Source organism: Mastigoproctus giganteus, chromosome 8, assembly GCF_048544385.1.
Source record: "Mastigoproctus giganteus isolate SK-2022 chromosome 8, ASM4854438v1, whole genome shotgun sequence".
NCBI classification, from domain to species: domain Eukaryota; kingdom Metazoa; phylum Arthropoda; class Arachnida; order Uropygi; family Thelyphonidae; genus Mastigoproctus; species Mastigoproctus giganteus.
The window spans coordinates 130,366,253-130,438,341 of record NC_143582.1 but is presented as its reverse complement, the minus strand read 5'-3'; the positions used below and the strand labels follow the sequence as shown (position 1 = coordinate 130,438,341).

The following is a 72,089-nucleotide window of genomic DNA, read 5'->3' as shown; positions in this document are numbered from 1 at the left end:
TCAAGACATGATAGGTCGGGTGACCGAGCAGGCCAACGCACGGGACCACCACGTCCGATCCACTGTTGACCAAATGTGACATCCAGGTAGTTACGAACATCTCCGCTATAATGGGCAGGGGCTCCATCGTGTTGGAACCACATTGTCTGTTGCGTCGATGCAGAAATCTGTTCATCTCTCAAAAGTTGTGGCAATACTTGCTGCAGAAAGATCAAGTAGATAGGTCCGGTTAGACGACACGGTAACAGGTAAGGTCCGATGAGGTGATCTCCCATAATACCGGCCCATACATTGACCGAAAATCGAATCTGTGCTGCACGACGTCGTATTGCATGCGGGTTCTCGACCGCCCAGATTGGTCGTTATGGTCGTTATGCGTGTTGAAAATTCCTTCCCTTGTGAAGGAATTTTCACGGTCATATGAAATCGCTAGTTTATGACACCCCTGTTGACAATGCTGAGAAGCTGGTTGCAAGAATCGCAGTAGCTGCCGAAGAAATTCGAAATTCGCCTGGAGTATTCCAGAATGTTCGGATGTCCATGCGTCGGAGATGTGAGGCGTGCATTGTAGCCCGTGGAAGAAACTTCGAACACTTACTTTAATCCATGTACCTTTTGCTTCTTTTCATGTATTATTAAAACGATTTCTCACTTACGGTCTCTTTTCTTTATGGTGCTTCTGTGTACAACACCGCTTCAGGAAAGCATTTCCGACCCCACATTGCTATATGATTTCGAGTTGTCAGGATGTACCCTACCCCTCTTAGAAGTTCTGAAACGTTTAACTGAAACACCCTGTATATATATAATGCGCACAATTGTCTTCACCAGGTCCGTTCAGCTGTCAGTCCGACCATATGTAACACCTCGACTCGAGTGAACGAATTTTCATAAAATTTTTGAGCCTTTAAAAAAAATTGTTCAGCCATTACAAATTTCATTAAAATCGGTCCAGTAGAAATTAGATAATTATTATTTCTTTTTTTTTTTTTTTTTCTTTTATCCTGTGATTATAACTGACTCTCAATGGATGGATTTTCATGACATTTTATATTTGAATCTTTTAGAAAGATTCGTTATGCCATCCAAATTTCATTAAAATCGAACCAATAGAAATCCAGCAAATATTTATTTTTTCCCTTTTTAATTACATACGTTATCTGTATAACGTATATTAATTAAATAACAACTATTCACATCACAGCAGATTGCCAGGGGTTTACTCACATTAAATGGATATTACATAAAAAAAAATGTTACATGAATAAAAATGCAGGAGGACGCGCATATTGTTTACAGATTCAGCCAACGCAGGGTTGGGGTTTGAAAGCGCTTCTGTTTTCAACCAGTTTCGGTAACCTACTTAGCCCCAGTTCTTGTGCCATTCCTCTTATCTGTTATAGAAGGGGTAAATTAAATTTGAGAGAACCCCATTTTAGCGTTCCTCTGCACATTTTCGATCCTAATTTCAGCTCCTTACAGGATTCCAGCATAAAGGAAGGCTGTTATGTATTGGCGAGCTAGCACAAGTTCACGGACGTGGAGGAGTTGGCCCTTCGCTGGCCAGTGCATCCGACGCAATTTAGTAAGTGTTTTTTTTTTTTTTTTTTTTTCTTTTTCGATATGATAGTGGAATCGTAACTTGTGGTCGAAGAAAATACTTAAGTCTATGTACATTTAGTATCTTGGGATATTCCTATTTGTAGTTGAAGTACTGAACATTGTTTGTTGCCATGCGTTTGATGGAGGATTGAATGTGACAGATGCATGGATATGAAATGTTCTTTGTTATGCCCATAAGAAGTCGTGCTTTGCTTGTATTTTTTTTTTTTTTTTGAATGAATTATTGAATGATAAATGAAATATCATGAATTATTACTATTTGCTAACGCCTCACTTTTATTTCAATAAGTACAGTTAATTTACGCATTTTAAAAAATTCGTTAAAGGCCTGATGGTGTGTCGACAGCTGATCGACACACCACCAGGTGTGTTGACAGGTTCATTTATAAGAAAAAGCGTGTCGCTATCATTGAAACTTTGTATTTATTTTTACTGTACATAAATATGAACAGATAATACCATTAAGTTTTATATACGTGTACGAATATATAAAAGTTATACGAACAGTGCAACTGCCGGTTAAAATATTCTTTCTTTTTTTCACACTAGAACACCTGCATATATATTAAGTTTTTCTTACTACTTAAAAGTTTAGTCACCTTCACTTGTAAGTTGTAACTGCTTGCTGTAGGTGGGTTAATGCCCACGCTAACTTGCACCACGTAAACAGAGGGTGATGAACTTTGTTACTGAAGCCCAAATAAAAATCAGCGAAAATAACATTAAACCATGATAATGCAATAAAAACGAGACGTACAGGGTAAAATCAAAGGTAACTTCACAAATTTAATTGTTTGTAAATGTGTTCACTACAGTCAACGTTAGTAAAAAGAGTGAAAACGGAATTTTCATTCGCATTTGTTACTGATTGCTAAAAAAACCACCTGCGGCAGTGTTGAAGACAGATGTTGCAAAAGACATGGCAACATACACTGTTGCAGAAATAATGCATTTTTGCATTATTTCTCTAGTTGTTCCAGTGAAAACTGGAACAACTAGAGAAACAGGCCACTCAGCCACCATATGATAGCCACAATTGGGAAAATATCACCATAATTTGGATAATAAATACCTCTCAGCCACCAGGCGATAGCCACAATTGGGAATATATAACTTTTCGTGCTAGGGCGATGTCCGCCCTAGCACGAAAAGCCAGGCCTGGGTTTATTATCATAGACGGCACGATATGTACCTAACTCCCGCACCCACTAGTGAAGCGCAAGACCAGTGGTGCCAGCATCTCGCCCCTAGATGCCCACTCCTAAGAGCGCGCAAAAAAAAAAAAATAATAAAATAAATTAATTAATTTAAAAAAAAAATATATATATATATATACACACCCCACGAGATCTTCTACAAGCTGCCTGTAGTTGCCGGCTTCAACATTTCCAAGAAAACCAGTAGAAACATTTCAAAAGGCTTTGCACGCTGATTTCTCGCTATCACTAAGGGCACTTTCGAACTGTTCGTCTTTGAAAATTTGCCTTATTTGTGGACCAATGAAAACACCTGAATTAATCTTCTCTGTACTGTCTTAGGAAGAATTTATCTTGCAAGTATGTTAATGCAAGACCGTTCATTTCCAAAGCCTTCACGAAATTTTTCATGAGTCCCAATTTGATGTGGAGTGGTGGAAGCAAAACTTTATTTGGCTCTAGCAGAGGTTCAATGCCACGTTCTTCATCCAGGTGTTAATGATTTTCATCGAGGCCAACTCCTCTTCTCCTAGTGACATCCTTGGCATGGCTATGTCACTCGCAGAGAAAGCAACAGTATTACTTAGTGTAACCCTTTTGTAGTCCTAATAAAATGGCGATTACGTTTAAATCACCACATATCTGCCACTCATATTTCTGATAGCTCTAAGAGGATGTTCTTCATGTTTGCATATGTTTCTTTTTTGTGGACAGCATATGCAAGAGGTATTGAAGGCAGCATATTTCCATTGTGTAATAACACAGCCTTAAGGCTAACCTTAGAACTGTCTATAAATAGTCGCCACTGGAACGTGCCTCATGTTTATCGCAGTCATTAGACCTCTATATCCTTACAAAGAGTGAATTCACCTTCTGTTTCACAGAATTTATCATAGTCTTTATTTCGAGCATGAAATTTCGTCACTTTCGCAGAATGATCTAGAATATTCCACTGTTGTAGCCTCGAGGCCAAAGTCTCTAACTTATTCTTCAGCAGTTCTAGATCCCTGATGAGGTCATTAAGCTCACTTTCTGTGATCTTATGTGATTCAGAAGGATAAAGGTTTGGATAAAATGGTGGATCCCTTGACGTAGACGACTGCTGTACTTCGTGTATATCAAGTTGATGTTCATCAGTATCTTCATCTTCATCAGAGTATACAGAAAAACGGGTGGTTCAGGAATAGGTAGTACTTCACCATGAGGCACAGGACGAGTTGCAGATGGTATATTTGGGTACGTCTCTACTTTTTCTTTATTGTCATCCCTTTTCTGATAGGAGGCACTATATAGAAGTAATAGACTGAAGTGATTTGTTGGCACCCTCCATATAATGGGCACTGCGAAAGGCATAAAACGTCCCTTTCGATTCACCCATGCTTTGATGAACAGGTAGTGCAGTATGTGTGGAGCCCAGTTCTTCTCCTGGTAGCCTACTTTACACCCAAGGTACAAGAAGTAGGCCTTTTTAATGGCTCGAGTTTTAAGGGACGCTTTCTTGACGCTAAATGCGGAAACACTTATCACCTCACAGCAGCTCATATGTAAACATGTCAAACGTCATATGTGTGGGAGCTATATTTCCCATTTAGTTTATTGGTCGGAGACACACCGTCATTGGCCGTATTCATAAGATAACACGCCGGCCTTCAAGGCCGACTCACGTTGTCAAGAACTCCCATTTTTCTTTACAAATTTTGTGAGGCGTGATAGCGTGAACAGAGGAAAATGGAGGAAATGCTAATAGAAAATTAAATTACAAGTAATGCTGTTTTCAGTGCACAAATAAGAATATCCGAAAACCAACAACAACAACATTAAGAGCGTTGTCTCTGTGGCTATTCCGAAGCACCTTCCACTTCGACCAGCTACTCAGCATACTCACGGCAAATGTCCAGTCACATATAGCTCAAAAATGGCCAAAGGAGGAAAATAGAGCAACAGTATTACAATTAACAAATTTAGAGGACGAAAAAGGCGATCATTTCAATTTGCACAACTCATAACAATTTCTTACAAGTTCAATTTTTAGCGTTGAGAAGTAGTTTTTGTTTTTATTAAATTTAATTAAATTTGTTTGTATTTTGACAGAATAAATCTTTATTCAAAATTAAACTTACGGTATTTAAACTTTCCTTAAACATACAACCAATTTTTCCTTAGCGCTGATTGAATTTCGAAATTGCGTATGTCATCCTTAATTAAATTATATAGGAAATTAAATTGTTCTTTATTCATCAGTAAGTACATCTTAACGATTTTCATATTCTTCTAAGTCTTGCAGTAAATGATGGAATTCGCCTTTTTTGTTCTCTTCCAGTTTGTCGTGTATCCATTGCTTACTCTCTTTTGTTTTCTCGGCTATAAGAAAAGCACATGCATTTTGTAACCTTTTTTTTTTTAAATCTGAAGAGGACTAACTGTGGCAATTCATTTCGCTTCAGCTTTCCCCAAAGAGAATAACGCATATAACGTGACGTGGTAGTGTTGTCTCCTACGACCGACTTCACTCACGTCATGTCACTAAACAGTGACATGACATGAGTCCCCTGAGGTGTTAACAGTGTGTTTCCGCCCCACATACGTAACCGAAGTCATCCGGACTATTCACACAATTATGGGGGATATTAACCTTACACGACATAAATACTACTCAAAAAGTAGGAATCTACTTTTTGAGTAGATTCCTACTCAAATCGCCTCGTACTTAGCTGTATTCGAATATTACTGCAATAGAGTTGAAGACGCATTTCAGGCGACGACTTATCACGTGATGCAGAGTTATGCAACAGTTACCGATCACGTGATAAGAGGTTTGGTACTGAAACTGCGGTGTTGCTATGCCGAGAGCCGTAATTGATAATGTAGAGTAACTCACTAATATGATGCCCACTAATATGATATTAGTATTAGTTCACCAATACTAAATCATATTAGTGGTCAACTAATACTAATATCATATTAGTGGTATACTAATACCATATAAGGTCAACTACTACTTATTAGTACTAATACTACGCTAGGTCGCAGATGACTCTCGTCAACCAGTAGGAATCAACCAATACCACTGCTTTGCTTATTGGAGGCTTGATGCGGCGAAACCCACGTTTAGTCTTCAGAACAAAGTTTTTCTGGCATTTTCACCTCCCCAATCTCCTTCAACTCATGCGTGGTACTAAGTACTATAGGTTTCTATACCTTTCCTTGGCGTTTCCACAAAAAAAAAATAATAATAATATTCCACTTCTTCAATGATTGCAAAATTAGAACGTGCTTTACCTCTTAATTATATTTACCGTAAAAAAAAAAAAAAAAAAAAAAAAGCGAAAAGCAACGATTTTCAAAGCATTTCGTTTCTGCGAAATCCAATATATATATTCTTCCAAATACAATGGCAGGCGAGAAGAGTCTAAGCCAATCTAACAACTTTGAAGCTTTATATGTAACACTGGTGAACCGATAAGTGAGGATACAACTCTGTTTGGTCTACCTCCCTCCTGACCACACTGAAGATATGCGGATTGAATTTCAGACCTGACTAGTTGCTAGCCTAACCCCTGCTTAACAAACAGTTGTGGGAGGAGACTTCAATATGCCTGTCCCAAGACATGTTAAAACTCTGCAAGGCTTAACATTAACCTTGAACTCTTTGGACCTCAGAAGACATATCACGCCGCCGACGAGAGCAGGTCAAGCTTTAGACCTTGTTTTCCACAACTTTCCCAACTCTTTCGCATTCTCTTCAGATCACTCACCTATTACTTGTGCCTTCTCAATATCAACGGTATCAGGAACTCAAGTTAGAAATTATAATTCAGATACCCACTCTCAACTGATATTTTCTACGAAATGCTTGAAACCTGAAATAGTCATCAACCATCTCTTTACCATTAATTGGGATAATTTATTTTCATTATCTACTGAAGAGGCAATCCAATCCTTAGCTGAGAAGTTGAGACATATAGCCATGGTTGGTGCATCTAAACAAGCCATAATTAGGGGGAGAACCCAGTGGTGGTTTCATCCGGACTCAGACGTAAACAGGGGGGGGGGGCATATAGAAAATGGATAACGTCAAGAAACAGTACAGACCACGAAACCTTTAAGAGAGAGCTCACTTCCTGCGCCTCAAGAGGAGCACATCAACAGTACATCTTGTCCCGGAGAATTTCCTATAAATGCAACAATCACTTTAACATGGAAGGAAAGCTATTTGAGGAGTGGACGCGCATATCTTTTGATCATCCAGATCCGACCACAGAAACCGCAATCTTGCCTAGTTGGGCAGGCTACATCTGGACCTGACGGCTTTCCACTATTTATAGTCAAGGTGTGCTCTGTGTACATTGTGGATCTCCTCCTTAACATCTTCCGGAAGATTCTAAAGACAGACGCCATACATGAACTCTGGAAATCTTATGTCAAACCAGTTCCTAACAATGGAAACCTCAAGACTACTAAAGACTTCCGTCCAATTGCCAAAGGATGTACTTGATTAAATTTTTTTGAAAAACTAATATATCCAGTAATTATTCAACACTGTTTTTCTCACCGACCACCTTACCTCCACACAGTCCTACACCACAGGTCCACTACCTCAAATTTCCTCGATACTCTCTGCAGAGCACAAAAAGCCCTGAATGACAGAGATCAACTGGACATTATCTTTTTCGATATTAAATCTGCTTATGATACTCTGTCAATTCCTACTCTTTTATACATCCTAAAAGAATATTTCAAGGTATCAAACCAAATAGTAAGCATTCTGGAGTCTTTACTACAGCGGAGAGAGTTAATTATAGAAAATGATCTCACCAAAAAAAACTATATGTAATGAGGGGGATGCTTCAGGGTGGGGTGATGTCCACCACCCTCTTACACAGCAGAGTTTTCTGCACAAGCCTGATTGGCGATCTTGCCTGGCTCACCTTTCTTTCCCTCTCCCCGGTGGGGGGAGGAGACGGTCTACCCTGTCTCTTCGCCACCCAAGTTTCCTCCTGGTGGGGCATAGGCATGCCTCATACTTCTATCTCTCTCACCCCCAGTCTTCAGTCTGCCCCCCTCTATCTGCATACTAGCGAATGCCCCACACATCTAAATTTCCAAATTATGATTTCGCCCACTCTTTCGGCCTTTCAAATTCAAGAGACGCTCCTTCCCATGCAATCGATCAACAGTGTGTGTGTGTGTTTTGGTCCTAATCACCGAAATCCCAGGAAACTAAGTGGTGGCAGGACCTGCCAGAATAAAATTCAAACTACTGGGTACCTGGTCTGCCTCCATAGGGCGAAGTGTGGACAACGTCGGGCCTCAGCAGGGGTCTGGCGGCTAAACGGCCAGAAGAACAGAGGTACATGACATTACACATCTCAAGATACATACAGTCTCCAAACGGATATTTGACCTCCGCTTGCTTGTGTCAATTAAAATGATAGCGGGGGAAGTCAATACGCCAAATTTTTGGCAGATGTGCAATTGGAGGATCCCCCCAAAACCCTTAAGAGCCCTCCCCTCTCTGCAGTCTGTGGCGTGGAGGCTGAGAATAGGGGATAGATTCCTGCCCATGGAGATGCTCCACAACGTCCAGGAGATAGATGTGGACTACAAAAAGTTCATAAAGGACAAATCGTATAGAAGACGCATCATCAGGGACCAGCTTTCGTCTTCAACCGAGTGACTGCCATCGTCTTTTCATATGTTTTCATTTCCCATGTTAATATCAATTTTAAATGTAAAATACGTAATTATACGTTTATTGTCTTATGTAATTTTACCTGTATTAGTTATTTAATGTGAAACCCCTAGCATTGTCGCTGTTGTGGGTAACATTGCATCAGGCAAGCATGTATCCAATCACTGCCTGCAATAAAAAATAAAAGATATTTATTAGAACTATATCAATCACAATGAAAACTATGCGGAGATGGAGGAAACCCCTGGTGCCGTTTGACCCTAAACACTTTACACCTTACATCCTCTTCAATTCTACTTGAATCATTCCTTGCAGCATATCCAAATTTCTGCTCTTTCGCCGATAATTTAAATTTTTTTATTTTTTCAAAAGACCCGAAACAGATTCAAGAAATTAATAATCAAACCTCCAATCAATTCAACAATTAATAGATTATTTACAGCTAGCTGGACTCCAACTAAACAGTGCGAAGTCAGCCCACATGACAGTTACGAAGAGGAAGTTCAGGAATAAAATCCGAGTTATAGTTAATGGCGAGACAGTTCCAAAAGTTTCATCGCATACTGACCTAGGGCTAACGGGGGATGAAGACTTAAATTTCAAAGATAACTTCCTCAAGACAAAGAAGAAGACCTATGCTGCTTTCTGGGCTATCCGCCAGGAGCTCGTAGGCTGCCACATCAATTTGATTTGTCAATACATTGATAGGTGTCTCACTCCTATACCTTTATATGCATCTGAAATCTGGCCCTCAGCATCTGCATCTCTGCGTAACAGGTTCCTGACGATGGAATACTGGTTCTGCGGTGGCTGAACCTTCTGGGAGGGAATCCGTTCACCATCTCGAAATCTATTCTTCTAGTTAATCAAGGCATGACCCCCTGGAAGCTCACTGTTCTCAAAAAAAATCTGTCAACATTCTCTAAGCTGGTAACCCATCAGATTGATGCCCCATCGATATAGGATATATCTCACTTCCAAAAGCAAGCAATAGAATCACCAGAAAGGTAAACGTCCACTTAGGATGAAGCTCACTACCCTGGACTCCTTAAAAGGAATGTTCTCATGTAACATGATTCAACACCTTCTCCATAAATCCAAAGAAGTTTGGAGAAAATAGAACACACAGAAGCCAAATTATGAACGAAACCTGGGCCAAATCATCAGAACTACTATAAAATCTGAGCTTTATGTCAGAAATGTAAATAATTTAATGTAAAAATATATTGTAAAAGAAAAGCAAATTGTAATGACAAATATATATTTGTTGTTCACGGGTGAATCTAAGGTGAATAAACAGACGATGATGATAATAATAATATGCTATATAAAAAGCCTATGTGATACTTATGAAATAAGTATCTATCTCATTATGCACGAAAGAATAATTTACGAATTTCAAACGAGCCAGATATAAAATTTCATGAAAATCCACCTGCAGAGAATCGGGCTATTACATACAGACGGAAGGGGACAAGGTATTCTTGTATTGATTGCGGCCTCCAGGGTTACCCCTATATACCGCTGTAGCATCTGTAGGTTATTTATAGCCGGTAAGTGTGTGTATGTAAGTATATATGTGTGTTGTGATGGTTGTTGTTTGCCGGCCCTGGAGTCTTAGCAGCCGGGAGGTAGGGAGCAAGCTACCTGCGTCCCGACTCCCGTCCCTAGCCACGTGGAGGCGCTCCAGGAACTATCTAAATTACACTAAGTGGGATTCAAACAAGTGGAATCCCGGTTATAATAAATAAGGAATAGGGAGGAGAAAGTAGAAGAAAAGGGAGCAAAACACTCGCTCAGGAAAAAGAAGAAATAGGAAAGAGGAAAACACTAGTTGGAAAATCTAACAAGCGAGTGAGCTTGAAGAGGTAAAATTTTGAAGCCCGAAGGCTTGTAATTTTGAAAGAAAGATTCTCATAGCCGGGAAGGAAGCCCAACCTGCACCGACAAATGGAAAAAGAAAAGTCTCAAGGAAAGAACATAGGTAATGTACAAGTGGCTATTAGACAGCCACTTAAAAGAATAAATTAAGATAAATAATAAATACTTATGTCACCGATATGAAACATAGCAATAAACATATTGACAAATTTCACTGCATAAGCAGAGAGTAAAGAATACAATATTTACAAAATAAGTAATTAAAATCTTAGCTGAAAAACCAGTCAACCAAGAAATTAACAGAAATAGTCAACCAGAAGAAATGCAGAAACATATATGCAAAACACAAAGAGACAAACAGAACTCACCCAAGGCAAAGATATGCTAAAGGCAAAACCAATAAATTCTGTACAAATAAATTAGTTAACCAAATCAAAAGCAATTCTAAATTTAAATCTAAGTATAACAAATCAAAATAATAAGTTAAATATTAAACAATAATTAATGAATATGCAAAGAAAATGTCTCTGCACAAGTAGTCTAATCTATATACGTATGTACATAACCAGCAAGTGCAAAGCTGCTACCACAAGCTGCGAAAAACAAAACTTGTTTCAAATAACAAGACACGTAACAATAATGCATAGGTAAGCATTTAAAAAAAAAAAAAAACCTCAACCTGCAGGGCTGAACAAAAGCTAAAACTATGCATTTCCACTGCAACTGGCAGTAGAAAAGAAAATAATAGCAAGACTGGAGGAGGAGAACAACGCCTCCAACCAATCAGCCAACAAAGCAATTGGATCTGAGAGGGCGGGGAGAGGTCCATCCCACCCCTCAGAACCAAAACCCATTTACAACTAAAAATGCTAGACCCAGAACTATATGGTACTAGCAAAAACTCAACTGATTGCAACTGCAATCAGGTAGGAAAGAAAAATACAACAAATAATCAGCCCAGCAGGAAAACAAAATTAAATCAAAACACAAGCAGCAAGAGAAGCAGCCAGCAGTAAAACAGTCTAGAGAGGAAAATCATCTCACTCAACCAGAACAGCCAACTGAAAGTTGGATCTGAGGGAGCAGGGAGAGGTCCATCCCACTCCTCAGAGCCAAACACACAACGCAAGAAGAGAAAACTGTCTCTTCAACATAATAATGAGCTAACTACACAAGTAATGTACAATATAAACATTTAAGATTAACAACTGCTGATTCAAAAACACAATAAAATCAGTTACTCTCAATTCTTAGAGCAAACAGCAAATCAAACAAAAGCACCATGATATTAACGAGATAATTACAGTATTTACAAAATACATACAATTCACAGAAAATCATTTCAGGCAGCCCGGACAGGGTTCGAAGTGGGAGAGGGGAGGTCCATCTCTCCCACTCGGCCAGGCGAAACCTGAAACAAGTCTCCAGGAAAAGACGCAAAAACTCTGCGTCCAAAACACAAGGCAATTTATGCAAGGAAGAAACTCCCCTCAAAAAAAAAAAAAAAAAAAAAATGAATACAGTAATACATATAAATATTAAGAACGTATAGATATGTTGAGGGTCTGACGGCTCCGGGGATTTCTCCCATCTCCGCGTATGTTCTATGTATCGAGTGACAGTACCCTGTCTATGCCAGAGGTTTAAAAATAATGTATGGGTCATATGGTATGTAGTTTGTTGTGCCCATTGTTCATCCGGCCTGTTGGCCGCCGGGACCCCATGGGACCCGGCGTTACCATACCTATCAACGGGGACGCCAGTCGGGTGTACCAAGAGACTAATTATACTCTGGCAGGTCCTGCCACTTACTTTCCTGGGATTTCGGTGACTAGGACCTAAAATAAAGGTTGGAGTTACCGCTGTTGATTTAAGTAAAATTGCATTTAGAAAGCGCTGCGTGGGGTTTTACGCTGAAAGAACTATTTCTGGAGAGCCTAAAAGGTCGGGCAAAATTTGATGTGATTTAAATTTGGACATGTGGGGCAGTCGCTGTACAAGAGAAAGTAATGGGAGGGAGGGTGTAACTGGGGGATGAAATAGGAAGAAGCGGGAGTAGGATAGGAAGGTGGTCCCCCATTTTCAGTGGGGCATGCCCGGCCCCACGACATGGGGAGAAAAAAAATAATAAATTTAAAAAAAATAATAATAAAAAAAATAATAATAATAAAAAAAATAAAAATAATAAATAAATAAAATAAAAATAATAAATAAATAAAATAAAAATAATAAATAAATAAAAAAATAAATAAAAATAAATTAAAAAAATAAAAAATATATATGGGGAGGAGAGGAGAAGAGCAAATACCCCCTCCCGCCCCAGAAAAAAAAAAAAAAAACGCACAAAGGAGTGCAGTTTTGGGTCGACAGTAGGGCAGCTAAAGTCTTGTCTTTCTGTGGTATGCTGTTTTTTTTTTTTTTTTTTTTTTTTTACTTGTTTGACCGCCTGCATTCTTTCTAGTCGGGTTGCCTTTGGTATATTTCTATCATTGTTTTCCTTCTAGAAAATAGATCCTGGGCATATCGACTGAGTGCCTTGTAATCCTCTTGAGTGTCTAACAGTCCGGGTTCTTGGTTGTCTGGGATATATTGGAATGCCGTTATTAGGCGTAGTCGTAGGTCATCATACAAACCGCACTCAAACATAAAGTGTCTCCAGGACTCCAGGTTGCCACAGGGACAGTCCGCGTTATTTATGATGCCAAGCTGGTGAAGTTTAGTTTTAAATGGGCCGTGCCCTGTAAGGAGGAAGGTGGTATTTCGACCAGGGTGAAACCACGCTGGAGCCTTAGGGTACAGCTTGGTGACAGTGGGGAGGAATCTTCTGGTCACTGCACCTTTTTCTGTGTTGCTCCATCTCCTCTGCCAAATCTGGACGAGGTGGTCGGTGATTCTTCTCTTCTCATAGTTGCGGTCATTAGTGATGTCAGTGGTGAGGTCATACATTGTAGCCAATGTGTTTCTGGCAAGATGGTAGAGCAGACCACAGCGGGTAGCTTCGAGATCCAGGGGCAGAACTCCTACCAGGACTCGGAGGGCAGCCGTGCTAGTCGTTCTAGTTGCTCTCGACATAGTAAGGAGGATGGTCCTCTGAATGGTTTCGAGGATCCGTTTATTCACTTCTAGTGCCGCCCTCGCGTACCAGACAGGGGAGCCATATGTGATGGCAGGGATGAAGAGAGCTTTGTAATTAAGAACAAATAACGAAATCAAGGGTTATTCCTTGATAAAGCCGCTCTTCTCCGGAAGACACCATTAGCAAAAGAAGAGAAGGCAGAAATAAGAGTCCACCGACCCAACCAGGCGCCAAAAATCATCTAAATTATATACATTTGTACAGATAGACAATAATTGTTGTCTTAAATCCACATATAAATTACGGTGTAGGACAATATGTTCAACCGTCTCCTCAGAGCCACAAGAGCAGAGAGGAGAGGGTACAAGTCCAAATCTATACAAACGAGAATTAATTCCATGACCCGTGATTAAGAAAGTGGGAAATAACCCAAGTTGAAGCCAGTTAAAATTTTTATCTTTAATAAAAACACGAGGAAAGAAAGAGTATGTGACTCTGCCGAGAGAGGAATCATCCCAAGAGTGTTGCCACTCTTCCAAAGCAAGATTGGAAAGCCTGGCCAGATCAGCATTTGTAGAGTTCTCATAATTATTAGTAAAATCTCCCACCGAGGCAGGAAAGAGAGATTTCCTATGGTAAGACAAGAAATGCAATATAATTTCCAGGTAGATAAGTGTAAAGTGTGTTTAGGGTCAAACGGCACCAGGGGTTTCCCCCATCTCCGCGTTGCTTTCATTGTGGGTGAACCAGTTCGCTGGGAAATGCCAGAGATTTAAAAGTGTATGGATATTGTGTATGTGTAGTGTCATGTACCGTTGTTCATCTGGTCGTTTAGCCGCTGGACCCCTACTGAGGCCCAATGTTGCCCCACTTTTGCCCCGTGGAGGCAGACCAGGAAACACCAGTAGACTAAGATTTACTCTGGCAGGTCCTGCCGCCTTAATTTCCTGAGATTTCAGTGGCTAGGACCTAAAAAAAAGAAATATATATATATATATTTGGTAAATTCGATGAGGAATAACGCTAAATTTCTGAAAGGCCGAGTGCATGGGCGAAAAACATAATTTGGAGATGATTAAATCAATTCCGACGTGTAGGGCATTCGCTTGCGTATGTGCAGGTAGAGCGGGTGGGGAGACTGAAGTCTGGGGGGAAAAGACAGAAGTATGGAGTCGAGAGAGGAGGCAACCCCAAGTCACAGTGGGGCATGCCCATGCCCCACCAGAAGGGAAAGTGGGAATGGCGAGGATAGATAGATAGGGAGATTCCAGGTAGATAGGGAGACGACCATTAATAACAAGCAGGGCATCAGTAGAAACAGTTCTACATGCCCTGCAAGCATACAGAAGGAAGGACCGCTGCACCTGCAGAAGGTATTTTTGGACCAGTGAATTTAGAATTCTGAAGCCCCAAGCGCCGGCACCATAGCAGACGATGGGGATGAAGAGACACTTGTAGTAAAGACCAAGAAAAGATGACTTAAGATTCCAGAGGGAACGGGAAAGACGCAACAGCCAGCCGGTAAGAGAACGGATTTTCTGCCGAAGGTACTTACAATGGGGAATGAAAGATAAACGATCATCAATCACCACCCCAAGGTATTTATATTCACTTTCCAATTTAACAGCCTGGTCAAGAATTTTAACCACAGGGGGACAATTACGATTCAGTAGGCCTTTCAGAAGAACCTGTTTAGTTTTAGGGACTGAAATGGAGAGTTTATGGAGGGAACACCACATGTGAAGATCATCCAAGATGCGGTTTGCTTTAATTTCCAATTCAAGACGAGAATTCCCAGGGACAAACAAGGCAAGATCGTCGGCGTAGGCAATGTTAGCAATATCATCATGAGGGGCATTTAGCCATCCATCAAGGACCACGTTCCAGCAAACCGGGCCAAGAACGGATCCCTGAGGACAACCCCTAGAAACCGGCCCCGTAACCGAGCAAAAACCCGAGGAAACCACAAGGCTTCTATTATCGAAATAACTAGAAATTAAATTTGTAGATAGGACATGAGACCTCGGCCTCCAGAAACCTCGCCAGGACACTCTACCACCATAAGGTGTCAAAGGCCCCTTTGAAGTCTACAAAGAGACCGAGAACGTATTTAGAAGGAGATGATCGAACAGTGCCCAAGAGAAGATTAATTGCATCTGTAGTTGATTTACCTTGCGTGAAACCAAACTGGGAAGAAGAACAAAGATTTTTTGAGTTATAGTAACCCTTGAAACGTGAAACCAGAAGTTTTCCAAAACTTACCGAGAAAAGGAAGAAGGGAAATTGGACGATAAGAAGAAGGAGAGTCAACTGGATTCCCAGGACTCTTGAGAAGGATTTTTAAGTTGGCAATTTTTCAGCGATCAGGGAAATCACCAAACCTAAGGCAAGAATTCATAAGGATAGAAATAAGGATAGGTTTTATTTTCCAGATTCTTTTAATCACAGAAACCTCCATGAGGTCCAGACCTGGACTTTTGCCAATAGTAAGGGTATTAATGGCAGAATCAATTTCTATATTAGTGAAGGGATCCTCAGAAGAAGAGCCTTCAAACACAAGATGCTGTAATCTAAAAAGAGTTTGTTCATTGCTCTGAGGAACCGAGATGTCCCGGAGAAGCAATTCATCCAAGATGGCATCAACAGATGCCGACCAAGTTAAAGTTTCAGTGGAATTTGGAACTTGGATCGAGGTCTGAGGAATATGTGGGTGGACTTTAGAGGCAATGCCTTTATAGAGTAAACCCCAAGGATCAGATTTAATAGTTCTTTCCACGAGACGAGCCCAAGCCTGGGCCTTCTCCTCTCTAATACTGTTAAAATATCTGTTGCGAGCTGCCTTATACAAGTCAGCAAGCCTGTTTACTTCAATTGGTGGCCTGTTATTCCTTTTAGCTCTATTAAGGTTTCGCCTGGTGGTCTTAAGATCTCTTCTAAGAGAGGAAAGACCATCAGACCACCAAGGAACAGAATAGATTCGACGAGATTTTTTAAGAAAACTAAGGTCAGAGACCTCAGTAATAATTCCAGTTATCTTTTCTTCCAGGGAATTTGGATCCAATTCAGAAAGATTAGAGATGAAATCCTCATTAACCAAACTCAAAAGATTAGTGTCGAAAATGCTCCAGTCAGAACCCTTAGTTTTATAGCGAGGGAAATCATGAGTAACTCGAGAGGAAGAAGGCCTAACAGTGGTGACCAGGTCAAAAGTGATAGGGTGATGGTCACTGCTCGACCAAGAAGTACGAACCGACCAATTATTTATTTTTTTATACCGAAAGAAAAAGCACGATTTGAAAGTGTGATGTCAATGTAAGATTGACCCTCTGAACTGAAAAAAGTTGGGGGATGACCCCGGACATTATGGACAATTAAGTTTTTAGCAACGATAAAATCCTCAAGGAGATCATCGTTGGGGCTAGAAGTAGGGCTTCCCCAAAGAGGAGAAGAAGCATTAGAATCCGTCATAATGATTAACGGAAGACCAGAAAGTCTGGTTAACAAGAGTTCCAGGTAATTTAAGAACGGCTCAATAGGCTGTGCATACTGCGAACATCGCATGTACAAAGAGACGGCATAGATCCTATCGAAGGAACCCTCACGACAGGCGCAAGCAGCAAACTTGGAGCAGAGACTATTGATCTTAGTAACCGTGATCAGAGGGTCCACGATGACCAGAGCAGCCCAAACCCTAGTCACCGCGTTGCCTCCAACCCCAGAAGTATCAGGGATAGATTGAACTAACTGAGATTGAGCGGGCAAGCCCTTAATCACACCTTTATAGGAATATGGCGAGGGAAATCATAAATTTTCTGTTTTGGCTCCTGGAGAGCCAAAACAGAAAATTTATGTAAAGAAATTAAACTAGATACATCATTAATAACAGATAAACTTCGCCGACAATTTAATTAAAGGAAATTTACACTCATATTTACAACTGTAGTATGGGTACTATTCATAAGATGTCCTGATCCTCACCTGGTCTTGGGTCCTGAGATATTCGGGACAGGAAATGTTCTTGTAAGAATGGTCAGCTTTGCGTTTCCTAATTTTACAGTTGGGACAAACTATGGGGAAAGATTTACTGGAGCAATCAGAAATTTGATGGCCCTGACAACCGCAGTGCCCACAGGTGTGTTCATGGGACCTACAATTTTTAGATGAATGCCCATAGCCCAGGTATTTGAAACATCTAGAAAATATTATGAAATCCTTAATACCATGGACTGACCACCCAATATAAATTCTATTATTATTTTGTAACAAAATATGCCTGATAGGACCAGGGACCTCAATCACCCAGTGCCGGCAGTCCTTCTGCTTGGAATTCATCTTAAATCGAAATTTAACTAGTTTCTTAAGATCCTCAAGGGAATAATCCGTGCCAATGATTCTTATCATGAAGATCCTGGATGAAATCATCTTCAGAAGTGTCTTTACCAATGTAGATAACTACCGTAGGATTTAATTTCTTTGGAGTGTCAAGATAAAATTTTAAGTCTTTGAACTTCTGATACGATTGCAGGGAAACAAGGTCGGCTTTAGAAGCTGTTTCGATCACAATACCACGGTCCCGGACCTTGCGGACTGGCTTAATTTTAATCTTTCTAAATTCGTCCCTGAATTGAGTAGTAATTTCTTTCTTTACTTCCTCACTAGTTTTTAATTCCGAAGATTCAGAAGCTCGAACGATGATTACGTGTTGCGGCTGAATTGGACGCTGAGAAGATTGGGCCTGGGCCCTAGATGCCATGCTGGCATAGGTATTGGAAGGCAATGGAAGAGAAGCCAAAGGTGCACTGACAGAAGGAGCTGACCTCAAGGCACAAACACTTGTGCTTGTGCCAGGTACTTGTGTTCTAAAACGTTAAAGATCTTAGTAACTTCAATCACAGTGGTTGCAGAAATATTAGGATCTGACTCCAAGACGCGAGTCAGCCGGTCCCTCAAACCAAAAACCGTGTTCACAGAAGCCTTCACAGTAGGGTGAGAGGGGGTAGAAGAAGTAGAAACCCCTCTCATTAGAAAACATATCAGGAAATCTTTACCAATGTCACTAACCATAACTATGGGATTCATATCAGCTCTCAACTCCAGGGGCCAATAGACAGGTTAGGAGGAGAGGACAAAGTAAAGGTAGAGTCAAATTCTTGTGCACTTGAAGAGTCCATTTTAATAATAACTCAATGACGAACGACACTATAATAACCAAAGCTGGTACACTGAAAGATATGGTAGAGAACAGTCCTCACACCAAAATCAGTCAGATTCGCCCAATAGAACAGGAGTTATGGACAACTCAAAACGTTACCACTAGGAGGCGCTGTAAAAATTCCAGAAATTAAGTAATTGCACTTTAAGTATTCTCCCAAAGACTGAGCTTAATCCACCTAATACGCACGGAGATATGGGCGTTTAAAGCCAGAAAATTTTCAGCCCAAACCAGCCCACAAAGGAAATGGAAGGGCAGTTTGAGATCCACAAAATGAAATGGCTTTAACTCAGTCGCTAAAGCACCAAACTTCTTGGAGGAGAGCCTTAGGGCAAGAGGACACTATATACCAATAGGCAAATAATAGGAACACCATTTGTCCTGCGGGTTTAAGTTCTTCTTTGGCAGGAAGCCCCCAGTTCGAGTAATATGTGAAACAATTGTGAGCGGTCCTTTCTGGATTTGAGTGACACAAATGCGCACTTACTTCCGTTACCTGAACTTTTTGCACTCTGATGTATACACTGAGACCAATGGCGACAACCACTTCCATAGAAACAATTTTTATAACCTATATTTAATAAACATATAATAACCGTTTAGGCACACTGTAGGTTGCAATTAAAATATAAGATGGCAGCGCCCAAATTTACTTAGTCCGCCAAAATTTGCCGCCGAGATACCTGATTGGTTGGTATATTGGAGAAGACAGTATGGCGTGTCCAGCAAAAAGCAAAGTTAATATTTGAGGGCAAAGCCAAACCTTAACATATTTTTTCCAATGGCTGGGTATTGACACTCAAAAGTATATATACAAGAACCCCAGTGTCACAAACAGCCACCCTAGAGTACCAAAATAGCAAGTGAAGCCTTGGACACCCCAGCACAGGAGGTCAAAGGTAAAAACTCAAAAATACAACTGTCCCAGAAGGAAATCAATAATAAATAACGGCCATTTTTTAACGTTAATGGCATCGAAAATAATCGCTAGTCATAAAAATTAGATTTTCATTTAGCATTGCGCTATTCCTTGTGAGACAGTCCCAAAAAGGTGCCAACGCACTCACCACCATCTCTTCTAACTAAGGGACGTATTTTCACTAAAGGGGGGTGGTCTAGAAATCACAAATTTAAAGATAAAACCCAGAGAACTAAAAATCACGTCAACACAGCATATGCACAACCAGACGGAAGGAGAAAGAATAAATAGTTGGCAGATGCTATTGGTTCAATTTTAATGAAATTTGTTATTACTCTACCGGTCTCTCTATAAAATTTCATCCGCTGGGAGTCGAGTTATTATATGCGAAGGAATGGATATGGAAATAATAATTTCCGGATTTTTGTTGACGCGATTTTAATGAACTTTCGGGTCACGAGACATATTTTTCTACAAGAGTTGAATGTTGAATTTTATGAAAATACATCCATTGAGCGTCGAGTACATGCGGATGGACATGGCGAAGACAAGGAGGTATTACGCATATACGCTTACGCTCTTAAAAATTCAATGATCCCATTAATCTGGAAATTATTAATTGGGAACTACCTGTTCGTACGACTAATTTTTGAGAAGCTGACTACTAACTTTTTTATTGAAGGGTATCTATCCTATTAATTTAAATATTTATACTCATTTATCATGGGCTGATGTAATGAGTTCACAATAGATGTACAAAACTTCAACGCTGCAACCATGGTCGTCACCATATTTCATAGATGCAAATCTCAGAGTTAATTTCAAACACAAGTTAATAGTGCTTCTTTAATATGGATTTCTTAGCTTACCACACACCCCTCTGAAACTTCTAGTGAAACGTCCTTACAAAAATAGCGCAGCGCGTGGTTTCTTATGAGGAACGCGAAGGACAACGAGACTGGTTCGTGCAATGCATTTATACCCTTATCAGGTGTGAATCACTTAACAGGTGGGAAAATGAGTATCCTTGATAAATAGCTACACAGTGAAACCGACAATTCAGTTACTACCATAAGAGTACCATTGTTTTAATTAGCAAATGCTATGCAGAAGGCAGAGTGGATAGTCCGAAAGAACAATTTCAGCTGTGCTTTGGGGGGGGGGGGCTTATTCCGGATGCACATTATGTTAAGTGCGAACTTGGAAAAAGAAATGTACTCAATCTACCATTAATGCAGAAGTTAAAAGCTTAACATAAAATGTATATACAGCGGGATTTTGTTGTGTAATTTTACGATGATACTGCAATTTTTTTTTGGAGACGTTACTTAATTTTCACCCTAAGTGTACATGTTCTTGGCCCTATTTTAATTATGTAAAATAGTTCGAGCAGTGCTACGATCGCGGTAACGACTTTCCTGCGAGATATAAGGGGCTTTTCAAGTGCAATTGAACCCTCTTATTTCGATTAATTACTTCTCTCAGACTTCTAGACTCCATCAAAAAGAGAGTAGGCAGATAATTAATGCCCCGCCTGTTACAAAGTCTCTCCTCTCTGTCTCATAGACGTTCTGTTTCTGCTTTATGCCTTTCACGGGTACTGTTTTTCGGAATTAGCATCTATATTTTCCACTCTCTCGTTTTCTCTTCCAAACCAATCCACGTTCTTGCTTCAATCAGTCAGCATACATTTACTGTTCAAACTCACAGAACCAACCTTTCTTCTTCCTCGTTAATCACTACAACTTTTGTTTTCAGAACAACCTTCTTGCACATGAATTTCCTGTAATTCCCAAAAATTAGGATTTGCAGAAATTCAAGTCTAATGTCAATAAGTATCTTCTCTCTCTCTCTTCTCAGTTCAGTATTCAACGGTACTAAGTACCATTCCCTCCAATACTTTTAGTTTTTGAGGTTTTCCTTACAAAAGAAGAAAAAAAAAGAGTGAATTTACTTGTGAAGTAGTAGTGGCATGTGATGCAAGACAGCAAGCGTATGAGCTTATGCAGCATCAGCCAAAAAAAAAAAAAAAAAATTTCAAAACAATCCCCTCTAAATATTTGTCCTGTTCATCTTTAAATTTATTTAACCTATCAACTTCCACAACGAAAGATGAAAGTTTGTTCCAGCAATTAACCACCCGCTGGCTAAAGGCAAATTTCCGCACATCTATTCTACATCTGTCCTTCCTGAATTTCAATTTATGCTTCCTTAGGTTCGTAATCTGAACAAGGGGAAGAATAACATCCCATCAGAATTCAGCATGCTCAACTCATTCAAGTCCTTATACACCTCAATCAGATCACCTCTCAGGTGCCTAGTTTACAGCTGCTGCAATTGCCAGTACTTAAGCCTCTCCTGGTAAGAGGATCCCTTAATTCCCCTCACCAATCTTGCTGCCCTTCTCTGTACAAGTAAATCTACATCCTTTCTGAAATGAGGCCTCCAGATCTGTACGCAGTACTCAAGGCGTGGCTTGACCATTGCCTTATACAGAGGGACAATCACCTCCTTTTCCCTGCTAACAAAATTCCTGTATATCATTGACAACACCCCTATGACCTACCCTTGCAGCCTGTCTCCATTGCTCAGAAAACTTCATATCTGACTGCACAATTACTCCCAGGTCTTTTTCATTTTCTACCTCCTTAAGTGTAGTATCACACAGTTGGTACGTTTCTCTGGGGTTACTTCTTCCCATATGCAGTAATTTGCATTTTTCAATGTTAAACTTCAGTTGCCACTTCTCAGCTCATCTGCCCTGATTTTCTAGGTCCTGTTGCAGTAACATACTGCCATTACTATCATGAACAACCCTGCCAACCTTTGTATCATCTGCAAACTTCGACACTAAGCCTGATATACCATCATCAATATCATTGATAAATATACAAAACAACAGTGGACCCAACACCGAACCCTGTGGGACTCCACTAATAACATTAGTCCACAAAGAGCAGCACCCATTGATTACCACCCTCTGTCCTCTCCCACTCAACCATCCTTTTATCCAGTGTAGCAACTTACCCTTAATACCATTCTACTCCAATTTGTACAGCAGTCTTCCATGTGCAACAGTATCAAAAGCTTTCCTGAAATCCAAGTATATGATATCAAAATTATTTTTTTGCTTCCAGTTCCTTTGTAACCACATCATAATAACCAATCAAATTTGTCAGACAAGACTTTTCGTTAACAAACCCATGCTGTGTCTGAATTATTGCTGCAGTCTTGTCTAGATGATCCTGCAGTGCATCTTTAACCAGTGACTCCATTATTTTACCCGGGACACAAGTTAAACTAACTGGTCTGTAATTACGCGTGTCACCTTCGATCCCCCTTTATGAATTGGGGACACATTTGCACATCTCCAGTCCGTGGAGACCTCCCCTGAGTCCAATGATGCTCTCATAATTATGGCTAAGGGTTTGTTTACTTTCTTTGCCGCCTCCTTGAATATAACTGGATAGATCCCATCCATCCCAGGTGCCTTTCTTATGTTTAACTTCAACGATTTCTCCCCCACTTTGTTCTCAGTTATTACAAAATCATTAACACCCTGTTACAATTTGATAACCTTCTGGCATTTTCAAACCTTAATAACTCCTCATGTGTGAATGTAGATGCAAAATACTCATTCAGTTTGTTTGCTATCTGAGCAGGATCATCAACAGTCGAACCATCGATATCAAGTGGACCAATCAGATTCACCCCCTTCCTTTTAGAGTTTATATAAGTAAAGAAATCCTTGCTGTTTTTTCTTAGCATCCTTCACCAAAGATTTCTCGTAATCTGCCTTCACCTGCCTAACCTCCTTTGTGACTTGATTACAGACTAGCTTATATATATCATAGGCTTCTGTGTCGCCTGATAATTTATATGCATCCCATGCATTTTTCTTCTCTGCCACGAGTCTCATTAGTTCATTTGACAACCATTTAGGCCTAAATCTTGAACAATATTTCTTAATAGGTATGAAACGCTTAGTAGCTTCCACTATTAATTCCTTGAATGCTTCACACTTAGAATTTGCTGTTGGTAACATCATCAGTTGGCCCCACTGTACAGAATTTAAAAAACTGTCTGAAACCACTATAGTCACCTTTACGGAAGCAAAAACCCCTTCCTTTACCCCCGATAGCAATTATATCTTTAAGTAAACCCCACATCTGTACACTATGATCACTGCAACCTAATGGTTCCTTTATCTGCAAATTCTTAATACACGAATGATCACTGCTGATAACCACATCAAGAGTATTACCCTCTCTGGTTGCCTCTCGAACATGATGCTGCAGAAAACAATCATCCAATAAATCCACAAAAGTGTTACTAGGGTGCGAGTGATCAATCCATAAGTTCCAGTCTATATCTGAGAAGTTAAAATCCTCCATTATAAGACATTCTGATTTAGTAGCCCACTCTATTTCTCTGTACAATTGTTCATTGTACTCATTCGAGTCATAGGCCTATAACACACTCCTACTCTTATTTTTGCTTTCGCAGTGCTTATGTCACACCAAACTGACTCAACCGTTTACTGTTCATCTATATCAACCGAATGCACTTCTTTTGATTTTATGTTTTTCTTAATTAACAGCATAACACCTCCTCCCTTCCTATCCTGTCTATCCTTTCTGCACACATTGTACTCCCCAAATTCCAGTTCAGCATTCCTTATATCTGTGTGACACCACGTCTCTGCTATCCCAACAATATCTGCCTTTGATGTCTTGACCAACACTTCAAATTTATCAAATTTATTTACCATACTTCTATCATTGGTATACATGCAAGCATACATGTACCTATTCTTATTATTTGTTACCCTAACACATCCCATATACCCACCTGTTTCACGATGACTGCCATCAGTCCCTGAAACCCCCAACACCCTTCGCTCCACGCCGCCGCTGCTTATTCTAATAGAAGTAGTGCAAGAATCACCTTCACCTCTGCCTGCAGCTACTTTTAACCTTTTAGTCTGTGAATCCCCCCCCCCAGGCTAGCAGTTTTCCGACCCACCTAACACTGCTTCGATAGCATCAGCAAATATTCTTGCACTCTTTCTATTTAAGTGTATTCCATCCCTGTAGAAGCAGTCTCTCCTGTTAACAAGCACAGACCAGGCTGAAAAAAATTTTGCCCCTTGAGCCTTGCACATTTCCTCCAGGGCCGAATTGATTGACAAGGTTCTCATCATGTACACCCTCCTATCGTGTCTGGGCAAAATTGCAGACACTTTCAAATTTAACATTAATTCACGAGTAAACCAACTCAACTGCATAACGGCTTGTCCCACATGACACATTCGTGCTGACTATTGTCAGAGAAACAGGGAATATAGTATTGCGCAATAACAATACGTAGAATAGCGACAGAGACTACTGCCAGCACCCAATTCTAGCGACGTTCTATAAGTTATCATCTGTTAGAGATATAAAAGTGACCTTGTTACATGCCTTGTTGCTACTAATGATAATAAGCACAAGCAATCTAAAACTTTAACAAGTGTGAAGTGATGTCAAGAAACAGCAGGGAGTTATAGCTCATCTAGAAAGTGGCTTAAATTTTTCTCAGGCATGGTAGCTAATGGAGAGTGCCTTATCAATTAGTTCCGACTGCCGAGATTATGCATTATTTCAGTGGAAATGTTAACCGACACAGTTGTGCTTAGTGAGCCACTGATAACCCTAGTATATCCCAAATTGAATAGGAATTAAACACTCCAGGTGTTGTTTGGGCCGAAATTTTCTCTGAGGAAATTGCTGAACCATATATATTTTTTTCCAATGGAAATGTTATTTCTGAGAACTGTTTATCAGTGTCATATGTTTTTATTCTATTTTTTTAACGAATATACAATGATAATAAAGCGATTCGAAGAGAGTAAATAGGTTAGTAATCGTAAGCAGTGCGTTAATTTTTATGCTCGTTAGCAAATAATAAACAATTCGTGATTTATACAAAAAAAAAAAAAAAAAAAAGAAACGACCATTATGCACGAACCTAAGAAAACTTGGTTTCTGCACATCAGCCACATACTCAATTCATTCTTCGAACCAGCTCGTTGGAACAAGAAACTTAATATCCAATCCGTCATCTCCAATGTATGCAATATCAACCATCCCTTGGCTAAAGGCATCTATTCTGCAACAATCTTCCTTAATTTTGAATTTATGCCTTCTTGTGTGCATAGCCTGAGCAAGAAGAAGAATCCCATCAGCATTGAGCCTACTCAATCCATTGAAGGTCTTAAACATTTAAAATCAGCGCTTTTCATAAGGCTCATAGTAACAGTCAGTTTGTGAGTCGCTGGTACAAGTATCAACTGGAATCGACGCATTAGCTAGTTCCAAGGAACAGCTCATTGGAATTACCATAACGATAGATGGTTATGTTGAATTTTAAAATTGTTACTTTTGCAAAATGTCAACGTTTGAACCACCCTCTTTCTCTGTATAATTGCATTGTTTCCGTTTATTGATTTTAACACTCAGGAATAAAATCGATTTGTCTGGATCTCGATGTCAAAAAGCACAGTTACAAAGGGGATATAGCAGCACTCGATAACCCGTGGGAATAGCACTCTGAATAGTTAAAAAATAGACACGCGTGTTTTCTATATAAACGCGCGTTTTTTTTTGTTTTTTTTTTTCATCGAAAATGTCGATTTTATTCAGATTATTGAAGCAAAAATGCGTTATTGTTCCACAGGGGTTTTTCTAGCCATCATTCTTCCAATGGAGATTAAGACGTTCAACTCTTATTATTACTTAAGATGAAATGTGTATAACAAGATTTCCGGGCAAGTTTAATCATTAAATTAGTATTGATGAATAAATTATTATAAATTATAAATTAGTATTAAATTTATAATTTATTATGAATTATAATTTATTATGAATTTATAATTAATGAGGTCTAACTTATAGGAAGATTTCAGAATGAAATCTTCCTATAAGTTAGACCTCAGAATGCCGCAAAAAATATGGTTCCTTCACTATAAATCTTGTACTAAAGCTAACGTGTGACAAGAGAAAAGGGCCAGAGGCATAAGTGCACAAACAGAACAAATGTTTATTGGTAAATCAACAATATTACATACAAGATACACCTGAGTTAAAAGGAGCAGTTTGCTACATACATTCATTCGTGTATAATATAAAGGGTACATGTATCTAACAGGTTTGTGTTCTTCACGACTCAAGCTCAATGATCCAATTAGCACGTTTTAAGAGTACAAGTGTGTAAGTGTTACATGTGAGGTAATACTTCTGTGGATAACAGTTGTCTTATTATGTCAGACTAATTGGTCAGTGGTGAGGAAAGTAACATTACATCAGATAACGTTTTACTGAGGAGGGATGTACTAAATTTAGAGTACAAACAAGTAGAACTTACCAGTAAAGAATTGTCTGATCCAACTATACTGGTTCTGCATCTGTACTTCTCGGGTTCTACTCAGTTCTATAGGGATCCTCAGTTGCTAGATATCTGGGGAGGATGCTTCTGATGATAGTTATTGCGACGAGAACGATTTCCTGGGTATATGGAATAGATTTGTGTCATATACAAGGTGAAAGGTGGGCAGTTGACCAGGATCGGCGATTGTCATAGAGAGAAAAGCCTCTCCTCTGTTTTCTGGGCTAGACTCTTGTTAACGAACACTGTCAGAAGGAAAAGAGCCTGAACAAGAACGAAGAAGAGCTGGAACAAAGAACTAGCACAAGAACACTGTCCTTTGTCATCCACCTGAATATATATGTCCCCCCCCTCATGACAATAGCATGTTCTCATTGGCTAGGGAGCTCATGAGTTGGGGACAAATTTCCAGGGATTGTTATCTGGGAACAAAGACCATCCAAAACGAAAGTCATCGATGAGAAAAACGAATCTCATACCAGGGTGAGGTAAAAGTACCAAGTATCTCAGCAGGTGTCCGCTGGGCTTGGAAGTCTGATTTCCTGCATAGGATCTGTTCAATGCAGTCAACTAGCAGCTATGAGATTTATATTTCACCTTGAAGTCTATTTTGGAAATATATTCTTATTCCTTTCTGGAGAAAACTTGGTCAACAGTTGCTAGAATAACATTAGCTCACTGTGTTGTGGCCCACTTGACAAGAATCGGATAGTGTTACATTTCCTGTCCTTTACCTAGTAAGCTGAAGAAGACTGATAGTAGAATTTCTCACTACAAGTAGAGTAATGGCCAAAATTATGAGGTGACTTATTAATAGCCTTTTAAGGTAAGCACTAGATGAGAATACAGATATTCTTCATTATTATGTAGAGTTTATTCTGTATATATTGGAAATGTCAATTTTATTCAGTTAATATTACGAAAAATGTATTATGTTTTTTTTCGTATATACTAATTTGGATCTATCAGAAAATTGTATTTTGAATATAAATAAGTACTTGAATATAAAACGAGTGATTATGTTCACTTCAAACAGGAAATTCCCGGAGCGGTTGGAAACTTCCAAAGCGCTGTTTGGTATTGCTCTTTCGAGAAGAAATGAGCCAGCTTAGTGTTAACTGGAAAGTGTCGTGTACAGGCGTGTCCTTTGTGAAAATGATAGCTAGTAATATTCAAATTAACAATAAAAGAAATTGCGCTGTATCGGTTGAACATAAACGGCTTGCGTTTCCAAATTTCTGCTCTGCTAACTACAATTATCTCTTGTGACGATGTGAATTCTCATTCTGTTAATATGAAAATAATCGTTTTGTGTGGTGCTTCGGAGAGTGTATATACAAACACTTTAATTACACTTGAAAAGTTTCATTTCCACTCAACAGTGAGAAAAAGGTCAAAAATCTTGGAATATTTGTGAATATTCGTCTTGTTTGTGATTCGCGATGCAACTGCACACCTCGCATTTCACAGTGGACCTGCCCTAGTGAGTTTTGATTTCAGTTTTTGACTGTGCGACCGTTAAGAAAAACGTCTAGTGACAATATACACTGTGCTGCTACTTTATTAGGTACACCTACCTAATAGCGTGTTGATCCTCCTTTAGCCTTCAAAACAGCCTGAATTAGTCTAGACATGGATTGAACAAGATGCAAGATAAAATAAAATATCTGTTTATACTCCGGGACGACCAAACGGTCAGAGGAGTTCACAAGATAGACAGAATACAAGAAACAGCACCGTATTCAGAAGTCACGGGCTTGAACCCCGGTCACTCAAGGCACGTGTACTTATGCACCCGCGCGCCTGACCACTAGGCTACGGATGCTGTAAACGTTGTGCAGGAATGGAGTACCTGTTGCAGACATGAGTGTCACGCAGTTCCTTGAGATTCGACGGAGGTGTAGGACTGCAGCGAACAGCCCTTTCCAGCTCATCTCAAAGATGTTCAATAGGATTGAGATCCAGCATTGAGCGGGCCACTGCAGCAAAGAAAAGTCATTGTCATGTTCCTGGAAACATTTCATAGTGATTCGGGCTTTGTGCACCGACGCATTATCCTGCTGGAAGTAACCATGACTGAGGATAAACTGTGAACATGAACGGATGCACTTGATCAACAACGATGTTTAGTCCATCATTAAATGGATCCCAACGTGTACCAATAAAACATTCCCCAAACCATAACACTGCCCCCACCACCTTGCACAGTAGTCGTCAAACATGACGGGTCCATGAATTCATGTTGTTTTCGCTAAATTCTGAGCCTTCCATCAACATGATGCACCAGGATCTTCGACTCGTCAGACCAAGCAACTGTTTTCCAATCCTCGATAGTCCAGTGCTGGTGTTGCTGTGCCCGCAGAAGGCGTGCTCTCTTGTTCTTCATTGATAACAAAGTTACGTGATGTGGCCGTCGGCTGTTGTAGTCCATTCGCGACAAAGTGCGACTAGTGGTCCGTTGCGATATTTTGTTCTGCGCACCAAGGGTGTATTCTGACGTGATGTGCGACATTGTGGCCCGTGTGTTTGCTTGCACAATTCTAGCCATCCTCCTCTGACCTCTCTCATCAACAAGCGATTTTCTTCGATAGGAGTTCCGTTGAGAGGATGTTTTCTGTTCGTTGCACCAACCATTCTCGATACACCCTTGAAACTGTGGTGCGTGAAAAGTTCAGGAGAATTGCCGTTTCCGAAATGCTTTGTCCAGCACGTATTGCACCTACTACCATGCCACGTTCGAAGTCCGTTAGATCACTCCTTTTCCTCATTCTTGCTACGGTTTGTACTCTTAATTGATACTAGAAAGGTTGTTCTGTTGCATTTATATCCACAACTGTAGTCACTTGCAACGTTGTGGGACAAACCACTTGTACACAGCAGGGGTGTACCTAATAAAGTGGCTGCACAGTATGTAGTTTGTATGCTTACTGCTAACTTTGCATTTTCTAAACATTAAGAATAGTCACAGATTGAGAAAATATACTAGTTGCAATAACTCATTTGAAAAGGTTTCAGCCACACACACACACACACACACACACACACAGTATTAAGACACCTGTTGTTATTATTATCAGCAGTTAATTTAAAAGTCGGAAAGTTAAGCAGAGTTTAAGAAAACACACTTGAAAAATGTCACACAAAATTTCATTTTCAGATTTCAAGCAGAGGGGAAACCAGCTATAAAACGTCACAATTTTTGTTTCATGTAGTTCCAGAAACAGAGAGGCACTTTGTCAAGAAAAAAATCTAAGTTTAATACCACCAAGTTTAAAGTTTTTTACCCCAACAAAAAGTTTTTCTTCCCGTAGAAAACTGGCGATGTCATTTTTACACAAGGTTAACAAACATGCCACTATCAACAGGGAAATCTAAGTTTAAGACCAGCAAAAAAGATTTTCACCTCGAACCCCTATCTATACCTGAACATCAATAAAGTTTCTGTATCAATAGATAACAGCCTTTTCCTCAGCTACCTTAGTCAGCTGGCAAGCCATACTTAGTCCCTGTGCATTAATGAGAACCAATCCATTTTGCTTCATTTCGAAGTAAAGTTAACTGGTTCTGATTGGTTGCAGCTATGGTCTGAAAAATCTAAATTAAAGTTTGATGCTTCTAAATGTATGGTTTTGCACCTAGGGGAATAGATATCCAGGAGTTACTTCTGAACTAGTGCGGAGGAGAGGAGTCAAAAGTGATTTAGGACGAAAACTTATGATACAGCCACGTATGAAATTTACCATCCAGTGTTAGGTTAAGTTAGGAACGTGTTCAGAGCCAAAGAATCTAAGGTTGTGAAGCGTCATTATATTATCTCTATAACTGCGTTTGTTCTTCGGTCGGTTTACTGATTCCGGTATTCTTCTGAGTCTATTTGCTTAATATGGCCTCAGTCGTTAATTAATTAATTCTGATTCCACAATCCTAATTTCTCACCCCCCCCCAACACACTCATTCTCACAGAAATCTACTTGTAAATTTGGATGTTCTGGAATTACTAAGAGAAAGAAAAGTCGGATCAACATTCAGTGTGTTTTATTGTTGGTTCCTTGGGTGAGTTTAGGTCCGATACTGATTCCATACCCCAGCCTATCCCCTGTTCAACCTGAATATACAGAATTGCAAGTACTGTACTGTACTGTATGTTTCAGAAGTTCTAGCATTAGTCGGATCGAGACGAAATTTTCAGCAGACTTTTTTTTTTTTTTTTTGTATGTGTGTCTCTGGAGAGGTTTTAGGTTCAATTCTGATTTCATAACCTTCCTCTAATTCTCACTTACAAAAACATTGCTATAAATCTGGAACAGCAACTATGATCTTTTTAAAAATTTCAGGCCTCATTTTGAATATCCTTAAGAACCTTTCTACCAAATTTGATGGCAATAGGTTGACTGATTTTCTTTCCCTGTACATCATGCTATATGCACATCCCACCTTGCGGTCCCCTATTAGAGTAGAACCCGGATAAGAAATTCCCGCATAAGTTTTCCTCTGTACTGGTGTTCAAAGAAAGTGCATTACCCCTTAAAATTGTAATTGTCGTCCGAATAACGTCGTATATAGCAATATTTCTTACAGATTGCATCAGATAAGAATGACACGCCTAAGTGATGACGTAATATTGCATCCGCTGTTACTTTCAGCTATATAAGCACTCTCTGCAAGAGTTGCAGTCATACCTTGGATGTTCTTCCTATCACATTGCTTATAGAGTCTTGTAATCAGTCGACAGTGAGTAGATTTCTTTCCAAATTCAAGAATACTGGTTCTGCTGATAGGAAAAAAGGAACCGGACGCAAACGAGTCTCTACGCCAAAACAGGACCGCGTTTTGCAGCCCTTATGCCTTAAAAACCGTAAGGCTTTTTCTGCTGAGCTGAAAAGAGAATGGGAAGAAAATACAGGAGTAGTAGCAAGTGTAGTAACAATCAGAAGAGGCCTGTTCATAAATGGACTTGTAGACCATCGTCCTAAGAAGAATAAGCCCCTCTTCACACAAAAAATGAAAAAGTCCCTATTAATTTGGTGTAAGGAACATGTCACATGTGTATACGTAATGAGCGACACCTAGAACGTTTGTTCAACTCCGCCTCGTATCTCTGTGAAGAACAGTATCACTACAAATGGGCCAGATATGTGTGTTCTGTTGTTGTGTCTGGCCGCTTGGATACCCAAAAGCATCAGTTACCTGGTCAGATGATTCTAGGTACTCGTCCACACCACGGGAAGGTGGGCCAGTCCCAGTAAAACACGTACTGTCTCAAAAGAGACACTGATCCACCTAGTGTTGCCAAAAGGTGGGTCAGGATCCACTGGGGGCCCATTCCAAAGGGGGGGAAAGGGAGAGAGAGAAAAAAAAAAAAAAGGAAAAGTCACCCGTGGTGCAGGTTATGAAAAAATAAAAAAATAAAAATAAATAAATAATAATAAAAATAAATAAAGAGAAAAAAAAATTAATAAAAATAAGTAGACAATATTTTTCAATAAGGCCATATCTAAATGGCAAATTAAGCAGGAAAAAAAAATTTGGTACGTTTGAGGTAAAAAAGAAAAAAAATTAATAAATAAAAAAAAACAGCTGCACCGAATTAACTAACTCCAGGCAGAACGCGACCAAAAAAAAAATTATAATAAATAAATAGATAAATAATAAAAAAGAAAAAAAGTTTTTCACTATGGACTTTCAGTTCGTTGCACGAGTATTTCTAATGCGTCTTGCATGGGTTTGCCTTCTAGGCTCGAAGACTTGTGCAGCCTAGGTCTGCATAAGCGCTGAGAGGTTTTCTGGTCTTTGGAGTAGGAGATCCGGTTGATGCTCAGTGATATTTTATTTGGTACTGCCTATGTAAGAGTCCTTCTTGTGTCTTCATACAGCAGACATTCAAATAGCAGATGCTTCCAGTTCTCCTTTTCTCCACAGAAACAGCCATCTGTTTTTTTTAGGCAGTCCTAGCTGAAAAAGCTTCTCGTTGAGGGAGCCATGTCCAGTGACCAAGAAAGAGGATTCCAAGGACAGCGACAGCCAGGACTTAACAGTTTTCGTTGCAGTAAATGAGACCTCTGGAAGGAATTTTCTAGTGACGGCGCCTGTTACAGAGGTATCCCATCTGGTCTGCCAAATGTTTATTAGTTCATTGTAGCACCTGAGTCTTTCGGCTTTGGGGTTGCTCTTTAGATCCAATTTCAAGGATTTTAGTTGGAATTTTCTTCTTGATCCTGAAGTTTAGACCTCGATAGATGACGTACAAATCCAATGGTAATGTTACGGTGATCACTTGAATGGCAGCTGTGGACACTGTTCGGCAAATTCTATGAGTAAACAAAAGCATGCTTCGCTGGATGCAGTTAAGTTTGTCTCTCATTTTGACTAGCTTCACTCTATGAAACCATGCTCCAGCCGCATATGTCACAATAGGCAAAAAGACTGCTCTGTAGTGTAAGGACAGAGTTTTATTTGAGTCCCCAGTCACATCTGGAAAATCTAATGATGGCCGCTGAAAATCTTTTAGCCTTGATCCCTAAGTGCATAAGATGTTGGTGGAAGCTCAGCTTGTGATCAATAATCACCCCCAGGATTTTCGTCTGTGTTACGATCGGGAATTGCTTTCCAGAGATCTTAATTTGTGGTGGGCGTCTGAGATCTAGATTGGATTTGAAGAGCATCATTTTTGTTTTATCCGGATTGATTCGTAGTTTGTTGAGCACCGTCCAGGAGTTGAGATCGGACAGCATACGATTTGCTTTCACTCTAGGTCAAAGCGGGATTTTCCAGGAACAATGATAGTGAGATCATCTGCGAAAGCCACTATTTTACATTCATCCAAGGGTTTTGTGATCCAGCTGTGGAGGACCATATTCCAGACAAGGGGCCCTAGGACAGAACCTTGTGGGCACCCTCGAGAGGTCGGTCTGGTTACCTGCAGGTAGTTGAATTTGACTACTATCTCGCGCTCTGTGAAATAATTTCGAAAGAGCTGATATAGCTGGAGGGAGCAGGCGCAGGCGGGCCAATGCACTGTCCCACCAGACAGTGTCAAAGGCGCCCTAGAAATCAACAAAGGTAGCCAGTTCATATTTGGATCTAAAATTTTTCTATGTGGAGGACCAGGTCAAACAGAGCCTCCTCAGAAGAGCGCCCTGGCATAAAGCCATACTGTACTGGGGAGAAGAGGTTTTGTTCACAGAGTAACTTCATGGTTCTTAGTGCCATGAGTCTTTCCAGTATTTTCCCGAGATTTGCCAGGAGGGCAATAGGTCTGAGGGAGCGGGGGTCGTCAGGGGGTTTACCAGGTTTCCTGATGAGCCGAAGGAGAGCTACTTTCCAAATTTTGGGGAATACTTCGTCTTGCAGGCATTTGTTATATAGTAATTGTAGGTATAGCGGTCTAAGCTTGAAGAAGAGCAGAATAAAATCATATTCTATTAGATCCCTCCCAGGGCATTTTTTGGGATTGATCCTATTAATCACTGCCGACAGTTCATCAATGGTAAAGGGGTTGGTAGTTGCCTTATTTTCATAGGTTTTGTTGGCCATTCGTATAGCTGAATTCTCTGGTAGATCCCTTGCGGAATCATCCTCTGGAAACAATTTGTCTAGTTTTTTTTTTTTCGATTTGATAGTTGTTGGCGCATCGGCTTCTGTGGCCATATTGCACCTCCCAAGGTTTTTGCAGTACTTTGATCCAAGCCCGAGGCGGGAATCGAACCCGCGACCTTTGGGTTGCCGGGCAGGTACTTTACCCACTCGGCTAGCCCGGTCGGCATTTGTCTAGTATTTGATTGTGTTAGTCCAGTTCGAGGTCTCTGATGTTTCGGTTGTAACTGTGCCATAGATATCAGGCATGTATATTTTTCTCTCTCGTTATCTTATAAAGAAGGTCCCATGGATTGGAATTCCCCGAGTCATTAACAAATGTAGTCCAGGTTTCTCTCTTCTTGGCGGCAATGGCGTTTGTGTATTCATTCTTTTTGGCAATGTAGCTACTGTGTAGTCTTGCCACTTCAGAGGGGGACCAGTTGCGATGGCGCTGATAAAATCGTTGCGCTCTGTGGGCTTCCTTACTCATCGCTGCTAGCTCATTACCACCATGAGCAAACAGTGGGACTGATGAACTTTTTCCTTGCCGACTTATACGAGGCCTTCAATAGTGCTTGCTGAAGTATGTCGACCAATTCATTAGCAGCAGATGAGTTAAGGTGGTTAGGATTGCGTGAGGGAAAATCCCTGGTAATCGAGTCATCAAACGTCTGCCAGTCGACATCCTTGATTGAGAACCTCAAGGGCAAGCTGTCTAGGGGCCCTGGGGGAGCGGCTGAGTGTGTTGCCATGTAGAAGGTAATCACTCTATGATCACTGAGCGTTCAGTCTGGGATTGTCTTCCAGTCAGAGATCGGGGTACTGAGGTCATCGGTCGTTACTGTGACATCGATGTTGGACTCTCCTATAGAGCTACTATATGTGAAATATTGCTGTGGTAGATTATGAACTATAAGGTTATGGTAGACAATGAAGTCTTCCAACAAGTGACCTCGAGCATCAGAGATGGGGCTGTGCCAGAAAAATGACTTGCATTTACATCAGAGACAATGAGAACAGATTTCCTGTTTAGAAAGTTGAGAGCAAACTCCAGATAGTTCACTGAATCATTGAAATCGGCTGAGGGTGGGCAATAGAGTGAAATCAAATAAAATGATAATGTAGAGGCATGACTTGGATGCAAGTTGCAAACTTGTTGCAGAGCTCGTGTACTACCAGTATATCAAGTTTCCGATTAAGTACAACAATGCAGGATTTAGGATCTTTGGGGATTGGTTGTATTACCCTAGCAGTAAGAGCATACCCCATTATTTTAATTGAAGAACCAACTTGCACATTTGCAAAATAGGGCTCCTGGATGGCAACAATAGCGATGGAGTATTCTTCTGCTGAAAGATGGATCTCATCAGAAACAGCTCGTGACCTTTGTCCATTCATTTGTATTATGCGAAGTTTTGCTCCAGGAGTGATTAGATTGGTAGAGTTGTGATTGACTACTGCAGTGTTGCGACTGGGAAGACGTCGATCCGTAACTGTATTTGTATTATTCATCATCAGTTCTTAGTATGAGAGATTTTCAGTCGAGTTCCAACACATTTTAAATGTAATGCACTGAAAAATCGCAACCAATTTGTTTTGGTTATGATTGGAAAACGAGTTAGGTTCCGACAGTTATTTTAGAATCATATAAGTAGAGTACTGAAAAAAAAAACTAGAGCTTATTTTTAAGTCTACTGAAAAAGCGTTAATTTTTTCTTAACTCAGACATGGCGTCGGAAATTGTTTTCTGGGTGTTAGGTTAATCTAAAGTGAAATATTTAAATGACACTTCTCTCATAACCGGAAATCTTAAGATTCGGAGAAAATGTTTGTTAAGAACTTTTTGAAACAAGAAAGGTTTCTAGTGAAATTTATTCATTATTGAACGTTTTGTATATTATTTGTTTTTATTTAAATCGTTTGAAGTATAACCCTCGCCTCTAAAATGATCTACAAGGCTGTAGTGGGTTTCATGAGATTGCGTTACATTAACTTTTTACTGGAGGATTAAAACAAAATAAGCAATAAATATGAAATATACATAAATGAACAATGGCATAACAGAATTTCATTAGAATGTTTAATTAGAAGGGAAAATTGCTGGATGTGGCATGGAATTAGTTAAGAATTTATCTTTTAGATTGCGCAGCTACAGTATTTATTATTTACAGTATTATTATTTACACGAAATTCCTTTTCACAAATGATGAAGTGATAAACAGGTACCATGGTGTACGCCATATGGGAAATCTTATCCATGCCTTTGTTCTCTTAGGTCACGTGGTGCTAGAATAGTGAACGGAGACGCTTCCTCTTCCTTTTCTTTTGGTTTAAAAGAGGACATTAGCCCAATTAAATTCCATCCTTGGAAGGAAACCGCTGTGCCTTAACACAGCAGTTTCCTTCCTTCAATAGCGGCTCCTTAAAGCCGCTATTGAAGGGGTGTTGAACGTATCGGTTCTTCTAACGAACGAAGCTGCCCACCAGACCAGACCTGTCTCCGCTTCAGCTCCTCTTTAAATAACAAATACATAGATAACTTTCATTACTTCTTTTCGGTACTTTCTATTTTCTATCCGGGCTATTAATCAGTTGAGCTATAAGTAAAGGAAGCAACGTTTCTGAAGTCCAATTGCCTCGGTATAAAGCACCGGCGGATCCACACCAGTATTTAATCCAGAGTGTTTGTACCGGGGGTGGGCGAGAATGTAAACTTCGGGGGGGGGACACGTAGTATGTGTATATTTTTTATTATTATTTAATATTTACAACATATGTATATGTTACAAACAAATCTGCGTATTTATGAATATGAGAAAACAAAATGGGGAACAAAAGTAAATATTTATTATTTAACATCTAAATACTAATAGTCAGTTCACAAAAACCACATTACTGACAATAATCACAATTTAATAATATCAATATCACAGATTAAAATTCGCAAAAAAAAAAAAAAATCATACAAACATGCAAGTATTATAATAATCTTATTCTTCTTTACATATGTATCAATCACTTCATTTATTAATTTTTCCGATAACTCCTTCGGGTCTTCTACGCTTATCTTCATGCACTCTTGCAATGTTTCCTGTTGCATTCAGTTTATTAATTTTGTCATCAATCGATTCGTTGTGCTGAAAGAACGTTCAACACTAGCAGTTGAAACAGGAATACAGCATAGCTGGATAGATAATGTGATGTCTTTAGTTCAACGTATCCCACATTTGATTCCAAAATTGAATTATAAGATTGTTGTTGAATTGATTTTCTGTTTTTATCACATATTTAAACGAGCGAATGTCATTTCATAAAGGATAACAGTTCAAGTTTAGACAAGACGAGATTATCTTTGTCATCTTCTGTTAGTTCGCAGAAAGATTTCGATGATTCAAACTTTGTAGTAACGTTAATGATCGACATTGCTTTATTATTAAAACCGTCCTTCATTTTACGGTATCAACAAATTTTTTTTGCCGTTTTAACTTGCACTAATATCTTCATTTAGAACAATTGGTAGAATATGATGAATAGTTTGAAGCATTTTATAATCATTTTTACAAATTATGCTTTCTGAGTTTTGTTCGATACAATCTGATATATTTTCTAAATGTATTGTCGAGTTGATAAGCATCGGCAGTGAAGACAAGTGGAGCTCTTCCTTTTGTAAAACTGTACTCGAATTTGAAACAGCGAATAAAGCTTCGTGCAAGACGCAAAGATTAATCAAAAAGCTATATTTTTCTAATTCCAATAAATTCCACCCGCCAGTGATGCAAGATTGGCTCCGTCTTTGTGAATATGTTCACATGTCACAATTTCACGGCATTAATCGATCGGAAATTGCTCACCCAACGAACTTAAATCGTTTCGGAATTTTTAACAGCGGCTCTTCCAGGATAGATTGTATATCGTGTAATATTCTCTCAAGTTCCAATGAACAACCAAAAACTTGCCACTCACTACATACAAACATGTCTTGTTCCGATTCCCATGTATGCCTCGACGATCTGGTCCTCTGCTTCCCTCACTAACATCAAAAAATTCATGGGTATCGAGTACTGGATTTTAAGGTGGTTGAACCGTGTTAATGGCCTCCCTTTCACCATCTCGAGATCAATCATGTATGCTAACCTTGGTTGCACCCCTTGGAATCAGTTGCTCATCACAGGAAATCTGCGTAATCTCTGTCAACTCCTCACCGATCGCTTTGACGCTCCAAATGTCCATAATCTTGTTGCAGGTCCTAGGCTTTCCCGCGTCCTTTGCAATAGTTCATGGATTCCCCTAAGAAGCTTATTACAGAATTTAACTATGCTTAGAAGATGTTTTCCGTCTAACATCCTCCAAACGTACAACACCCTGAAGATTGATCCCCACAAGTTCTGTGATGAGAAAGCGTACAGATCTGAGAAGATACAGGACATGTACCACCACATAAAACTGTAGAAGTTTCCTGATTATCTCCTTCAGGATGGAATCTCCCATGAACTCTACTTTGCTGAAGAATTAATTTGTTTTAAATCATTATGTGTTTTGTATGTATATGTATTGGCTCTATATGCACACATTAGGACGCGTATGTGTTTATATGTCTCTACCTTTTGCTCGTGTCACTGTATATATTTTTATCTACTAATTTTTGCTCACTTTAAATGTTATTTTGTTGGATAAAGAAACTAATGTTCATAATATTATATAGAAACTGTTTCTATAAAATAGAAATAATAATAATATGTGTAATTTATGTACGACTTCTATGTTTGCTGTGTAAGTCAAAATGTACAAATGTATATAGGCACCCTCCTAGCTGAAGGCTGTTCAGGGGTGAAGCATATGGAATAAATTGAATAATAAATAAATAAAAATTTATGAAACAAGTTGTAGATGTCAAGTTGTAGAAGAAATAGCAAATAATGAAGAATTATTAAGAAAAATTCACTCAGCGGAAAAATATATTTAATTACTGTATATTTAATTTTCTCTTGTTTTTATTGTTAAAAGAAGTATGTATTGTTATTATTATTATTATTTCACAGAAAAAAAACAAACCTTTTCTTCAGTAAACAAAAATGAAACTCGATTAAAAACATGACCCCTCTAATAAGTGTTTCCCCCCCCCCTTCCAATTACAATTATTTTTCTCAGTTCACATCCTTCGCGCAACCTTCTGTTCGTTATGTAGCGTAACATGAAGGGTATTGTATACTGAATTTCAGCCTTTCTGTGAAAAAAAAAAAATAAAGTACTGTATATATATTTTATATATATATTATTTTTATTTTTTTAAGAAGTTTGATATTTTATAAGTTTAATTCAGAAACATCAATGTATTTAATTTGTATTTTGCATGTGAATATTTTTTATATATAAAAAAAGTGTGTATATTGTTTCTAGGGGAGTTGAAAATCCCCCCCGACAGATGTCCCGCATTGGAATGCTAGGGATCTGGTCACTTTACGCTAAACACACTCTACACTCTGATCCACACTGTTTTTCTAGTGGGGTGGGGAGTCACAAGTTTTGTTAACTAAATGCTGATGGTATCTTTATGCGCTCTTGTGTGTCTCTCTCTCAAAAGATCCGCAAGGGGACATAAATTTAAATTGAGAAATGGTTGCAAAATGATTGTGTGATAATATGCTTTCAGCTAGAAAGTAACTGATCAACAATCAGGTACACTCTCTTTCTGTGGCTGAATCCGTACCATCCATTTTCATCTGCTATTATGGAAGTGGGTAGTTCGATTAATTTTAAAGCAGGACTGGAGAACTTATTAGAAGGATGGGAAAATGAAATGGGTAAAAAACTTTTAATTTTGGTTATTATTATTATTATTAATAGACATAAGATGCAAGGAAGCCTGAGGCTTATGCTGCACCAGCAAAAAAAAAAAAAACCTCGTGTTACCCTGAGAGAGAGAGAGAGAGAGAGAGAGAGAGAGAGAGAGAGAGAGAGAGAGAGAGAGAGAGAGAGAGCCAAAAGAAGGGAATCACCAAGAAAGCAAGAAGGAAGAATGATGATATCCAGCACAGGCCCTTGGGTTTGCCAAGCCCATACTCACCAGATGTGAACCCCCTGGGGTTTATGCCACCTAGCATTTCTTCTTTGCATTATTTTGCCAATACTAACCACAATCAGCATAGTGATTGGAGCAATAGAATGCGAGTGCGTTAGCGAAGCGTAAATTAGGGATTCTTAACCCATTTCACAGTCTCCTCCCTACCAGATTTTCCCAGCCAACTCGCCTCACTTATTCTATTGTCAAAATTTGTAAGTAAAATGTATGGACAGAAAATTCAATTAAAAAAAAAATCTTGCTGTTTTAAAAGCACATTCTGCCTATTACAACGACTTGAAACTAAAGCAAAAAAAAAATTTTGGTGTATTTCGGGAAGCCTTGTCACTTCCCTTAAACGCCTAGCCTAAACGTGCTTTTTTTTTTTTTTTGCCTGGTGCAGCATAAGCCTCAGGCTTCCTTGCACCATATGGCTAATAATAATAATAATAATAATAATAATAATAATAATAATAAAGATAATAAAGATATTTGCGAAAGATTAAACAAAAGTATCTAACGGACAAAGCGACTAGCTTGGAAGTTAATGGCACTGGCGGATCGAGTAGGGGCGAAGGTTCCCCCATCCCATAAGTTGAGGAAATTGATATTTATTGAACAAATTCTTTTATGATAATCAGTTGCATAGTAACTATTGAGTTGTAAGTCTATTATATTGTATAAATGCCAGTTACTTACAGTCAATCACATACTAACCATAAAATTGGCAGTAGTGTGGAGATAACTGTAACTTCGTAGCCTTAGTAAACTGCAAAAAAAAAAACATAATAATAAATAAATAAAAAATAATAATAAAATAAACTTTCACGAATACTACAGGCACTTATGTATCATAGTATTAGCGTGCACTTATTTAGTATATATAAATGTCACAAAAATATAAACCTTCAATTGCCTCCAAGATGCTACATAAAAAAACAATGACGTCATTGGGTTCAGCACATAAAATATTAAAAGCAGTTAAACATAAACAACAACGTAACCTTTTATTCTTACGTTGTGTAATTATTGTTTAGATTCAGTTAATTCGCATTGAACCTTTTGATTTTTGCGATACTTGGTTTTGTGATATCATATCAACTTAGTTCTCTTAACTCCCCTGTTTTTTACTTCTTTGCCGTTTAACCTTCAAATGGTGATAGTACCTACCTTGATGCTTAAATTTATCTTTTCTCAAATGTATAAAAGTAATTTTGTACCCTCCAGCTAAGCAACCGCCTTACTTTCTCTCATGGGCGCACATAGCACATTTCTTTCATAGCAGCTTTTGTACCAATAAACAAACTACTCGGCTGACACGGGCTATCATATTTTTCACTTGTACACACACACAGTGGCAGATTTAGCACTTGAGAGGTCCCAGGCGCAATTCAGTTTTGAGCCTCCCCCCCTAAATATTTTCGGTACCACTACAGTGTGCATTCTGCGCGCATGTTTTTACTATAGCACGCGCTGTATATTTGGTGTTGCGGTTTAATCATTTTGGTTGCGCAATTCTTTCATACATATTTTAACTAATGATTACATGAAAAAATGGCACAACTAAGCATTAATGATAATACGTATTCTACTTCATATTCACTTAGTTCGCATAGATATTTCATATAATATGTAGGGATATTCGCATAAGAGTTTACTAACTTCTCATCTTAAATTATAGTTTTATTCAGTAACGGTAATAATAATGAGTGTAAAAATTAAAAATGAAACAATTTTATTATATTTTTTTGAGACCTGATATTTGAGGCCCCCTCTATTTAAGAGGCCCCAGGCGCGCGCCTCGTGCTCCTGTGCGGAAATCCGCCACTGCCCACACAGATTTGTAAAATTTATTTTTTAACATACTGGTATGAGAATAAAAATATGAAAGAATAATATACAAATTTTATCAGTATGGGGCATTTAGAAAGTTAATATTTGTACGATTTAATTATCTAAGAAATCTTAGAGTCTCGGGTCTCTTTGTGTTAGTTTGAACGGAATTAATTTTATTTTATTTTTTGAGGCATTTGAAGACGGAAGGAAGTTTTAGGTGCAACTGCACAACGAAATGAAACTTTACCGAATCTTTCTCTGTTATGTGAAGCTATTTGCTGTTATATTATATGATTGCTTACAGGTGGAGTAACGGCCCTGAACTACATCTACAATTCGTGAAGGTAGGACGTGTATCAAACGTTATCCTTCGCAGACCTCTAAAAGTTGGAATAAAAGTGACAATAATTCGTCAGAACCGGAGCAGACGACTTGTTTCCGCCCAGCCAAGTAGAACCACGACGCCTTTCCACGTGCTCCTACACATTTGGTGAAACGTCGGCGAACCAGTTTGTTTTTCTGAAGGGGGGGATTCAAGGCACACCGTAGCCATGAGAGAACCGTTATGTAGGACAGAGTAGTTGTGTAAGAAGAAAAGACAGTACACCCCACCATATTTGGCAGATATACAAAGTAGGGCAATGAGTAGAGGTAGTCGTCTTATTACCTTGCCTACCAGCTTTCTCCGCAGTGGTGATTTCTGTTTCTATCGGGACAGTGGCCATTTCTTACAATACATAGTGACCCTGCTTGCTTGCGGATTATTTGTGTGGCAGTTAGTTATGTGTTCCTAAAAACCGACATAAGTGTTATATACCCGGAAGTGTTTGTCTTTCTGATGGCGAAGAAAAAGATATCTACTGTTACATTTTAGTCTTTAAGTATTAGAAGTAGCTCCTTCGTTGATGAAATCAAAACGTGTTTACTTGGAGACGGCAACTATCTTTGTGTAACTAGAATTACCGGCGCAAAGCCACGGTGCTATTTTATTTGTGCATGTTCTGTGTTTATATGCGGTGAATTTCTTCCTTCAGCATGTCATGCACTCCTACTTACAACGAATTCTTCCGTGTTCGCTACTTGGGGAGCGTTACTTTCACAAACGCAAAGCAGAAGGTAGAGATCGGTACACTACAGCGCCCTCTGTTAGATCTTTATACCACTTCTAGAAGAAGAGGAGAGAACCATCGAAGCGCACATCCTCTTACTTTAAATCAACAACTCGACATCTCCGATTATGGGTTGGTGGTCGCGGAAACTGAAGAACAAGGTGGCGACAGTGTTTCCGTAGTTACGAAAGTGATTACTCCCATTTCCAACATCACTCTGTGGGCTGCTGTTAGGTTTCATACGAAAATAGTCAAAAGGAAAATCTTCGGGGCCGCTTTCGTTCCTATCGCTTGTTCTGAAGACGCTGTCGATCAGAAATCCTACGTGCAGTTGGGATCTAAAGCTCGTTTTCTGGTGAGTCTGACGCATCCGTCGCTCTTTGCCTGCTTATTTCGTCGTGTATCGTCACCGAAATTGTTTGAATGTCACGCTTTTGTATGTGCCACTGCTGAAGAAGCGTTAACGATCGCATCTGTTCTTGGGGATGCTAAAGATCGTAGCGAGAAACCGACTCCTACTGGGTGCTTTCCGAAACACAGTGTGAGTAGTTACTTATTACCCACCCATAGTGTGCTTTCAGACAGAGCCGATTCCAGCTTATACACGGGAGATGAGAGTCCCTCTGACGTCACGCCTGTAAACTCGTATATTTGTAATTACTTAGAGAGATCACAAAACAGTTATCAGGATGCACTGGTCAAGCAAAACTGCATTTCGTCTTTCTCCCCAGTTTCACAGAAGTTCAAAGCCCGAGTAGATTCAGAAGAAGAAGAATCGCCTTCCGATATCACTTTAAGCAAGACCACTCCACGCAGCAAGTCCCGGAAACACAGGTTTGGTCGCTTTGGTCATACAGAAAAACTGGAGACTCCACCTCCTTCAAAAATGATCGCTGGATCTCCCATAATACCAAAGAGAGAAAAGAAGAGGCGCTTTCGCCTGAGGGGTAAAAATTATACATTCAATCCTACTGTTCCTTGCCACGAAAGATCCCACAAACCACGAAGTAATGCACGGGTGACGCATCATCTGGACCATGCTAGCGAAAGCGAGTTGTGCAGCGAAAGAGCAGAGGAAAGGTGGGAGCCAGTTACCTCCTGGAACTGTTATGGAAGAAATAACTATAGAAACAGGGCTTTTCGCCAGAAGGGTCGTAGAGGCTCTTCCACAACCTCTGTGGAAAGCTATACATCTAGGGAGGATCACAGTATTCCGTGGTCGCCCACTAAGGACATGGCTACCATGACTGAAGAGGTGTGGGAGACAGAAAACAGCACAGTGTTAAGTGATGACACGCAGCTGTGTATGAATAACCCACCCTATTTATCGAAGCAGACCCACAACTATAGGCGAGGTTACAAGCCTACAGACTGCATGGAAATGTCTCAGACAATGGATTTCAGCAGTGAGAGCGAGTTTTCATTCAAAAGTGGCTTACGATGTCGTGAACAAGTGAACGGCGATAAATCTCCACGAATTAAATATACCTACTTTGGTTACGAGACTTATCAAGCCCCAACCTTCCTGGAATCGGATCGAGCGAGCACGAATATTGTATTAGAAAAAAGAAGGGACCTCATTACAGGCAGTATGGGCAGGCGTAAACCTGACATTACAGAATCCTACATCGAAACGAAAGCGCATAAAAATGTCGAAACTCAGGTGAGAGCGACGCAAATTAACGGGAACGGAACGGGAAGAATCACTATTGCAGTCCCGTATTCTAAGCGGCCTCATTCACGTAACAGTGTCGTCAGTGGACACGCGTATCAAGTTACAAACGGAGTGCGCACTTTCCACAAGACAGGTAACGTGAAAAACTGGTCAACTCTCAGCCAGACCTCCGACCTCTCGTATCAAGGTTCTGCCACGCTGCCAATGGCAAAGACAGCGAGGCAGAACAAAGTTATTCGATGGTCCTCTGATGACCGTCTCCCACATCGACATAACTTCCTGTCTAGCCTGAAACGGCTGAGTCTTAAGTCACTGACTAAGGCCAAAAATAAGACGGGTAAATTCATCAGCAACGTTAGAACGAAGTTCAGAAAACACGTGAGAGGTAAGAAAGCGTCTGAATGCTCAGAAGATTCGGCGTACGACACTTCTGAAGTATGTCTTAGTCCTACGGGAAACCAAGTGCCCGTCCACCAGAAAACTCGACGCCGTTTATCATGGAGTTTTCATGACCTTAGAACAGCTTCAGAACCAAACAGACGTACCCGAATTGACAGTCCGGCAGGATCTGCGCTAGGTGCGACATCGGCCAGACAATTAGCGCATAAGCGCAAACATCGTCGGCGCCGCCATCGGCATCCTGAAGCCAGTTCGTCATCCGACTCGGGAGTAGAAGAATACCATTCGGATTACTCGGACACGCTGAATAGTCTACAGAAGTCAGAGTCAGAACTCGAGCACTTCGCGGCAGAAGTTACGCGGGTTAAAGTGAAACACGGAATGAGTAAAGCATCTTTTCGCCGTTGGTCACAGACAAATTTGGAAGATGAGCTAGGATACATTCCTTAGCTCATTAACAAGCCTGAGACTTTCTGTAAATAGTAGTTCGTCAACTGTTGTACAGAAAGTGTGAGTGTGGCTCTCTGATATCTCTCTCTCTCTATCGTAAATAGTAGTTATCGATGATTACAACTCGCTGCAGTCTCTTAATGCAAACTGAGTGAATATCAATTATTTACTACAAAGCGAACAAATTGGAAGATTGTGAACGATGCGCATTTAAGGTCTTGCTTTGAACAGGTTACTAACAGTTGTTATTTGTGATATATAAATAACGGTTTAATAAATAGGTAAGCCTCATTTTCCATGAATGTCAGACTGGGTATGTACCTTACTGGAATTTTATGTTGCTTAATTAAGTTGTTAGCAATTGTCGGGAAAAGGGGAATTAACAGAGATAAAACTTTTTTTTCTTTTTTTTTCTGTCTTTTTTTCTCTCTCTTTTTTTCTCTCTCTCGCTCGCTCGCAAAAGTCCGGCTGGGCTATATTCCCGAAGCATTTTATTTCCATAATTATTACACACAGCCCTAAAAAAAAAAGTAAACTTCACCTACCAGTGTGATGCACCCAAAGGGTACTTGTTGGCACTGCCCCGAAGTTCTCCAGTTCTTTTGCTCTATATTATACACTGCATTTTTTAAAGTTAAAAAAAAATGTACAGAAAAAGATTTTTGTAAGAATGTGTCTCGACAGCTTTAATTCAATGCTAAGCACGGAATCATTAGGAACGCCAATTAATTTTTCGCCCTCTTATCCGGTTTTTCAGCAGATTTCGTTTCGCTTTTTCATTCTTAACACATTTATCTTGTATATTATTATACTCGCCATGTTTTTGGTATAAGCACATATTTAATGTGATTTTCTAAGTGAAAAAAAGAGAGAGAAAGATTAAAAAACAAAACAAAACACTGCTCTGTGCAGTAACTACAACTGAACGTAATTAAACTTAAAAATTTGTAAATGTTTTCTCGTATTTTCAGGGGCGGTCCCAGGATATTCAAAAGGGGACTAGAGTTACTAAGGGCCAGCTGAAGCAGTATTCTGAGGAATCTTTAATTGCTATATAGGTAAAAAAAAAAAAAAAAAAAAATTAACATTATTTTGATCATACGGGGAGGCGCTATAGCTACTTAGTCCCTACCTGGTATCTGCCCTAACGGCAGCTGGTATTATTCTTACAACATGAGAGATTAATACCATTGAAAGTAACTGTACTTTGTTTTTCATATTTGTCTATTCTTATTAAAGACATCAAACTACTGTATACTTTGTTTTTCATATTTGAATATTCTTTTTAAAGACATGAAAACTGCCGCGTTTCACAGTAATTTTGATTTTAATTCAGTCAATTTTATAAACTTTATCGAAAACCTTTTTTCATATCGAGAAGGAACATTTCGCTAATTTGGATTTTTGTAAAAAGAAATTTGGCTCAATGAAGTTCGAAAATATGTGAACATTCATTTCCTGAACGATAGCCAACTATCATACTAGGCTGAATTACGCCGGTTCTCGTCCTGAAGGATCTCTTGGAGATGGCGATTGAACAGCATCTGCTAATAAGAAGTGAAAAAGAACCCTCGTATTATTTTCTATTCATCTATTTCCTATTCGACTATTCATCTAATATATATCACAAATTTGTATTAGTATTAATATTAGTAGTGGCAAATGATGCAAGAAAGCAAGCTTATATAGCATCAGCATAAAATAAAAACTACGGAGGGTCGATTCAGTTTTTTGATAACGATTTTGACAGTCCTTTAAAACTACGAAATTCCGTGCCGCCACTACCTGCGGTTGTGTTCTATTTGTTTTCCCTGCTCATGGACTATCGCACGGCATCGCAATTTCTGTTGAAGTAACGCCCGCTGCAAAACTGCCAAGTCGATCTTGTCCCATTCCTGCTGGCAGACTTTCCACAAACCTTCAACAGTTCTGGGGCGACGGTTTCCGAGAGCTCATTTTAAAAGTCCGAATGCGCAAAATTCCATGGGTGCGGCGTAAAGTGATTTAACAGGTATATCTTCAAACGGGATCGAACCAATACCTGTCACCACTTCCGTTCTCCGTAAAAAAGCACGGGTGGAACAGAACTATGGCTGGATGCTTTATCCTGGTGCACGCAGGCCTTTTCAGCGTCAAAACCGTACAATGTGGGTATTTCACGTTCAAACAACGGCTGTAGAACTTCAGTCTGGTAATTCAGGTATGTTCGTGTCAGACGGCACCTGGGATTTCTCCCATCTCCTCAGTCTGGTAATACATTGAGTTGACTTTCACTTTTTTAATTAGCGACTCTACCAACTCAAATTAGCTGTTATAACAAAACCCGGCTATAACCATAAAACCTCGGCCAAAACTTTCCTTGCACTGACTGATGCTCCCATGTTGGAAAGGCCTTGTCACCCTATGGACGGTAATAAATTGCTCGAATTTTGGTGCAATAGGAGAGGTATATCCACGCTTCGTCCAATGTTGCTACGAATTTCCATCTATCAGCTGCGAGATATTTTTCGTAGAGTTTTCGAGCATTGACCCGCCGCTCTGCAATGTGCCTTGCTCCTAGGTGGTGTACGCGGGCCTTGTGCTTCTTCTCCAGTTGCAAATTTTCGTTGATTATGCGACAAACGGTTGACTGAGATGTTCTCACACGTGACACTACAGCTCTTGGGTTTTTGATTTATTTTCACCGACATCGAGCGACTGCACTTTTCGTACTACCTCCCTCGTTCGACTTGGAGCAGGTTTCAGTTTCTTCGGTGTTTTCCGCCCACTTGCAGCAGCTTCACGGAATTTTCTTTTGCCATTCAAAACCTTATGGAAACCCGAACTTCAGTACACTTAATTTTTTGACTTGTACCTATCAATTATTTTTGTACCCTTCTTCGGAAAGTGCGGTTATGTAACCTTCCAACCATGAGTCCAATTTCTGAGGTATGTCGACATTAAAACAACTTCTACAACTGATACACCTATTCATAAGGTCTGGGATTGCGCCTGCGGGAAAAAAAAACAATTTACATTGCTGCCAAGCAGGATTAATGTCAAACGTCACAAGCAGGATTAATGTCAAAATCTTTATCAAAAGGCTGAATCAACCCTCCGTATCCACATCATCTGTTTTTCCTCTCTAATAATTAATCTAGTTCTTTCTTAAAATTGTTAATACCACCAACTTTCACAATTCCAGATGAAAGTGTGTTCCATCAATTAAATAACTACCTGTTGGCTGAAGACCAATTTCTGCACATGTATCCAGAAACCATCCTTCCTCAGTTTAACTTTATGTCCCATCCTGTGTGTTGTTCGAATAAGAGCATATTTAATGTGATTTTCTAAGTGAAAAAAAAAAAAAAAAGAGAGAAAAGAGTTAAAAAAAAAAAAAAACACTGCTCTGTGTAGTAATTACAACTGAATGTAAGTTTAATTACGTTCAGTTGCAGTTAGAAATTTGTAAATATTTTCTCGTATTTTCAGGGGTGGTCCCGGGATTTTCTAGAGGGGATTGAAGCTGTTAAGGGGCAGCTTCTGACTGCAGAATTACTCCCAGGTCTTTCTCTTTCTATGCCTTGAGAATAACCACAGTTATTTGAGATTACTGTTATCGATATGCACTACCTGGCATTTTTCAATGTTAAATTAATCCATTCAAAGCCTTACACATTTGAATCCAATTCGCAGGAGGAATTTGCAGAACTGGAATGTACTTTAGTAAGCATCCCTTTGTTGCCCCAATTAATTTAGCGGTTGTTCTGTGCATCATTCCAACAGTTCCACATCCTTCCTAAAATGAGGTTTCCAGATCTGTATGCAGTACTCAAGATGTGGCCCCATACAACGGAATAATTACCTCCTTCTTTCTGCCTACTGCCAAAATTCATGTATATCATTGACAAAAACCATAAACTCTTCTAGCAGCCCATCTGCACTATTCATAGAACTCCTGACTGTAGAATTACTTCCAGGTCTTTCTCGTTTTTTGCCTTGAGAATAAACACACAGTTATTGTTGGATTACTGTTCATTCCATATGCAGCACCTTGCATTTTTCAATATTAAACTTTAATTGCCACATTAAACTTTAATTTCCACGCTAACATGGTTCAGTACTGGGTCTAGTACTGAACCGTGGATGAACTCCATTAATAACATTACTCCAAGAAGAGAAGTGCCTATTGATAATAACTTTTTTTTCTCTCTCATTCAACTATCGCTTTATCCATGGCGGCAACTTACCCCAAATGCCACACTCTCAGACCATTTTTAATGTCTGTATAGAGGGACTAACTGATAATGATACCGTCACCTAATCCAAAATGGGAAAAATTCAGGTAAATAATTATAGAAACTACTGGGCATTTCATACCAACTAAGCAATACTCTTTAAAGCTTAGGCATAAATGGACTTACATTTATGCCTAAGCTTTGAACGGTCGTGGCAGATAAAAAAAAAAAAAAATGCACGAGATCCATATAAATTATCAAGCATTAGCATTAATTGAGGCATATGATTCAAGAAAGCAAGCTTATACAGCATCAGCAGGCAAAAAAAAAAAAAAAAAACTTCCCATTTCACCCATCCGGTCACTGCAAATGTTTGTCCAGTTCAGCCTTAAATTTATTTAAGCTATCAACTTCCACAACAACAACAACAACAACAACAACAACAACAGATGGAAGTCTGTTCCAGCAATCAACCACCCGCTGGCTAAAAGCAAACTTCCGCACATCTATTCTACAACTGTCTTTCCTCAATTTGAATGTATGTCCCCTCAGGTTCTTAATCTAGGCAAGCGGAAGTATCCCGTCAACATTGAGCCTGCTCAAACCATTCAAGGCCTTATACACCTCGATCAGATCACCTCGCAGGTGCCTAGTCTCCAGATGCTGCAACTTGCAGAACTTAAGATTTTCTGCATAAGCGCACCCCTTTGTTCCTCCCAGCAATCTTGTTGCCCTTCGCTGTACTCGTTCTACCAACTCTACATTCTTCTTAAAATGAGGCCTCCAGACCTGTATACTGTACTCAAGGTGTGGCCTGGCCATTGCCTTATATAAGGGGATAATCACCTTGTCTCTGCTAGCAAATATATCATTGACAAAAATCCATGACCTGCTCTGGCAGCCCGTCTGCATTGTTCAGAGAACTTCATATCTGATTGCACAATAACCCGCAGGTCTTTTTCATTCTCCACCTCCTTGAGTGTAGTACCACACAGTTGGTACATTTCTCTTGGATTACTGCTACCCATACGGAGTATTTTGCATTTGTAAATGTTAAACTTCAATTGACACCCCTCAGTCCTTCTGCCTAATTTTAATAGATCCTTTTGCAGTAGCATACTGTCATTAACAACCCTGCCAGCCTTTGTATCATCTGCAAACTTGGACATTAAGCCTGATATACCATCATTGATAAATACACAAAACAAATGGGCCCAGCAGCGAACCCTGGGGGACTCCACTAAAAACATTAGTCCACGAAGAGCAGTATCCATTTATTACCACTCTCTGCCGTCTCCCACTCAACCATCCCTTTATCCATTGCAGTAGCTTGCCCTTAATGCCATACCGCTCCAATTTGTACAGCAGTCTTCCATGTGCAACAGTATCAAAAGCTTTCCTGAAATCCAAGTATATGATATCAAAATTATTTTTTGCATCCAGTTCCTTTGTGACCACATCGTTGTATCTAATCAGTTTGGTGAGACAAGACTTCCCCTTAACAAACCCATGCTGTGTCTGAACTATTACTGATGTCTTGCCTAGGTGATCCTGTATAACCTCATTAACCAGTGACACCATTATTTTTCCCGGAACCGAAGTTAAACTAATGGGTCTAATATTATTTGTGTCATCCTTCGAACCCCCTTTGTGAATTGGGGATACGTTTCCACATCTCCAGTCCATGGGGACCTCCCTTGACTCTAAGGATGCTCTCATAATTATGGCTTAGGGTTTTCTTACTTCCCTTGCTGTCTCCTTCATTATAACTGGATAGTTTCCATCTGCCCCAGGTGTTTTTTTTATGTTTAACTTCAACAATTTCTCCTCCACTTTGCTCTCAGCAAATAATAGCAAATAATAACAAATAATAACAACGTAATCTCGATTACGTTGTTATTATTTGGATTTTAGGAGCATTAGCAACTAAGTCCATATTGCTCCGAGGATATGCGGTGGTCACTTCCTGACCTTTCCGCATCCTCCATATTTGGTGGTCACGGGCTCGAACCCCGGTCTAATCAAGAAGCGTGTGCTACGCACTGCTGCTCCTGCTCACCTGGCTACGGAGGCGCCTCAGTGATTACAAAATCACTTAGCTCCCTGTTAGAGTTTGATAAATATCTAGAATTTCCCTACTTGAATAACTCATATGTGTGAATGTAGGTGCAAAATACTCATTCAGTTTATCAGCAACTTGAGCAGGATCATCAATAGTCGAACCATCTATGTAAAGTGGACCAATCTGATTTTTCCCCTTCTAGAGTTTACATAAGTAAAAAACTCTTTGCTGTTTTTCTTTGCATCCTTTGCCAAAGAATTTTTGTAATCTGCCTTCGCCTGCCTAACCTCCTTTGTGACTTGATTACAGAGTAGCTTATATCTGCCATAGGATTCTGTGTCGCCTGATAATTTTCTTCTCTGCCATGAGTCTCATTACTTCATCCGAAATCCATTTCGGCCTGAACCTTAAACAGTATTTCTTCGGTGGTGTGAAAGCCTAGTAGCCACCAAGATTAAGTCACTGATTAAGTCTAAACTCCCATTTAGAATTCACCGTTGGTAACATCTTCAGTTGATTACACTGTATAGAATTTAAAAACTGTGAGACCACTGTAGTCACCTTTACGAAAACAAAAACCCTTTCTTTACCCTTGATGGTAATTACATCTTTAAGTAAATCCCACATCAGTACATTGGGATTTACTGTGGGATAATCACTGCTGATAATCAGATCAAGGGTATTACTCCCTCTGGTTGCCTCTCGAACATGTTGCTGTAGTACACAGTCCTCCAATAAATCCACAAAAGTCTTGCTAGCGTGCGAGTGACCAACCCTAGTTCCAGTCAATATCTGGAAAAAGGTGATACAGAAGCCTATAGTAGATATAAACTAGCGTGTAATCAAGTCACAAAGGTGGTAAGACAAGTTAAACCAAATTATGAGGGGTCTTTGGCAAAGGATGCTACGAAAAACTTGCCTTCTTTGATTATATAAATACAGTACTAGAAAGAAGGGGCTGAATCACATTGATCCAATTGTTATGGATGATTAAACTGTTTATTTTCCTGCTCAGATTGCTGATGAACTGAACAGGTATTTCCATCTACATTCACACATAAGGATTTTTTTTAGGGAACGCGATGCCAGAAGTTTATCAAACTCTAACGGGGAGCAAAATAATTTTGCCATAACTGAGAGAAAAGTGGAAAAGAAATTATTGAAGCTAATGATAAAGAGGCACCTGGGCTGGATAAGATTTATTCTGTTATAATGTATATTAATGGAGAGACAAAGGAGGTAAGCATATCCTTAGCCATAATGATGAGAGTATCTTTGGTGGCGCCTCCGTAGCCAGGTGGGAAGGAGCAGCAGTGCGTAGCACACGCTTCTTGATTAGACCGGGGTTCGAGCCCGTCACCACCAAATACGGAGGATGCGGAAAGGTCATTCAGGGAATGACCACCGCATATCCCGGAGCAATATGGCCTTAGTTGCTAATGCTCCTAAAAACCAAATAACAACAAGTATCTTTGGATTTAGGAGAATACCTGTGAAATCTAAATGTGCGATGTATCTCCAATTCACAAAGTGATCAAAGAATGTCATGAGTAATTAGAGACCTGTCAGCGTACTCCTGTTCCAGGAAAAACAGTGGAGTTATTATTTTCTGGTTAGAGAAGTAACAGAACCATCTAGAGGGGAGTTCAGTTATATTTCAGTCATAGCATGGATTTATTAAGGGGCTAACTTGTCTGACCAATTTGATTGCTTACTATGATACAGTAACAAAGGAACTGAATGAAAAAAATCATGATAAATGCAAGTATTGTATACGGGTAGCAGTAATCCAAGATTAAACAAGATTTTAGTTATATTTTGTATTTCTGTAACCACAACACCTCAGCCCACAAATAACTGACTGCATATATATATATACTGTGCTGCCACTTTATTAGGTACACCTACCTAGTAGCGTGTTGAGTCTCCTTTAGCCTTCAAAACAGCCTGAATTCGTCTAGGCATGGATTGAACAAGATGTTAAAAATGTTACGCAGGAATGGAGTACCATGCAGACAAGTGTCACACAGTTCCTTTAGATTCGACTGAGGTGTAGTCCTGCAGCGAACAGCCCTTTCCAGCTCATCCCAATAGGATTGAGATCCAGAGACCGAGCGGACCACTGCAGCAAAGAACAGCAATTGTCATGTTCCTGGAACCATACCATAGTGATTCGGGCTTTGTGCACCGAGACATTATCCTGCTGGAAGTAATCATCTGTCTGAGGATAAACTGTCAACATGAACGGATGCACTTGGTCAGTAACGATGTTTAGGTACGATGTGGCATTCAGACGTGAATCTATGGGTATCAATGGACCCCAACGTGTGCCAAGAAAACATTCCCCCACACAATAACACTGCCCCCACCACCTTGCACAGTAGTCGTCAGACATGACGGATCCTTGAATTTATGTTGTTTTCGCCAAATTCTGAACTTTCCATCAAAATGATTTTTGGTTTTTTTTTTTTTTTTTTTTTTTTTTTAGGAGCATTAGCAACTAAGGCCATATTGCTCCGAGGATTTCCGGTGGCCATTCCCTGACCTTTCCGCATCCTCCGTATTTGGTGGTCACTGGCTCGAACCCCGGTCTAATCAAGAAGCGTGTGCTACGCACTGCTGCTCCTGCCCACCTGGCTCTCCGCCCCATCAACATGATGCACCAGGAACGTCGACTCGTCTGGCCAAGCAACTGTTTTCCAATCCTCGATAGTCCAGTGCTGGTGTTGCTGTGCCAACAGGAGGCATGCTCTTTTGTTCTTCATTGATAACAAAGGTACGCGATGTGGCCGTTGTAGCCCATTCGCGACAAAGTGCGACTAGTGGTCCGTTGCGATATTTTGTTCTGCGCACCAAGGGTGTAGTCTGACGTGATGTGCGACATTGTGGCCTGTCTGTTTGCTTGCACAATTCTAACCATCCTCCTCTGACCTCTCTCATCTCCAAGACTGGCTCTCCCGCACCTTCAGGAATGCAAAAATTGTGGCCTTTGCTGATGATCTCACAGTTGTGGTGTCAGGGCATTCACGGAAGGCCATTGAAGAAAATGCAAACCAGGTCCTCGAAGATCTCTCAACTTGGGCCGCACTTAATAAGCTGCATATCAACCCAACGAAAACTAAAATGATGCTATTTAAGAATAGACTGGATCTCAGGCGCCCACCGCAGGTAAAGATATGTAACGCTCAACTGCCAATTGTCACTGAAACCAAGGTATACTTGCAGTGATTATTGACCACAAACTCAGCTTTCTCCCACATCTTGTTAATCTACGAAACAAAGTTAAGAGATTCTCAGGAACCATCATACGCATCTCTAAGAATGATTGGGGACTCTCCAAAAGGTCTCTACGATTGTATTACAATGCAGTATTTTTACCAATTGTGACCTATGCAGCCGGAGCCTGGTTCCATCGGGTAACTCTTGTAAAGATGCGAGACAAGCTTGGAACCATCCAGAGGTCAATGTTAATGGCAATCTGCCGAGTGTGTAGAACGGTCTCCACTCCTGCCATTCAGGTCATTGCGGGAGCACTTCCGCTCGATCTACATGTCATTTTCCGAGGGTTGTGCTTCCGAATTACGAGAAATATCCCAACAAGGATCCTCGACATTGAGGTTAATCTGGATGCTGACCCCAAGGCTGAGATGACGCGGTGCTACAACAAGCTCTTCAACATTTGGCAAACTCGTTGGCATAATTCAACACTGGGCATTGTCACAAAAAGATTCCTACCTGATGTAACCTACACTGCTACTAAATCTGTACAGTCTTGGTTCACCCCTTCACTAGAAACATCATACCTAATTACCGGACACGGATCCATGAATGAAAAATTACACCATCTGGGTCTCCACCCAACAGATCTCTGCCATTGTGGAGCCAAAGAGAAGTGGTGGCATGTACTGTTCGAGTGCATTACGTATGCTGATCTGAGACACAACCTTGTCAGCTGTACACAGATCTCTGGCGAGCATCTAGAGCTCTTCCTACAGAACCCTAACAACCTCCCTGCACTGCAAACCTACTCAGCTGAAGTCTTTAAGCGCAGACGAAGGATTAACAGACCCCCAGTGGCAAACATCGAGGACCCAGCAGTGAACTGAAACCAACCATGTATTTCCCCCCCCCAATCCTGCTACATGGGCTGTGGAGCTTGTTTCTGCGGCCTGTGTTCAGGAAGGAAAACACCATCTCTCTCTCTCTCTCTCTCTCTCTCTTCCCCCCCTTTATTTTATTTTATTTTTATTTATTATTTTTTAAAATTTTTTATTTATTATTTTTTAAAATTTTTTATTTATTTATTATTATTATTTTTTATTTATTTATTATTATTATTATTTATTTATTTATTTTTTTTTTATTATTATTATTTATTTATTATTATTTTTTTTTATTTATTTATTTATTTTTTTTTATTATTATTATTTATTTTTTTTATTATTTTTTTTATTTATTTATTATTATTTTTTTTTTCTTCGCGTTCTACAATCAGTCACATGGTTTTTTTTTTTTTTTTTTTTTTGCGATCTTCAGGGTTGCTGTCACTTTTTTTTTTTTTTTTTTTGTTGTTGTTTCGCGTTTTACAGTGACTTTTTTTTTTTTTTTCCTTTTGCACCACGGGAAAATCTAAATATATATATTATTTTTTATTTATTTATTTTTATTTATTTATTTTTTTTTCTCTCTCTCTCTCCTCTGGAGTGGGCCCCTAGAGGAATCTGGCCCACCTTTTGGCAACATCAGGTGGATCAGAGTCTCGTATTGAGACGGTACGTGTTTAGCTGGGACTGGCCCACCTTCCCGTGGTGTGGACGAGTACCCAGAATCATCTGTCCAGGTGACTGATGCTTCTGGGTAGCCAAGTGGCCAGAACAGAACAACAGAACACACACATAATACACACAAACCGACGTCACACACATATCTGGTCCATTTGTAGAGATACTGATCTTCACAGAGATACGAGGCGGAGTTGAACTAACGTTCTAGGAGCTGCCCCTTACAGAAACACATGTCCACATGTCCATGTCTCATCAACAAGCGATTTTCTTCCACAGGAGTGCTGTTGATAGGATGTTTTCTGTTCGTTGCACCATTCTCGATACAACCTTGAAACTGTGGTGCGTGAAAAGTTCAAGAGAACTGCCGTTTCCGAGATGTTTTGTCCAGCACGTCTTGCACCTACTACCATGCCACGTTCGAAGTCCGTTAGATCACTCCGTTTCCCCATTCTTGCTACGGTTTGTACGCTTAACTGATACTAGAAAGGTTGTTCTGCTGCATTTATATCCACAGCTGTGGTCATGGGATTGCAACGTCGTGGAACAGGACACTCATTTGTGTGCACAGCAGGGGTGTACCTAATAAAGGGGCAGCACAGTGAATGTTTATCAGAAGGTTCTAGGTACGATGGTTACATAGCTTTAAATAAATTTGTTTTCTTGGACAAAATGGATTTGTCACTTATGAGCAATTTAGAGTATACAAAATAACTAACAAAACATTTAAGACAAGGTATCCACATTTATAAATAATGAGCTATTACTATAAATTAATTTCTTTATTTCATTTTAGTAGTTAATACACTCTCCTCATCCACCACTGAAAACTCTTACTTAATTCACAGTTTCGAAAACTTTTTATCCGCGACCCCTTTTCATAAGGCGAAATTATTAGTGAGCCCTGGCAGTACTGGTTAAGTTAAATTTAATTAGTTTTTTTTTTAACTCTAGTGACTAGAGTCTAGTCACCAGAGTTAAAAACGTTACTCTGGTCTAAGACGACCAGAGTAACGACCAGATATGAAGCTAAATTTCCATCCTCACTTGAAATATATGTCACAGAAAAAAAAAAAAAAAAATACTCGGCCATGATCATCCGTATAAGCCGTGCAGACTGGGGCCTTAAGCGTCGGGCTCTGGCCCTCATCTATAATGCCGTATTTTTCCCAATAGCTTGCTATGGAGCCTCAGTATGGTGTACTAGGGCCTCCCTCGACCGAAATCGCTGTAAACTAGACTCCGTACAGCGTTCTATGCTCCTTGCCGTAACAAGGGCGTGCCGTACAGTAAGCACCCCAGCTCTACAGGTTCTAGCTGGATGTATACCCCCTACACCTAGAGGTAATAAGAAGAGGATTGTATCAACGACTGAAGAAGAGTATTCCCACTGAAACAGCAGGCATCACTCTTAACCTTGATCATCATCATCATCATCATCATCAGCCATTTTCAATCCACTGCAGGATGAAGGCCTCTCCAGCAACTTTCCAGTTCCTTCTGTTTTGAGCACTGGCCATCCATTTACTACTCACAAACTCATGAATTTCATCTATCCATCTCCGCCTTTGTCTTCCAGGTTTTCTTCTAGCTCCTCTTGGGTACCATTCTGTTATTTTCTTAGTCCATCTGTCATCATGTCTTCGAGCTATGTGTCCTGCCCAAGACCATTTTAGTTCTTTAGTTTTGATAAGAATGTCCTTTACTTGAGTTTGCTGCCTAATCCATGTGTTTCTCTTCTTATCTAACAGTCTGATTCCCAATATAATTCGTTCCATTCTTCGCTGTGTAGTTCTTAGCTTCTCTTCCATTCTTTTGGTGAGTGCCCAAGTTTCACTTCCATAAGTCATGGTGGGGAGTATACATTGATTCATTATTTTACGTTTCAGACAAACTGGGATATTGCTCTTCAGTATGTGACTATATTTCCTTAATGCTATCCATCCAAAATTTATTCTTCTCTTGATTTCCAGCCATTTATCATTATTACAGCTAATAACTTGTCCCAGATAAGTATATGACTCCACCTTTTCAATTACTGCTCCTTCAATCATTATTTCCCTTTCCGTGGCATACTTGTTCATCATTACTTTTGTTTTAGCCATATTCATCTTTAGTCCAAAATCCTTACTAACTGTGCCTTGATAACAACCCCAAAATAGGAAAGGAAGAGAATCTCTGAAATTATGGTCAGGACCTGGCAAGAGACATGGGACACCACTAACAAAGGATTGATAACCAAAAAGTTCATTTACTCTGTGAACCTCATCAGTCCAAAGCCTCCTCCCTGGTACTCACCAGGCCTCCATACTACATTTCTATTGACAGGCCACGGACCCTTTAAAGCAAAGCTAACATCCCTAGGCATTGAAGATGATCCAATGTTTCACTGCGGGGGCTAAAGAAACGTGGGATCACGTAATATATAATTGCCCTGAATATGACGAGTTCCGGCTAAGGTTTGCCACTAAAACGCAAGAAAATCCCCGGCATTGTGAGCACCTGATTATGGACGAGCAGCGCTACGCCGCCTTTACCGAGTTTGCGCAGTCTGTCTTCACTGCTAGACGGGTTCGGCACCCAAACACCACCCATTGAAGATCAAAGTAAGAAACTTCCTGGATATGACAGTCTTCTCAGGAGAAGGGGAAAAAAACCCTCCTTCGTCCCAGGAGTGACAGAACCCACCAGTACAGCTCAGCTGCGCTGCCAAAGGACCACGCAAGGGACCACGCTCCCTTGCGTGGTCCTTTGCCTCCACTCCCCGGCGGGAGGGGGAGTTCATCCCTGGTATCCTCCCCCCTACGCCACCCCTCTTTTTCACTCTGGTGGACATGGGCCTGCTCCACTGACTTGGGGTCATCTTCCCTATGGACCCCATATCTCTATCATTTCCCCCAGTCTTCAGTCTCCCTCCCCTTCTCTAACTTACAACTAGCGTCCGAATCAACTCCAAATTGCTTGAGTCCTACACCCAAAAACTTAACAACATCAAATAGCCCAACTAGTACTCCCTTTGTTTTGGCTGACTCCTATCTATAGCGGGGTTTTTTTTTTTTAGGTCCTTGCCACTGAAATCTCAGGAAATTAGGTGGCAGGACCTGCCAGAGTAAATAACTATAATAGTGGTGTACCCTTCTCCACGGGGTGGAGTGGGGCAACGTTGGGTCCATTAGGGGCCCAGCGGCTAAATGACCAGATGAACAACGGTACACGACACTACACAAATAAAAAATCCATATATTTTTAAACCTCTGGCATTAACAGTGTTCTGTTTCACACCCACAATGTATAGCACACGGAGATGGGGGGAAACCCCCCTGGTGCTGTTTGACACTAAATACACTCTACACTCCACTCTACTGACTAGATTCTGGTCACTAGAGTATAAAAAAAACCTAATAGTAGAGTCTAGTGTCAGATTTTGAGCAGTTTTAAATGAAATGAGTTAATTACACTTAGTTAATTATACGAATTATTGCTGAAATTGTGTTTGTGTTATTATGCTTGACTACGCTTATGTCTGCAATAAACTGAACAAATATAGAATGAAAGGTTGTAGTGTATAATAGTTTCAATAGATCTATAATAAATATTTAATTTATTCACGTTTATCAATGTTTGCTGCAACCCCCAAAATCTTTTTCGCTACCCACAGGTTAAGAACCGAAGGCTACCGTAGCCTAGTGGTCAGGCGCGTGGGTGCATAAGTACAAGTGCCTTGAGTGCTCGGGGTTCAAACCTGTGACTGCTGAATACGGTGTTGTTTCTTGTATTCTGTGTATCTTGTAAAACTCCTCTGACCGTTTGGTCATCCCGGAGTATGAACAGAAAATTTATTTATTTATTATACTGCAGCTTGTTCATTTAATCACAAAATCAATTAGTCCTCTCTCAATCAATTTCTATATAGTCTGTTATAAAACTCTACAGATGTATTTACATTACAAACAGTAAGTTGTTTCACATACAATTTTAAAACCAAACTTATTACATGAAAATTTTCTATATAAAGTTTCTGGCTATACACCCAACTTTAATAAACATTCCATTCATCTCCTTACTTACTAAGGAACTACACTAACCTATTTAATTTTCTTAAAAAAATTTAAGAACAAGATGTTAGAAGTTTACAATAACCCTCGTGCAGGTGTTAATGCACTGCAAAATCATACAAAGTTATCCTGACATATAGTGAAAGACTACTTGAGCGGTCACCCGACTTATGGCCGCCACAAACCGCAAAGAGTTAATTTGCCGAGGAACAAAATAATAGTTTCGTAACTTTGCCATGCATTTCAGCGTGATTTAGCAGAAGTTTCCAATCTGTCTAAAGGGAATGGCGGTATATGCTATCTTCTTGTTTGTATCGATTGCTTTTCAAGATACGTTAGAGTAAGGGGCAGCCGACCGGGCTAGCCGGATGGGTAAAGTGCCTGCCTGGAAACCCAAAGGTCGCGGGTTCGATTCCCACCTCGGGCTGGGATCAAAGTACTGCAAAAACCTTGGGAGGTGCATTATGGCCACAGAAGCCTATGCGCCAACAACTACAAAAAAAAAAAAAAAAAATAGTAAGGGGCTATTAAAAATAAGACTTCAAAGGAGATGGTAAAGGCATTCAAGTCGATTTTCAAAGAAGAAACACCCTTCAATGATCTCGTGTGAGGCCTTACTCGGATTGACATTGAGAATAAGCTGCAACATCGGAGATTGCGTTGTGTCTACATTTTGGATCCTTTCTAGATAATTGGGCTCCAAAGCGCCGCATAACTATGGATCCTTTGAATAACTTGTTTAGTGTTACCTGTTGCGTGTATTGAGAAAAGTCTAGAAAATAGGAGTAAACAAACAAAATATGATTTATTATACGTATATATGGTTACAAGGGCAATTGCCCCAGGTTACTTAATTAATGAAAACTATAAAGAGATGTACTCATAATTCTTCCATATTATATCTGTATGTTACAGTATTCCAGTTACATGGATACTATTAGGTCCTCATTCTTCATGTGATCTTTAGCAGACAACTGTTACTCACACTCAGAGAAACTGACAGACTTCCAGTGGCGAACGTTTATAGGTACTAGTACGTGGTCGTTATGTGAAGTTAATAATGGCTGAAAACAAGACATTTAACATCGAACATTGGTATTTTTCACTGTTGTGGGGCATGGGCATGCCCCACTGAAAATGGGGATCACCTTCCTATCCGACCCCTCTTCTTCCTATTTCAACCCCACGTCTTCACCCTCCCTCCCACCCTTCACTTTCTCTTGTACAGCGATTGCCCCACATGTCCAAATTTAAATCACATCAAATTTTGCCCGACCTTTTAGGCTCTCTAGAAATAGTTCTTTCAGAGTAAAACCCCACGCAGCGCTTTCTAAATGCAATTTTACTTAAATCAACAGCGATAGCTCCAACCTTTACTTTAAGTCCTAGTCACCAAAATCCCAGGAAAGTAAGTGGCAGGACCTGCCAGAGTATAATTAGTATCTTGGTACACCCGGTCGGCGTCCCCGTTGATAGGTATGGTAACGCTGGGTCCCACTGGGGGCCCGGCGACCAACAGGCCGGATGAACAATGGGCACAACAAACTACATACCACATAACCCATACATTATTTTAAACCTCTGGCATAGACAGGGTACTGTCACTTGATACATAGAACATACGCCGAGTTGGGAGAAATCCCCGGAGCCGTCAGACCCTCAACATACCTATACCTATATATTCTGGTTTTCAGTGTTTAATGTATTTTTTTTAGCGAGTCTCAGTAATAATTTCGTATAGTGACTTCCTGAGTTATCCTGCATCCTTGGTGAAGATGAATACCATGAAACTTTAGGTAATTGTTTTTTACGTGATGTTTCTTGCCTGTACTGTATTCATATTTGCCGCCTTTGCTTGTCTCAATGCCCGGATGTTAATACCTTGGTTATTACTAGCCTTCACTGCTCACTAACTCTTGCCCACTACTGTATCACAAGGTCAAGTAGTTGCATTGTGTTGGGAGTTATTCGCCAGTCGACCCCCTGTATTGCAGGACGTTTACAACTCCGACCTATTTACGCTCCCGCTCTACTTATGAGACTGCCTTCGGCAACAAGTTAGAAGAAACTTGGCAATCAAGCGTTTGGTTATTTGTCTACTCTATGCCTGGCAACCAAGTTTTGGAAATTGTCAGCTTTTTTTGCCTGGACAACACTCTCAACAGACCACTTTTACTTTGACTACTTATTGTAAGCTTTCTCGGAATTTATACTGCGCTTCAAGCTGCTAAGTTGGCGAATTGGCATCAAGACGGTTTCTTTCGCCTTCCCTTCTCACTTTCATGATTACTGCCCACCTAACAATACCCTTCATTCCCTCTTAAGCTCTTTTCCATAAACATTCTATGATGGAAGACGAACTCCACAAATACTGCTCTTACGGAAAAACAAATATCATCTTCGTGCTCATTGCCCCTGAAAACCCCCAGGAGAAAGTTGTTCTTGTCTTCTAGTGGTGTTTTTGCGAATAACTCTCCCCCCCAACTGTTTGTGGGGGACAGGCAAAATCTTTAGTGCACAGAAATTCACCAAATTGGACTACGAACTTGTAGCGGGTGTCTTCCTGCACCAAAAATCAAGTCCTACTGAATCAACACCCTACCGACCCGGAAATCCGGACCTACTTCGATTATCCCAACATGGAGGGAAAAACCAATGAAACCCAAACCTCGTTGCAGCATACCAACAAGGATGACATTGCAGTCATCGAGCATGACGAGGGGCCGGTGGATCCCCATGCCAGAGCCCCCTCCGCCAAAAGGAAAACCCGCTCACAAACCGACACGAGAGAATCACAAGAGATTCATGCCTCCCAACGGGATTCTACCGAAGAGGAACCACCACTGGATTCAACCTTGCCCAAGGGCACCATCCCTGAACAGAAACTAATCCTGCGAACCACCCTTGAAAACTTATTCAAAAAGCAGAGCAGCAGAGTGACTACAGGACTTTGTAGTTTTCCTGTGGACCAAACTAGAAACAATTTTGGATCAAACGCACCTGGAAAATGAAAAAAATAACTGGGCTTGATGCCTATCTTGAAAGTGGGGTGAACAAAGTGCAACAGAGCGCACCCACTTTTGCTGAAGCGCTGAGGACAAAACAACCCACCAACCAAACAGCAACTAAAGAACCTACCACTAAACGCAAGACCCTCTTGCCAACCCCCACACCTAGTCATCGTAAGACCGACTTTCAAAGATGAAACCCACACCAGCAAAGAGGTAAAGAGCATAATAGTAAACAACCTTACCGAAGACTTAAGAGCGGCAAAAATCAAATCGGTTCGCAAAACCCACAATGTGGGTGTTATCATTGAAACCCAGACAAAGGCAGATGCAAACCTGATACTAAACAATCAAAGAATCCACACACTTGGATTAGAGGCCTTATCACCGAAAAGAAAGAGACCTAGTGTAATTATATACGACTTGGACAAGGACATAACCCCGACTGAGATCCAAACAGAGCTGTACATGAGAAACCTACAGCAAGACCATCCAGGGAAGGCACCATCAACCATCGTTACTCCGAGATTTCAGACTAAAGCTAGAGCAGGAAACGCCACCAACTTGGTGGTAGAGCTCTCACCAGCGGCCTGGAAGACTATATGCCAGCAAAACAGTCTTTATCAACTGGGGCAGCCACCGCTTCAGGGAGTACGCACCCATCCCAAAATGCTTCCGGTGTTGTAAATTCGGGCATACTACCCACACCTGCGCTCAGACTCAGCTCACCTGCGGCCATTGTACAGAGCGGGGACACGAGTTTAAAAACTGTCCAAATAAGGACAAAGACCATATCTGTGTGCTAATTGCAAGTTGGTAAAAATGGATTGCAAATACTCGATAAGGGACCCCAACTGTCCTTCATACATCAAAGCGAAGAGCATGCACCAAACTAGAACTGATTATGGCGACTACAACTAAGAAATTCAACACCACAGAGATGAAAATATCTGGGCCAGGGCTATGGCTGGCTAGCTACGCCTTAAGGTTGACCAAGACGTGAACTGTCGGTCATATCCTGCTACTTCAGAACCGTATGCACATTCCAAACAAGTAAGGGGCTACCCACTTGCATATAAATTAATCCAATCTAATAAGGACACTCCCTGGGCCGCGGTCCTGGTCCAAAACCCAGACATCACAGCAACGAAGATTGCACAGCTGTGCACACCCTGGGCAGCCTGCGCCCATGTCATCACACCAATAGGAACCTTCTATGCCATATCCCTCTACTCTAGACCAGGACAGGATATCACAACTGCCATAAAACTCGTAGGCAGTGTTACCATGCACACCACTATCAAAACAGGACCTACCCTGACTTCCCCTCCCTGTAAATGAGAGTTTTGAATTTTAATGCTGTTCTGTTGTTCTAACTACAAAAGCCAGGCTGGCACTTTACGACTGTGTACCTGCCTGAGAGCAGGACAGACATTGTGTTTCGTTCTAAAAATTTGTTGCACGAATCTTGCAATACCCTAACGTCATTGATGGCATATGCCAATAGCTCTGGCTTGAGACTGTACATGTCACAATACTTCTCTTGGAGAAACTCGAATTCTGTATGAGTTTCTTTCATCGTCAATTTGAACTCAAAATATTTTGGTCTGGAATTGCACCCACGTTGTCTAATGTGTCTATTTTGCAGAAATTATGAGAAAATAATCCTTTACAAACCTCAAGTAGCTTATACACTGCAGGCAGTTTTTGGAGTGGCACTAAAAGGAAACAGTATGAATCCAACTACACGATGTTTAATGAGCCACGAAAAATGCCCAAAATCTCTGACCCACCATAAATTACATGACATCTCATGTGATTTGCGAAAAGATAAGAAAGTATAACGTAACCATCGAAACCACAGAGGTTATGCACCATTACTCTACATTCTTATAGCTTGCCTTGTTGGGTCGAATTTTTTGGCCATCGTGGGCACATTCCATTGTCTATGGGACTCCAAACAACTTGGCCATGCATGATTGGTCCCAGTACACCTGTTCATGTTCTCCATTTAATAAGATCATTTCTGTATTGAAATAAATTGCTGAAACTGAATTTTTTGATTCCTCCTGTTTTTGAACAAAACAGTGTTCGTGCTTGCACACAGTCTTGCAGTGACTATAGAATTCGGGATTATCACATTTGTGCACTTTGCCTTTTGGAAATGTGTGCAAACATACTCGGCAGCAATGCAGTTCCAAGCAAGTTTTGTTTGTCTGGTGACAGTCCAAGCATTCAGTGTCTTTGAAATATCGGTTGTTGTCATTGCAAAAAAAGGAGGTTACTTTCACTATGATGGGTGTGGGCCCTGCACCAATTGCATCTATGTGAACACATGTGAGTGGAAAGACCTTTCTGATTTCTAAAATTCTTCAAACAGAGTGGACAATAATGAGTGCCACTGAGAAGGACCTTCAGAGAATGCACCAAATCATAATGTCCCTTGTGGTGGAGAAGAAAAATCTGTTTAGTCGCTTCAGGCCTCCAATAAATCCGTTCCAAACTGCACTCAGTGGATATCATCTCTATTTGAAAATCGTGGGTGAGAGGGTGTTGAAACTCTTCCACTTCAGCCAGATCACAAGTTCCTAAAGCAACACCTGTGATTCTGGTATATGTATAGTGAGCAGACTTCTAGGGCAAATCCTTAGCCCTAGACGTCCGCTCACTATATCTATCTTACAGCACTTGTCTGAAAGTTTTGACATTGTCCTGGTGGGATGAAATGCCAATGACACAGTGCTCATTAAAGCACACCAAATCGGCTTTATTGATCTGAATGACACATCTTTTTTTTTCAAAAAACCCATTTCTTAATTTTCTCAGAAGGACTGCCCCTCCCCCCAATTGGAGATATTAATGAGAATAACATTGAGACTAAGATCATCGGTGATAAAGTCTGTGTTTGATTGGTCCACCTCTATATCATATGATCCGGTATAAGATCGGACAGTTCCATGAAAGGCAAATTGATAGGAATCTTCAGGCTAGAAGCGTTTAGGCACAGTCAAGTGTCTGATAATCTCCTTCAACATCTCCCTAAAAGCCTAAAAAAATCTCCTTCACCAAGCATAGCTATGTTAATGAAATGTATTTTCGAACATTTTAAACATACGGTATTTTTTTAATAAAATTCTATACCATCTTTAATGCTGTAAAAACGCTCAAAACCATCACAAATAACATTTCCTTCCCCCACCGGGAAAGAAATAAAATCACGTAAGCTCTGTGCTTTTCACTTAAGAATAAAAAATTCACTTCCGAAACAAACTTTAGATATCAACTCACCTCATCGTTGGCATTAGCGATGTTTTGGATGTCACCATCAGGACACCCCTTACTGCCTTGGCTTTGGGGTCATTCCCGACAACACCCTGAATCATTGAGTTGAAGCCCATCACTAGAACAACTGGCAGTATCCGGGTTGTGATTCCTTGCTAGTGTGCACCGCAAAAAAACATTAAGTTGCAACCCAAAAAAATCTGCTTTCCGGAATAGAAATATTTAAATCACTGTATTAAACTCAAGTACACATCAACAAGAAAATACACTAAAAAGAATGAAATGTAACTCAATTATAATTTGATCAATAAATAATATTGATCAAATATTAAACAGCTTCCAATCAAACAGCTAAATCGGCCACCTCCATCTCTCCTTCAGAGTCGAAGTAAAAGTCGATCTCTTGATGGTAAATAAAATTAAAATGTTATTTACCATTCATGGTAAATAAAATCAGAACTATAAGCAGTAATAATGACAGCGAATAGGAAAAAGAGCAACTGAAAAAAGTGCCAACTCAACTCTTTTTAAACTATAGGTCGGGATTGAGACTACCATTGTCATTGTCCAATGAGAAGCTTAGAAACAAATGACTGGGGCCCAAGCCAATAAGAAAGCTAGAAATATGACACAAAGTAACCAATCACATCGCTTAATTTTCAGAATACAAAATCTGGTGACTACCAAATAGGGTGGTTCACTATGGCCACAGATGCCGATGTGCATCTAATAAATCCCCAAACAAACAAACCAAATAGGAGGAAGTTACCTATTTGATTTCTACGGCTCTGAACTCTGACCTCCTGTGATTGCTTGGTAACGTGATTACATCTTTAATGTAATTTTATCTGTTTTTTTTTGAAGTTCACTTAAAACTTTTCAAAAATAAATTTTAGAAAAATAATATCACTATCTTTTGTTTAAACTGGCACTAAAAATTAATGGGCCATTTTGTTTTGGGAATAAAAGTCACCATTGTGAAAGAAAATCAAATTGCATGTGTTTATGCTTGTTCAGACAACAGATAACAAGATAAAAGTACATCAGTAGTTTGTCTATTTCATTAGATACCAAAGCGATTCTTTCTGCTATGAAAATTTTCACATAATTACTGATTCCATAACTTCCAAAGTGACAGTTCGGTTGTAAATCGTGACATTTAGTAACAGGTTTTTTTGACCAGTATCATGCAGTAGCAGCTTTTCTGTTTATCTGTGTTTTTTATTCTAGATGAATTAAAAAAATCATCTGTTCCCTCCCTGTTTTTCTCAGTAAAAGTCGATTATTTATTTTAACACTCGAAAATGGAAACGTATTGTTTTTGAATCGCTATCCAGTTTTCTATTTCTTTGGAAACAAAAGACAATATTCAAGTTTTAAATAAAGTTGATGTTGGAAGTACAGTGTGAGAAAAAACATGCTGCAGATATTGTATATTTTTAATAAACATACCCAAGTAGTTAAGACTGGTGTATGGACCATTCAAATTAGGTAGGCGTGGCTTCAGTGGAGCTACCTGACCGACCAGACTAGCCAGGTGGGTAAAATGCCTGCCTTGCAACCCAAAGGTCATGGGTTCAAATCCCACTTCAGGCTTGGATCAGAGTAAAAAAAATGCAAAAGCCTTAGGAGGTGCATTGTGGCCACAGAAGTTGATGTGGTAACAACTAGAAAAAAAAAAGAAGTTGCCTGCTGATTGGCTGTTGTTCTCTCTCTGATTGGCTGCTGAGTTGAGTGCAGCTGGCTATGATTGGGTGAGTTGAGTGGGAAAGAAATTTTATTTTAGTTATTATTTTTCTCACGAGATGGCGCTGTTTTTTCTTTTCTTAATTTTTTTTATTTTTGCTTTGGCTTGAACCCGGATCTTCTGTGGTGACTGTGAGGCGCTTATCCACTCGGTTACGTTTAATTTGAATGTGTCTAAATGTGGCTGATATAGGTCTCAGTGTGTGTGACATCAAGAGAATTGTAATTTGCAATGAATTGTGAGTCGGGGGTCCTGGCGCCAAACGTTGTTTATTTCTTCTGGTTGGGATGTAGCTGTAAGAAAAAGCTTTTTTTTTTTATTTCCAGCACTTGATGCTATTGGAAATATATACTGTGTTGTTGTTAGTCCACTTTGCCAGCAAAAAGCTGAAAGTAAAGAGTTTTTTATTTTATTTATGTGTTTGATCGTTAAATATATATATATTTTCCCAATAAGTTAGTCTGGTTGTGGCTCCATCTATTGTCCTTTTTGAAAGCTGAAAATGAATTTTTTTCCTTCTGATTCTAGAATGTAAAGTTTTTTTTTTTTTTTTTTATTTCCTGTGTTGATACTATTGGTGATGTGTTCTGTTTAGAAGCACAGTTTATCATCAAAAACCTGAAAAGTAAAGATTATTTTATGTTCTATATTGTTTTATGTGTAAATTTATTTTACCAATAAGTTAGGCTAGGAATGGAGGCTCCATCTATCCATCCTTTTTGCAAGCTGAAAATAAAATATAATGATTTTACATTATAAATTAATTTCCCAAAGTTGATTAAGATTTTAAAATTATTGATTAATTGTAAACTTTTAAAAAGTAAATTCTCTAGTAGCTAAGAAAAGACACACAATATTTACAAATATATATATATATATGGTGCCTCAAAAATATTGGTACAAACGTTTAGGGGAGGTAGGTAACATCTAAAGGAATGTGAATTACATAGGAACCCATAACTGGAAATGTCACCTTAAGTCGGTATATGGCGCTGTTCATCAGTTCGCGAGAGGGAAAATTTCTGGTTCTTAATATATTTTTGATCAGGCAATGCTCGCTCGTAATCTAGAGTTTTGATCTTGTGAAATTCATGAGGGAAGAACCCTTTATGGACCTCAGGCAGCTCAAACATTGATGGCAGTTTTCAGAGTGAAACAGCTAGAAATGAATGAGAAGGAGACTATGTTTAGCATGGCCATAAAGATGCCAAAAAACTTCGACCCATCATAGATAGTTTGCAGTTTCATATGTTCTGAGAAAATATACGATAGCACGAAGTAGCCTAGAGGTCTCTAATACAGTCTAACAGTTAGACTGTGTTAGAAATCAACGTATATGGCATATTCGGTTCAGTATGTTCGATGATCCAAGAACTAAATTGTGCCTTCACATTGAAATATGTGATATATCTTTTCAGCTAGAAAACTATATATACATAATGTAAGTGATCTCTTAACAGTTTAACCTTTTGTGTGTTTTGTTGCTAGCTATGTAAATCTTGTACCAATAAAAAAAAATCTTTTTTGTAAATATTGTCTCTAATTTTCTTAGCTACTAGAGAAATAACTTTTTAAAATTTTACAATTAATCAATCGTTTTAAAATCTTAAACAGCTTTGGGAAATTACTTTTAGAATGTAAAATCATTATATTTCACTTTCAGCCTGCCAAAAGGACAAAAGGATAGATGGAGCCTCCATTCATAGCCCAACTTATTGGTAAAAATAAATTTACACATCAAACAATATAGAACACATACAAAAATCTATGCTTTTCAGGTTTTTCATCAGCAAAGTAGACTGAAAAACATAGTACACATCGCCAATAGTATCAACACCGGAAATATTTGTCTGTCTTTTTTAGCTACTAGAGAAATAACTTTTTAAAATTTTACAATTAATCAATAGTTTTAAAATCTTAAACAGCTTTGGGAAATTACTTTTAGAATGTAAAATCATTATATTTCACTTTCAGCCTGCAAAAAGGACAAAAGGATAGATGGAGCCTCCATTCATAGCCTAACTTATTGGTAAAATAAATTTACACATCAAACAATGTGTTATAAAAAAAACTTTACATTCTAGAATAAGAAGGAAACAAATTTCATTTTCAGCTTGCAAAAAAGGACCAATAGATGGAGCCACAACCAGACTAACTTATTGGGAAAATATATTTACTTAATAAATAGTAGCAATAGCTTAATTTTCAGTACTTATCTTAACATAAGCCGAACTGCAGCTTATATTAAAGTTAGTACTGAAAATTAAGCTATTGCTACTATTTATTAAGTCAATTAAATCGGTACCTTAAGGAATCCTACAATTTATCCAATTGGGAAAATATATATATTTAACCATCAAACACATACATAAAATAAAAAGAATCTTTACTTTCAGCTATTCGCAGGCAATGTGGACTAACAATAACGCAGTATATATATTTTCAATAGCATCAAGTGCTGGAAATAAAAAAAATAAAAAAATTATGCTATTAGTTAAGAAATACATAAAATCCAAGGAAGTGAAGCCAGTAGACATCGCTGGACAGTGCAGTGTCGAGTCAGTTTGGTGTGACATAAGCATTGGGAGATCAAAATTGAGAGTAGGAGTGTGCTATAGGCCTAATGACTCTGATGAGTATAATAAGAAACTATACAGGAAAATAGAGTGGGCCAGTAAATAAGAGAGTCTTATAATGGGAGATTTTAATTTCCCAGATATTGACTGGAATTTGGGGGCTGGTCACTTACACACAAGCAAGGCTTTTTTGGATTTATTGGATGATTGTTTTCTACATCAGCATGTTCGGGAG

The 72,089-nt window shown here is 39.6% G+C and overlaps 1 protein-coding gene across 1 annotated transcript; it reads left to right on the top strand.

Moving 5' to 3' along the window:
- The first annotated feature begins 43,058 nt into the window (after positions 1–43,058).
- On the top strand, positions 43,059–46,497 carry LOC150081820 (uncharacterized). Its single transcript, XM_090378912.1, has one exon. The coding sequence runs from the start codon at positions 43,529–43,531 to the stop codon at positions 46,124–46,126; it is 2,598 nt and encodes an 865-aa protein (XP_090235038.1). The 5' UTR covers positions 43,059–43,528; the 3' UTR covers positions 46,127–46,497.
- Positions 46,498–72,089: the final 25,592 nt, after the last annotated feature.

Bases quoted from the DNA above. Each gene is read 5' to 3' on its own strand.
- LOC150081820 (XM_090378912.1), top strand. From the start codon at position 43,529: ATGTCATGCACTCCTACTTACAACGAATTCTTCCGTGTTCGCTACTTG.